The sequence below is a fragment of the Medicago sativa genome, chromosome 7 (assembly GCF_051527215.1).
Source record: "Medicago sativa cultivar Bolivia chromosome 7, Bolivia_mono, whole genome shotgun sequence".
In the NCBI taxonomy this organism is placed as follows: Eukaryota; Viridiplantae; Streptophyta; class Magnoliopsida; order Fabales; family Fabaceae; genus Medicago; species Medicago sativa.
In genome coordinates this window covers 27,616,010-27,688,098 of record NC_140755.1, presented here as the reverse complement: position 1 = coordinate 27,688,098, position 72,089 = coordinate 27,616,010, and the positions used below count along the sequence as shown (strand labels likewise).

The following is a 72,089-nucleotide window of genomic DNA, read 5'->3' as shown; positions in this document are numbered from 1 at the left end:
TTGGCTTAAATGCTCAATTATTTTTAATGTTGTGACTTTGAGAGACGAACTTGATTGAAATTGAGTTTTAAGAGCCAATTGTATATGAATCCTTTATGGATAGTTGTTATACCTTATGTGAAGATGATTGGTGGTGTATATATGTGACAACTATTTGTTGCTTGAATTATGGATGTTGTTGATGATTGTACATATGTTAAGTGGTGGTGAATTGTTGTTGATTGCATATGTACAAGTATTGGTGATGTTGAGGTGACTAGTTTGTGTGAACATATGCATTGTAGTTGAGTCATATGTTCATGCATTCATGACTGATGGTGGTGGATTTTATATCCAATTGAGGTGATTACGATGTTTTTGTTGCATCGAAGGTGACGACCTTGAGGTGATATGGTACCGCATGCATCTAGATGAGTCTAGAGCCATTGCATACATTGTTGGTGAATTGAAATACATTTGAGTTGTGCATGATGATTGGACTTGTTAATTGTTAATTGACATGGATGAAATTGTGATATGTGTATGATACACTTGTTGATACAAACTTGGAATGATGATATTGAATGATGTGAGTGTTGTGAATACTTGTGAACACATGTATGACTTGTTTTTGAATTCATATATATATATATATATATATATATATATATATATATATATATATATATCTTTCATTCCAATGTTTTTGTTAAAACTTATATGGATTATGATGATGTAATGCTAACCCTCAGTGGTTTACCACCTACCTTTCCGTATGGACGAGTAGATGGAGTGCAGGGTGCTTAGATTGTGTGCTTGATGTTGCCGAGGAGCGGAGTTCCTCCTTTTTATATGCAAGTGTCTAGATTAGGGCTCTGATCTAGGGTAGTACTTGCATGTTAGATCTTATTTTGATTATGTAGTTGGAGTTGAGACATTGATTGTATCTGAGAGATGTATTTATTGTCATGAGATATGGAGATGTTACTCATATGGTTTTATATATGTTCCGCTGCTATGTTTATGAAACTTGACAATTTATACATGAATGTTGCTTTTGTTTTGATGACATAGCATCTATTTCTAGAATATATTTGTATATTCGCGCGTTTTACTGCTTAGTAAAAGGAGGTTGTTACAAGTTGGTATCAGAGCCGTGGTCAGTCCTTGTCCGGACTAGTATTCGTTGATTTTTCCTGTTAGTATGCGAATGGTAATGAGTTACCTTCGATACTTGGTTGTTGTGCTGTTGTTCTTATCCGTTGGTTGGTTTTGTGTAGTCTTGAGATGGCTGGTGGTAGAGATGATGTAGCGATTGCGCAGGCTTTGGCTTCGATGGCTCAGGTGTTGGCTCAGGCTAACGAGTAGGCGGCGGTTGGTCATCGTGATCCTGGTGAGGCTGAACAGCGGAGGCTTGATCGTTTCTTGAGAAACAGTCCGCCGAAGTTCAAGGGTAGGTATGACCCGGATGGAGCTCAGACATGGGTGCAAGCCATGGAGAGGATCTTTCGTGCTATGGTGACTAGTGAGGATCAGAAGGTCAGATTGGTTACTCACATGCTTGCTGAGGAGGCTGAGTATTGGTGGACCAATGCTAAGGGAAGGCTTGAGGCTGGTGGAGCTGTGACTTGGGCTAGGTTCAAGACTGAGTTTTTGAGGAAGTACTTTCTTGAGGATTTAAGGACTAAGAAGGAAGTGGAGTTCTTGAACTTGAAGTAAGAGAACCGTTCGGTGGCCGAGTATGCTGCAAAGTTTGAAGAACTTTCGAGGTTTTGTCCGTACATCAATGTGGAGGATGATATGGTTTCTAAGTGTGTGAAGTTTGAAAGCGGTTTGAGGCCCGACATCTATCAGTACATGTGTATTCAAGAGATCCGTGACTTTGACACCTTGGTGCATAAGGGTAGTATGTTTGATTATGCCGGAAGAGCTAAGGTTAATCATTACAAGGCTCAGAATGAGAAGAAAGGAAAGGGTCATGGATTCAGGAAACCGTATAGCAAGGACAAGGGAAAGAAGAAAGAATCTGGTGGAGGCTCTAAGTCGAATGTTGCTGAGATGAAATGCTACAAGTGTGGCACATTGGGTCATTTTGCTAACGATTGCAAGAGTGGTGAGAAATGCTACAAGTGTGGGGAAGCAGGTCACAAGGCTTTTGAGTGTAAGAAGGAGATCACTTGCTACAATTGTGGTGAGAAGGGGCATATCAGTACTAAGTGTACCAAGTCGAAGAAAGCGGCGGGGAAGGTGTTTGCATTGAATGTGGAAGAGGTGGAGCATCCGGATAATCTCATCTGAGGTATGTGTTTTATCAATAATACTCCTTTGATTGCAATTATTGATACTGGTGCTACTCATTCTTTTATTGCGGTTAGTTGTGTTGCGCGTTTGGGTTTGGTTGTGACTCTGTTGTCTCGAGGGATGGTTATCGACACCCCAGCTAGTGGTTCGGTGACTAATTCGTTTGTGTGTGCTAAGTGTCCTGTTAGTTTTGGCAATGTTAATTTTGAGTTGGATCTTGTGTGTCTTCCGTTGAAGCATATGGATGTGATTTTTGGTATGGATTGGATGTTGACTTTTGGTGTTAACATTAATTGTTTGACCAAGAGTATAACGTTTTCTAAGCCGGTAGCTGATGAAGGTAGAAGGTTCTTGACCGCAGAACAAGTGAAGAAGTCTTTGAACGGCGAGGCTAGTGTGTTCATGATGTTTGCTTCTTTGAAGGAAAGTAGTGAGAAAGGAGTTGGTGATTTGCCGGTAGTGCAAGGGTTTCCAGAAGTTTTTTCGGACGACATTACTGAGTTACCGCCGGAGAGGGAAGTTGAGTTTGCAATTGATTTGGTTCCTATTTCAATTGCGCCGTATCGGATGTATGCATCATAGTTGGGTGAATTGAAGAAGTAGTTGGAAGAATTGCTTGAGAAGCAGTTTATCAAGCCGAGTGTTTCTCCGTGGGGTGCTCCTGTGTTGTTGGTTAAGAAAAAGGATGGAAGCATGAGGTTGTGTGTGGATTATCGGCAGTTGAATAAGGTGACGATTAAGAATCGGTATCCACTTTCGAGGATTGATGATTTGATGGATCAGCTGGTTGGTGCGGAGGTGTTCAGCAAGATTGATTTGAGATCAGGATATCATCAGATTAGAGTCAGGGCGGAAGATATATCCAAAACTGCGTTCCGAACGAGGTATGGACACTATGAGTATTCTGTGATGCCATTTGGAGTATCTAATGCGCCAGGTGTTTTCATGGAATATATGAATAGAATATTTCGCCCTTTTCTGGACCATTTTGTGGTGGTGTTTATAGATGATATTTTGGTGTATTCGAAGTCTGAGGAGGAGCATGCCGAGCATTTGAGGATTGTGTTGGGAGTTTTGAAGGAGAAGAAGTTGTTTGCTAAGTTGTAGAAGTGTGAATTTTGGTTGCGGGAAGTGAGTTTCCTTGGTCATGTTTTTTCTAAAGGTGGTATTGCGGTGGATCCGTCGAAGGTTGATGCAGTGTTGCAGTGGGAATCACCTAAGTCTGTTTTTGAAGTGAGAAGCTTTCTTGGATTGGCAGGATATTATCGGAGGTTCATTGAGGGATTCTCTAAGTTGGCGTTGCCATTGACGCAGTTGACTCAGAAAGGACAAGCTTATGTTTGGGATGCTAAGTGTGAGAAGAGTTTCCAAGAGTTGAAGAAAAGGTTGACTTCAGCTCCAGTGTTGATTTTGCCGAATCCGAAGGAATCTTTTGTTGTGTATTGTGATGCTTCTAAAATGGGTCTTGGTGGTGTGCTTATGCAGAATCGTCAGGTTTTGGCTTATGCTTCGAGGCAGTTGAAAGTGCATGAGAAGAATTATCCGACTCATGATTTGGAATTGTGGACGTTGTGTATGTGTTGAAGATTTGGAGGCATTATCTGTATGGTTCTAAGTTTGAGGTGTTCAGTGATCATAAGAGTTTGAAGTACTTGTTTGACCAGAAGGAGTTGAATATGATGCAAAGAAGATGGTTGGAGTATCTTAAGGATTTCGACTTTCAGTTGAGTTATCACCCTGGGAAGGCCAATGTTGTTGCTGATGCTTTGAGTAGAAAGTCGTTGCATATGTCTGCTTTGATGGTGAAGGAGTTGGAATTGATTCAACAGTTTCGAGATTTGAGTTTGGCTAGTGAGTTAACGCCGGATGGTGTGAGGTTGGGAATGTTGAAGTTGACAAGTAATATTTTGGAGGAGATCAAGAATGGTCAGAAGGAAGATTTGGAACTTGTAGATCGAGTGGTTTTGGTTAACCAAGGTAAGGGTGGAGACTTCAGGTTGGGTGAGAACGGTGTTTTGATGTTTCGTGATAGTGTTTGTGTACCAGATATTCTTGAGCTTAAGAGAAGGATTTTGGATGAAGGTCACAGAAGTAGTTTGAGTATTCATCCAGGAGCGACTAAGATGTATCAAGATTTGAAGAGGTTGTTTTGGTGGCCTGGAATGAAGAAGGAGATCGCAGAGTTTGTCTGTGCTTGTTTGGTTTGTCAGAAGTCTAAGATTGAACATCAGAAGCCGTCAGGTTTGATGCAACCGTTGTTTGTGCCCGAGTGGAAGTAGGATAGTATCTCTATGGATTTTGTTGGAGCTTTGCCGAAGACTGTGAAGGGTTTTGATTCGATTTGGGTGATTGTTGATCGGTTGACGAAGTTGGCACATTTTGTTCCTATCAAGACTGGTATGTCTGTGGCGAAGTTGGCCGAGATCTACATTGAGCAGATTGTTAGATTGCATGGTATTCCTTCTAGCATTGTGTCGGATCGAGATCCGAGGTTTACTTCTAAGTTTTGGGAGAGTTTGCAAGCTGCTTTGGGGACTAAGTTGAGGTTGAGTTCTGCTTATCATCCCCAGACTGATGGTCAAACGGAGAGGACTCTTCAGAGTTTGGAAGATTTGTTGAGGGCTTGTGTTTTGGAACAAGGTGTCAGTTGGGTTGAATGTCTACCGTTGATTGAGTTTACTTACAACAACAATTTTCATTCTAGTATCGGGATGGCACCGTTTGAGGCTTTGTATGGTCGGAGGTGTAGAACTCCTTTGTGTTGGTACGAGTCAGGTGAAAGTGCTTTGTTAGGACCGGAGGTTGTGCAAGAGACTACGGAAAAGGTTAAGATGATTCAAGAAAAGATGAGAGCGTCTCAGAGTAGGCAGAAGAGTTATCATGATAAGAGGATGAAGGACATTGAATTTCAGGTTGGTGATCATGTGTTTTTGTGGGTGAATCATGTAACCGGTGTTGGTCGTGCTTTGAAGTGTCGGAAGTTGACTCCTCGTTTTGTTGGACCGTTTGAGATTGTTGAGAAGGTTGGGGTTGTAGCGTATCGGATTGCGTTACCGCCATCTTTGTCGAATCTTCATGATGTGTTTCATGTGTCTTAGTTGCGGAAGTATGTGTATGATGCGTCTCATGTGATTCAAGTGGATGATTTGGAAGTAAGGGATAATTTGACCGTTGAGACTTGGCCAGTTAGGATTGAGGATTGTGAAGTGAAGCGTTTGCGTCGCAAGGAGATTGTTTTGGGTTAAAGTGATTTGGGTTGGACCGACTGGTGAGAGTGCCACTTGGGAATCGGAGAGTAGGATGAGGGTTGCGTATCCAAAGTTGTTTCCTTCAGGTAATTTTCGAGGGCGAAAATTCTTTTAGTGGGGGAGAGTTGTAACAGCTTGATTTTTCGATTAGATTTATTTTTATTATTCTTAATTGTGTTATATGTGCTCTTGTGTGATTATTTGCCTCTGTGTGTATTTTTGGTTGGGAATTGTAAAAATTCGGTGTTAGAAGGGTATTTTAGTCATTTTGGACTTAGGAGCATTTTGGTCATTTTGAGAACAGGAGTAATTTTGTAATTTTTGCTGAAGGTTATTTTTCGTGCTTAGTGAGAGTTATTATTTTACTAAGTGTTGGAGAGTGGGGTAATTATTTAGTTTACCATTAAGTGACCGTTAGTGTTATATTTTACCGTTAAGTGAGTGGTAACATTTTGGGGTTAGAATAGTAATGAGTTAGGCCCATTAAGACATTGTGAGTTGAGCAAAATTGAGTAGAGCTTATATAAACACTAGTTGGTAGTGAAATTGGGGCTTTACCAACATTTCATTTCATTTTCAATTAAGATAGAGAGATATAAGGGTTTGAAGAGGAAGAACAAGAGAAAGGGGTTGGAGGCTAGAGCTAGAAGAGGAATTCATCATCTAGGAGCTAAATTGAGGCTTGGGTTAGAGATTCTTGGTGCTAGAGGTAAGAGGGTTAGGCTTCACTCATAATTTCATAACTTTTCCCTTTTACCCATTTTTATGAAATTGATGAATTGATTTTAATTGTGAAATTCGTGCTTATGTTGTGATGCAATATTTGGGTATGTAAATTGAATGTTATTTGAGTTGTTGATGATGAAATTGCAAGCTTAAATCATGTACATATGTATGCTTTGTGTTTCACCCAAAAATTGTTGATATGAGATGTTGTTGTTGATGAATTGTGATGAATTCATGATTAGTTGTTGTTGATGATGTTGTGAGGTGTTGTTATTGATGTCTTTGAGCTTGTGATGATTTGTGTTGATATTTTTGATGTTTTATGAAATTGGTCAAATGATGAATTTCGTGGGAAGAATGTTTTGGTGCAAATTTTATATGGATTTGAGTGTCTTTTCATGTTTAGAAATGTTTGGACAAACCTTGGAATCAAATTTGGGCATTGGGGAGTCAAAATTGGGGTTTTGGGCTGAAAATGGCTCTTTTTCCCGAAACTACTGTCACAACTCGCCACCGCGCTCGCGAGGCGAGTTGGACGCGAGCAAAGGGAGGCTCCCTGGATCTTACTCGCCTCGCGAGTAAAGTTACTCGCAATGGCGAGTTACACAGGGCAGCACCTCTTGTTATGCGTTCTTGCATCTTTTTCCCTCGTTTCCGTTTTGATTTGGTTTTTGGTGTAAACATGGAAGTTGTAGATAATTTTGTTATCTTTCTAATGGCGTTGGTTTGACTTGAAAATGATTCTTGGATTTTATGTTATGAGGAAGATACTCTAAGGATGTCTTAGAGGAATTTTACGGAAACTCGGCATAACCACTTTTAAGTCAACCCAAACCTTATGGATTGTTTCCTACTTTCAAACTTGGGTTCTATAAGTTCAATTATACTTTTCAAACTGTGATGTGTTGGGTTTAACTTGTTTTGCTTAGAAAATGGAAAATTTCTTGAAAAGTGTTTCGGTGAGAGGAACTTTGTGATTTTTATGAATTCATCGTATTTGGCCGATGAAATGCTTATGTAACCTCTACTGCACGCATATGTGACTTGTGAGAATACATGGCATAGGCAATTGAACTTGTTTAATTGTTTTTGGCTTAAATGCTCAATTATTTTTAATGTTGTGACTTTGAGAGACGAACTTGATTGAAATTGAGTTTTAAGAGCCAATTGTATATGAATCCTTTATGGATAGTTGTTATACCTTATATGAAGATGATTGGTGGTGTATATATGTGACAACTATATGTTGCTTGAATTATGGATGTTGTTGGTGATTGTACATATGTTAAGTGGTGGTGAATTGTTGTTGATTATGTACAAGTATTGGTGATGTTGAGGTGATTAGTTTGTGTGAACATATGCATTGTAGTTGAGTCATATGTTCATGCATTCATGACTGATGGTGGTGGATTTTATATCCAATTGAGGTGATTACGATTTTTTTGTTGCATCGAATGTGACGACCTTGAGGTGATATGGTACCGCATGCATCTATATGAGTCTAGAGCCATTGCATACATTGTTGGTGAATTGAAATACATTTGAGTTGTGCATGATGATTGGACTTGTTAATTGTTAATTGACATGGTTGAAATTGTGATATGTGTATGATACACTTGTTGATACGAACTTGGAATGATGATATTGAATGATGTGAGTGTTGTGAATACTTGTGAACACATGTATGACTTGTTCTTGAATATATATATATATATATATATATATATATATATATATCTTTCATTCCAATGTTCTTGTTAAAACTTATATGGATTATGATGATGTAATGCTAACCCTCATTGGTTTACAACCTACCTTTCCGTATGGACGGGTAGATGGAGTGCAGGGTGCTTAGATTGTGTGCTTGATGTTGCCGAGGAGCGGAGTTCCACCTTTTTATATGCAAGTGTCTAGATTAGGGCTCTGATCTAGGGTAGTACTTGCATGTTGGATCTTATTTTGATTATGTAGTTGGAGTTGAGACATTGATTGTATCTGAGAGATGTATTTATTGTCATGAGATGTGGAGATGTTACTCATATGGTTTTATATATGTTCCGCTGCTATGTTTATGAAACTTGACAATTTATACATGAATGTTGCTTTTGTTTTGATGACGTAGCATCTATTTCTAGAATATATTTGTATATTCGCGTGTTTTATCGCTTATTAGAAGTAGGTTGTTACACAATCGCTCCATCATCTCTACCACCAGCCATCTCACTTCTACACAAAACCAACCAACAGATAAGAACAAAAGCACAACATACAAGTATCGAAGGTAACTCATTACCATTCGTATACTAACAGGAAAATTCAACGGATGCTAGTCCGGACAAGATTGACCACGGCTCTGATACCAACTTGTAACGCCTTATTTCTATTAAAGCGATAAAACACGCGAATAAAGCATATATTCAAGAAATAGACGCTACGTCTCAACAAAAATCCAAAATAACATACATGTATAAAAATATCTCATCAGTCACAGCGGATACAAAGCATACATCTCCAAAATATACATGCCATGATCAATACACATCATCATAAAAATCCTCCAAGTCCCGACAAGTGGGTAAATCTCAATAATAAAATAAAATCCAACAACAGCATAAAGACACCGACAACCTAATCAGAGCCTAAACCTATGACTCCAAACGATAACAGAGATTAGCTCCCGCTATCCAAGCACTCACCAAAAGCGGACTACTCCTGCACAGCGTCTACCCATCCATACAGACAGGTAGGCGGTCAAAACCACTGGAGGTTAGCTTTACATCAATCATAATCAATATATAAACAATTTGACATAAATCAATTCAATCCTTCACTAATCAACATGAGCAATTAACCTCCATATACACATTCACAAAGCAATTTCAATTATCATAAGTATATGTATTCATCACACACTTATCATCATCATTCTTCATACAACGGCAACAATCAAGACTCATGCCAATGTGATATGCACCTATACTCGACGCATACATGCATGTGGTACCAAATCTCCTCAAGGTTGTCACCCATGATGCAACCAAAACATCATTATCAACGGCTATAGTCAACGGCAATATGGATATAACATCCGACACGACATATGATGCATGAACATATGACTCAATCCACCATGCATATATTCACAACAATTCAACGGCTATAATCCACATTCAACCATGGCATATAGTTTAACAACTCCATACAATTCAAGTAAAGGAGAAAATACAACACATAATGACAAACTTCATATTCACCCATCAACAATCATCCACATATCCTCAATTAATCATATAAAACCATTCACGAATGATTTATAAAGTAATCGGCTCAAAAGAACCATTTTCAACCAAGTTCGTATATCATTATCCCATTTTCAAAATAATTGAAGCTATTGAACCAAAACCAAGTAAACAAGATCCAATGCCTCAACTAAGTATACCTCTAGGCCACATATAAGTGCAGTAGAGTATACCTTTATGTTTCACCGGCTAAATACGACGAAATCATGAGAATCACAAAGTTCGTCTCTCTTTATCACTTTTCAAGAAAATTCCATTTTCAAAGCAAAACAAGTTAAGACTTGATGAAACCAATCACAACCATTTTTAGAAATCATATAAACATTATACAACCTTAACTCTACTTCATTTTCAAGAGAAAAACGAGATTCGGGAAAATCGACGTTCTTGGACCATTTTTCAAAAGTTAAGTTCAATTCATAAAATCAAGTCCAATTCGATTCACACGAAGTTCCAGTAGGTTCAAGTGTATAAACAGAGGATAAACAAGTCAAAAGAAACATTTTAGAAAGCCCAGATTGGTCCCCAAGTGCACGAAACGAAAAATTAAAAATTGTTGAACAGGGGGTAGCATGCTTAAGCGATCGCCGCTCGCTTAAGCGTCCAAGTTACAGAAGCAACAGGGACTGCTCGCTTGCAGCACGCTTTTAGCACGCTACTGGCTCGCTTAAGCGTGGTCTACACGCTTAAGCGTCCTGCTTCAGTTCTGTCAAAAATCAGTTACGGGTTCCAACCCTTTTTCACCCAAAATCCCAATTTTGATCATTCCAAACCCCAAAACTCAACCCAAAAGATGTTTACAGGTCGTATACAATTCAAAACACTCAAAATACACAAGTTTTGAGATTACAACTTCAATTCATCAATAATTTACCAATTCACCAAACTCTCACAACTTTCAACAACAACAACAAACTCATCAACAATTCATCATTTCAATGATACTCATTGCATCAATTCAACAACAACATATGTCAAGATAACAACAACAACATTTGAACATGAATTCATTCACAATTCAACAACCACAACTTCATTCATCATCAATTTTACACAAAAACACATCATGTTCATATATACAAATTTTGACATACAAATTCAACAACAACAACACAATTATCATTCAATTCATGTACCTAATCATATCATCACAATTAAGCACAAATTTCTACACTCAAAATCAAATTAACCACTTAACCACAATAAGCAATTATGCAAAGAATTAGGGTAGAAATTAAACTACAAGATTATGATTAAAGTCTAACTCCCTTACCTTAATTCTCCACAATCTCAAACTAGGGCTTCACTTTAGCTCCAAACCTTGAAGCTCTACCTTCCTCTAGCTCTCTCTAGCTTTCCTTCTTCAAACCCTTTCTTCTCTCTTGCTCTTTCTCTCTCTACCTCTTCTCTCAAAATTATGAAATGATTATGTAAACCCTATTTTCTCTAACACTAGAGTTTATATAGGCTCTACATAATTGGGCTCAACTCACAATACCTTAATGGGTCTAACCCATTACTAATCTAATTCAAAATGTTACTACTCACTTAACGGTAAAATGTAACAATAACGGTCACTTACCGGTTATAAAACAATTCACTGCAACTCCCTAGTACTTAGTAAAATAATACTATCTCTCACTAAGCACTAAAAATAATCCTCATCAAAATTATTAAATTACCCCTACTCACAAAATGACCAAAATACCCCTGAGTCCAAAATGACTAAAATACCCTTCTAATACTGAATTCTACAAATCTCCATCAAAAATACACACAGAGGCAATTAATCACATATGAGCACATATAAACACACATAAAAACAATTAAATTAAATCTAGCGAAAAAAATCAGGCTGTTACAGGGTACGTGTTATTGGGGACATATCTCTGATTCCTTTTAGGACTACTCTTCTTCTTATTGGTGTTAGCGTCAGAGAAGTCAGGAACGGGGTTAACATTAATAGTCATAACTGAGAATGGCCTCACTAGGAGGTAAGGCTTATCATCAACAGAATGAAGGGGGATCATTCTCAGTTACCTGAAAGCCATTATTAATAGGATGAATAGACTTAAAAGGAACGGATTGTTCAGTTTGAGAGATTGTTCGATCGCTTTAATTTAGTCTTGACACTTAATGAAGCGTTTTGCTTATGTCTAAGCTTAAAGGACTCTATGATGTGGATGCGGTTTTCATCAATCTTCTTGCTTGAACGTTCCATATCCTCAAAATCCTGTTCACAACTAGTCTTAATGACTTTGCCTAACTCCTCGATACCTTTATTGACAGCAGCATATGCCATAAGCATTGCTTCCTTCATTAAATGGTATCGGGCTTCTTCGTACTCCACTAGGGATCGTTTTCATCCCTCATGGTATAAGTTTTTTTGCAGCTCATAATAAAAGATAGATAAAAATAAGTAATTTAAATTGTTTGTTCGAAAATATCAACAATCTCTGGCAACGGTGCCAAAAACTTGATGCACGGTCTTTTTATATGTCAAGTGTACCAATCGATTACCAAGTAATAAAGTGATAAGTAGAGTATTGTATCCATAGGGATTGTCCTTTCCTCCAAAAAATTTGTGTTACTCATTTTTATTAAGTTTGACGATATAAAAGTTAAGGGTTAAAAAGACTTGCAATTTTTATCTGTTTGCAACAGAACAAGTTTACCTATTTTGGTTGCAGAAAAGTAAGCAGTGGTTAGGATTCTTCGAATCCCCGTCTGTATATTCATTGTTGGGTGATAAGTAAAAGATATGTTGTGTTTATTTATCTTATGTAGACTATACAAGTGATGAGGCCGTTGGGATGTTCCTAATTAAATAAGGCACCACCTGACCCAATGGGATTTAACGCTGAGTATCTAATTAGGCTTTTCCCTCCGATGGCTAACTGCACCTGTTGATCGCACGGTGATCCTTACGTGTGGGGTCTTGCTAATTCAAAGGTAATTGAAACATAAAATTTATATTGGCTTTCCAGTGTTTCCCAAGGCAATGAAGGCCAAGGCTCCCTTAGATCTGCCCATCTATGAATCTTATGACACTCATATCACACTCTTTCTATGCTTTCTAAGTAGTTCTACAAATAGGCAGCCATAATCTACGTCTACCTTACTAAGGGTTTTAAGAGAATGGTTCTATTAGGTTGTAGCTTTAAGTCAGACAACTAGGTGCTTGTTTCCCTAATTACTAACCAGTTAATTCCTAGGTTCGGTAAGGCACCACCCGACTTAATGGGATTTAACATTGAGTACCTACACCTAGGGTCAACAATTCTTATGGCATCTTTGGCTAATTAATAATCGCCTACTTCCTAGACAGATAGTTATCAGTAAAGGGATATAAATATAAAGATATAAGCATCCGGTTAGTAATAGCAATATTAGGCCCTGTCACAACCTAAGTACATAATTTAGGGTTGCACCTCTCACGGAAATAAAACTACATATTAATAAAACTTAATAGCGAACAAAAGAATAAATAAAATAATAAACAAGATATTAAAATAAATGAATATCCAACAAAAATATACAGAGGTTCATCTTAGAACTCTAACCTAAAAAGATTTAGTTACGCATGGTAACTAAAAACAAATTACTAAAGATAAAAACATACCCTAGAAAATCAAGGAGAATATAGAAACTCTCCCTAAGCTCCAAAGTCGCCTTCCTCTTGAACTGCCACAGTTCTGAACGAGAAAGTCTGAATGTGGAAGGCTAGTATTTATAGTGAGAGTTCTACCTGGGTTTGGGCTAAACGTGTGGGCTTTACCCAATATGAAATTCCCTAGGCACATGGATTGTCAATTCATGCCCTAGGTGCATTTTGTCTTCCTTCCGGGCCCAATCTCCGATTTTCCGTCGTTTTTAGGTCTTCGTCTTCAAATAACTTGTCTCGGTACTTTGGGAACAAAATTCCTCCCACTTGTAAGTCTTCTGAGACCTCTTGGATCTTTATTCTTGTTTCTTGAATCTTCACAATTATTCGGATGTTCTTGATTTGCCGATTTGCATGATTTCTTCGTGAATTACTTCAAACACCCCCTAAAATTGTTATGTTTCGGGAAAACTAGAATTGAAGACTCAAATATAGAAAACATTACAAAAGTCCCAAAATCATAGGTAATCATTTTAATACCCCTCCTTTTTGTTGCTAAATCCTACTAAAATAAACTGAAAAACATGCTAAGAATAATGTAAGATGACCTGTCATCAATGGTCTACACAAAAAAAATCAAGAGACTTAAACAAAAGTTTAGTCCCTTCAAAATAAAAAGAATAAGTAGTTATACTAGTGTCCAAATTCTTTGAACTGGCTACATAAATGAAATCTAGTATCTCATAACAATGGTTGTGACCCAGTTTGTGAATGAAGTTACAGGTTTGGATGACAAAGATTGTCAAAGTAATTCAAATAGGGAATCCTTAGGAACTAACTCCAAAGTGCTTGTTATCCTACTTTCCCAAATATATCCTTCCTTAACCTCAACCATGTTATAACCTTGAAAAGTCCTATATATGTGTGTGTGATAATATATATACCTTGAATGTTTGTTTAGAATTGCCTCAATCTCATAGAAAGGTACAATCATATGACGACAGGAGTGTGGAACAAACCATCCCTGTTGGCTTTAAGAGATACATATGTGTATTTTGGAATTATGTGGTTGAAAATAAGAGTATCTTCTCTAAGTTTGATCCTCTTGCATGGAGATGGTGAGTTAGTCAAGTATGATAGTGGGAAGAATGACAATGCAAAACCTCCGGAAAGGTATGTTTCATTCTTTTGAATTCATGTAAATTCTAACATCTTGCTATTGTGTTGCTTGAGAACAAACAATGGTTTAAGCTTGGGGTTGTGATGACAGAGCATCATATGACATTTTGGCTATGCTTTTTAGTACTTTTATTTACATATGAAGACAAATAAGATGAGAGATAAAGGAGTTGTCAATGGTTTGAGGAACATATTGTATTGTTTTCACTCGATTTGTTGTAATTCAGTTTTATCCTAGATCATGCAACTTCATAGGTGTATTGCGTGTTTTGTAGTGAAGAATCATGTAAATCGACAAATCAAGACATCATCTAAAAGATCAAGGATATGGAATTGAAGATCAATGGTTCTTAGAAGGTTGTTGAAGACAATACAAAGTGAAGAAAATTCATCTCAAGTTCCTAAGAGTTCAGACATAAGAACGATTCAAAACGGGATGAAAAAACAAGAAATCACACTTGAGGGGCTGCCTCAGGCGCCCTTGCGTGTGCCCCCAGGCGCCCAGATGTGGGTAAAAACTGTTTTTGCTTGTTTTCCAAGCTAGATTTGTGGATAAAGCCCAATATTCTTCTCTTAAACCCAAAGTAACCTCATGCTATAAATAGAGACCCTTACACACTATTTTATTCATTCAGAAACATTTGACGGTGAATGCAGGGGGTCAAGCATCAGAGTTTCAAGGCATGATTCATCCTTCTTTTGCTCTCTCTAGGGTATGTTTTTCTATTGTTTTCCTATGATGTTTGTTGCCATGAGCAACTAAACCTCTTTGATTAGGCTTCCACGATGCACCCCTTCTTATTTGTTAGAATTTATTAATAAAGCTTTTCATTTAGTTTATGCTTTGATTGTGCTTGATTTAAATTAGATTATGCCCCGTTCATAATGCTTCGTGAGTTGGTTAATTCCGTATGTAACCTTGAGAATTGATCCGAGGATTAAAGTAGGCCCTGACAATCTGAAATTTTACTAGTTCCATTGGCTTTTCTAATTACCACTTCTTATAGAGGTTAAGAAGTTTCAGGTTTGAATTCCTTCCGTCATTACTCTTTTCTTTGAACAACGTAGTACACGACTCTGGTTGGTCATACAATAGTTATTTAAAGAAACTTCGAACGAGTTTTACCGTTGGATTCATTAAATCAAAGGAAGCATCAGATAAGGTATTTGGTTTCCTAAAAGATAATTCCAATAAAGACAGGGAGGATTCAAGGATACCCTAATCGATGTTAATTATCTGAATCAAAAAAACCTAGTCTTGTATTTGGCAGGGCAATTCAACCCTTAAATTCTATTCACTTTTAATTAGTTTCGCCGTTTAAAATAAGTTTTAGTAATTACTAAGTTCAACGACAATCCCTGTGGAGAGCGATAAACTTACTACTTTATTACTTATTAGGATTTGGTGCACTTGGCAATTTCGTCCATCAAAAATCTCAATCTCATAACGCTTTTTAATATATGAACTTTAAATCAAACAACCATTGCATTCAACCAGATTATTCATTTTTAGCTAATCAAAATTAAAAATGAAATTGGTAATCATTTTAACTCCTTGGGGATCAACACTCTTTTTACTACACGGTAGAACCGTGCACTTGTGGGACTATTATCCATCTAAAATATGGTATAGAAACGAACATATACAAATTAAATCAGACTCCATAATCATAAATTGAATAAAAAACTTTATTAATTGAATCTAACAAAGAAGAAGGGGTTCATTGTGGAACCCTAGTCAAAGAGGTTTAGTTGCACATGGCAACAAATATCATTACAAAATAATAGAAAAGCACACCTTAAAGAGAACAAGATGAGGATGGAGATCTTCTGCGTTGAAGCTATGATGCTTGACTCTTGCCTTATATAGCTATCTTTCTGAATGAATAAAAGAGTGTGCAAGTGTATCTATTTATAGTACATCATTACTTAGGAGTTAAGAGGAGAAAACTGGGTTTTTTCCACCGATCCATCTTGATAAACAAGCAAACAATAGATTCTACCCGCAAGCCATGCAAGGGGTGCATGGTAAAATATGTTGTTGTAATTTGACTCAAAAATGAGTTTGTGAAAAAATGTAGAATCGTGACATGATTCTTATGGCGTGATTTCTGAGGCAGAATGGGATGTTGGTCCTGGAGGCAAATCGTGATACGATTTTGAGCAATCGTGACACGATTTTTGGCATGCTTGGAACATTTTCAAGATAAGGTTGTTGTACCTTGGGTCGTACGCATCAATCGTGACACGATTTTGGAAATCATGACACGATTATGACAGCACCAGATCACTATTTAAGTGTTTCAGTTCATTTTTGAGAGAGAGCTTCAAGAGAGAAATACTTGGGAAATTAAAGGAGGTAACTTTAGGGTTGAGGGTCTTTGATTAGTGTTCTCTTGGGATGGGAAACATTGTAAACACCTTGGGTGAGTGAAAATCATTGAGTGTTTTTTTCAATGGTGAGATTGGGAAAATGGGTAGAAATTAGGTTTGTTCTTTGTGAGCTTGTTGAAGCTAATTTCTTGTAACCCATTTGTATCTCTTTGTAAGAACTCTTTGATAGTGGATTGGAGAGAACAATCTCTCCCCCAGAGTAGGTCAAGTTGGACCAAACTAGGTAAACAATCTTTGGTGTGTTTGTTTCTCTTCTCTCTTTATCTTTTGCTTGTGGTTTTATGCTTTTCACTTGATTCCTAGATTAGATCAAGTCTGGTTATTGTTGTTGTTGCTTGTTGTTACTTTGATATTGGTTACACTTTCCTTTACTCCACACATCAAAGAATTATTTTTGTGAGTTTTGAGACCGAATTCACAACATACATAGAGGAGCAAGAGGCAGTAGATAAGGCTGCCTCATGCGCAGGGGCGCATCAGGTAGCAGCTCTTATGCGGATTTTGCAATTTTCATCCTTTTTTCGAGCGTTCTTCCATCTTGTAATGCCTTGGTACTTGAAATAAATTTTCTTCACTTTGTATTGTCTTCATAGGCCATCTAAGAACCATTGATGTTCAATCTTCATATCCTTGATCCTTCTTTTGATATCTTGTTTGGCCGATTTATATGATTTATCACTAAAAAGACTCAAAACACATTTGGCGTTACATGATTTATGATAAATCTAAATTTCGATGACTCGAATGAAAATAATACAAAAAGTTCCTCAAATCATTGACAACTCCTCTAAATGATTTTTAATTTTCCTTCAAATATAAAGAAAATAACTAAAAACATAGGCAAAAATATCATATAATGTTCCATCATTAGAAGCCGTTAGAGAGGGTTTCGACGACTAGAATTTGACCTGGGCAGACTTCTATGCGGCAATCTACACATTAATTTACACATACCTTCACGACCTTCTTCTTTTAGTGATATGTACCTTAGCTTGTTGGGCCGCTCTTAATGGGCTTTATGTTGGTCCAGAACAAAAACTAATAGCTCAACTTATCGAAAATTGTTGTTCACACATGTGTTTAAGCTGAAACACACCAGTAAAATACCGAAATACCCCTTCGGCAGTTAACTGCCGCGGAAATTAACCGGCGGTAGTTAATTGCCGCGGAAACTTCGGCAGTTAACTTCCGCGGAACTTCAAAACTCAAACAAAAAACACAAACAGCTTCAAAGGCATAACAAGCTGCAAAACCATGATCAGTTGAGAATTCTGCAACAGTTGAATTCATAGCCATTGTTGAGATGTTCAATTTTGGAGGAGAATTCAAAGGCGTGTTGTAACATGAAGTATTGTTATTGCTATTGATATATGAATTTGCAGCAACCAATGTTTGTGAGATCTCATCAGAACAATTACCAATGTTTCCTAATTTAACAATCAATTCTCTGATGACAAAATTTTCATTTGACATGTTGGAATTTGAAGCTGCAGTTGTAGATACCATTGAACTAAGTGCTGAATCAAATTGATTAACACATTGATCTGTTGTTGACTTATCCCATATTGGTGTGTAAAAACAATCTTAGTTCTGTTGTTCTCATGAAAGTGATTGCCATGTAGGCATTGAAGATGGTTGTGATTGATCAAAATGAGGTTGTTGTGGAACACTAGTGTTTGAAAAGAATTGATTTTCTCAATTGATCCTGGTTTTGCAGCTTGTTATGCCTTTGAAGTTGTTTGTGTTTTTTGTTTGAGTTTTGAAGTTCCACGGCAGTTAACTGCCAAAGTTTCCGCGGTAGTTAACTACCGCCGGTTAATTTTCGCAGCAGTTAACTGTCAAAGGGGTATTTCGGTATTTTACTGGTGTGTTTCAGCTTAAACACATGTGTGAACAGCAATTTTCCAACTTATCAACCGAGACGAAATAAACGTGCTGATTTTATTGTTCTCTAGGTCATAGCGCTATTGTTTACAACTTTATGTACTTTAGAGCAATCTAGTAGATTCTTTTGTAGACTCTTTACAGGATTTTTTGCTAGAGCAGTGATACATAAACATACTTAGGTGACATACACCCTTGTACCTCCACATATAAATGCAACATGTAGCATTCTCTCTCTCTCTCTCTCTCTCTCTCAATTCAGCCCTCCTCACTCAACATGTGTCATGTTTTGGTTGGTTGTGAAAAGGGTGGTACAATGTGTGTATGGAAAAATGGTGTCTATGTATCTTTATTGTTTTTGCTAATTGTAAAACTTCTTGTAGTCGGTCCTCTTGCCTATCAGTAATTAATTCCATTTCTCTCAGAAAAAATATTAAGGAAAAATAATACAACTCTATAATATTAAGAAATATCAACTACCCCATTCACAACATAGATATCGTCGAGAGAGATAGTAGACGTAGCCATCCTAAACGACGCCATACCCGCAAGGAAACAAGAAAGTTACATGTTATAGCCAACAAATGTCAACCCCAAAACAAGTCCATTACATCATAAGATAGTAAGGACTTAGGGGGCCACTTTTTCGGACTACGCCTCTCACACAAACGACCCAAAAGGTGTAAATCCCAAGAACCCAATAGGTGTATGAAGGTCGAGGTCACGAGAAGCTCTGTGCGACGTACCGCACAGAAGCGCTCCACAAAGCAATCTCCATCGTTGAAGCACTCACTGACAGCTTCTGGAGATGATGTCGTAGATCACAAAAAGAAGGTTAGCCAACCTCTTCGCCTGTATACACATGACCAAGTGTCACATTCAAGGTACGATTCATTCACCACATTTTAGCACAATATTCACCTCTTTCACATACTTGAGCATAGGAGTGCTAACGTGCTTGTAGGCACCGTTGTCCTATGCCGTAGAAAGTTGTTCTCCTACATGCCGAGACTCGCTTTCCACCGCGACAGACCCATTTCTACTAGAGCACTACCAACAACTCCTTGTTCTGCATCAGACAAGACAGAAACAAACTGGTTTTTTCTTAACAGTAATTCATGGGAGAAATTCTAACTGCTGAAATTTGCATTATACTCATTATGTTCATAGTGAGATGGCTAACCCGAGTGCATGCATCTTGTAATGAGGACAAGAAAGTTAAAAACACTCATTGAAAGAAACATCATATAGCACATAAAAAATATTGATGGCTCCATTTTTTTGTTTTTTTGATGTCTCGTTTGTTCATGCTAATGGTAACACTTCCATTAGGGTACTATCATAGATGAAGTTTGTAAAACTCCAAAATTAATTCCAACAACGCATTAACAAATGAAATGAAAACTTTGAACTATGGAATCCGTCTTTATTTTTTATTTTTTTTGAGAGCTATGGAATCCGTCTTGTCCATAATATTTTCCTCAAATATATTATTTTTTAGGCTGATTTTTCGACGATGCATAATTTTGTTCAAACATATTATTTTTTAGGCTACTTCTTATACTCTTAGTTGAAAACTAACTGCTCAGCTTAACGATCGGGACACAAACAGTTGTGCTGATTTTATTGCTTCTCTAGGTCATAGCGCTACGTTTACTATACATACTTAGCATTCTAGTAAGATCCTTTGCTAGACTCTTGGCAAAAAAAAATGCTAATAGTAAAACTTTTGTAGTCCTTTTGTTTGCTAGACTCTTGGCAAAAAAAAAAAATGCTAATAGTAAAACTTTTGCAGTCCTTTTGCCCATCTGTAATTAATTGAATTTCTATAAAAACAGATCATTTAAGGAAAAATAATACTACTCTATTAATATTAAGAAATATCTTTTAGAATTTTTTTCTCTCAAAAAAAATCTTTTAGTATTTTTGACCAATAACAAATAAATATCTTTGACTCTCGTTAAGAACCTCCCATACAAGTTTGGTACAGTCCAAAAAAAAAAAAAATTGGTACAGTAACGTAACCAATAAAATTGATCATATAAAATGTCGTGCCGTTTGCAACTTGGCGTGTTTACAAATTCCATACACACAAAGTTGTTTATCCTTGCTGCCACTTCTTCCCCCATAAATAAAAGATATAAAAAAAACAGAGGCACAATTCCATATAATAAGTCATAATCTCAACATTATCACCAACCCCTTCAAAATCTCTTTTTTGTTATCACCAACCCTCACCAATCAGTTACCTTTCATTGTCACATCTCACAAACTACCATATTTTGTCATTTTGTTGTATATTTTTTGTTATAAAGAGCGATACTTTCTTAATTAGATTCCACTAAATTGTATTCATAAAAAAAAAAATTCCACTAAATTGTTTCATTTTCATATTAATATAGTGAACCCATCTATATTTAAATTATAGTCTTTTTATAAGTAACTTTTTTATGAGAACCAAAACTACAATTAATTCTTTTTTTTTTTATGAAGACAATTAATTTTTTATTTTATTTTATCTAATTCTGAATTTTACCCTCAATCAGATAAAATGCAACCTCTCAAAAAAAAAAAAGATAAAATATAAGAACAATAACGCTTTAAATTAGTATGTGAATATATGTTATAAATTTTATTGATAACACTATTTCAAATGATGAGCGGATATCCAATAAAATCATTATAGTCTATCCTAAAAAAATCATTATATCCAAGAATATATGGATAAGAGGAAGAAATTGCAAGAGTCTGAGAGTTAAATCTCTTAAAAATGATCTTTTTCTTTTGATGTGATTCTATCCAACTAAAAAGATTAATATTTGCAATTGTACGCATAAGATACATAGTTTTTAGAAGAAAAAAAAAGTCATTATAATCTCTATTCATTTATTAAATAGCCTCCAAATATATTAAAATTATATAAAAAATCTCTAATTGATGCGAGTTCAGAAATGAAGTGAGAATATTATCAGAAATAAAGCACATAAATATTGTTAAGCTTTATGGATTAGGCTTGCACAAAAGAATCATGTTTTTGATCTATCAATACGTGGAGACAGGAAGGTTGGTCTAGGATTTGTAAGATGATCGATGTAGAAGTTGTGGAATTCAATTGGAGAAGAAGACTTTATGGATAATGGAGACATTGATAGTAGGGCATGTGATTTCAGGGATGCAGAATAAGAATAATATGGCAGAGAGAGGAAGAAGATGAAAACAACAAGTGTTTTTAATTTTAAATTTTGTAACTTTGTGATTTTTAAATTTGTCCCTATGTAACTTTTCGTTTTTAGTTGTGGTTCCTGTAATACAGTCAGGGACCATTTGGAAGGCCACCTAAATTTCAATTTTGTTATTTAGGTGTTTTTAATTTCGTCCCACAGTACCTTTTGTTTCGGTCCCTGTAATATAGTCAGAGATCATCTGTCAATCCACATAAGCGTGTTTAGCCAAGTCAGCACCCACCATGTCATACACTGTTAGCCAACAAGACGTTTTTGCAACAAAGTTTGACGGGAGGGACAAAAAGCAAAAAGTTATTAACTTACGGAGATTGTTTTAGAAAAATAAAATATACAGGGATGAAAACAAAAATCATGCCAAATTACAAAGACGATTTACATATTTAAATCTAGGGTGAATAGTGCTTTTCCCCTGTAATATATGTTATTTTCGGTTTTTCCCCTATGAAATTTTTGGTTTGATTTGCATCCTTTAAAAAAAAAAATCCGGCTAACCACCCTCCTCCCTCCAACGCTCCAAATGAGCATATGTGGCGCTAACATGGCTTTTATTTTTATTATTTCTTTTTTTTTTCACTTGCCACGTGTAAAAATCTATATTTTTTATTTCAATTTTAATTTCTAAAATTCTATTTTCGTTTTTTAAAATTCAATTTTAATTTCTTAAATTCTAATTTCGAAAAAATTCAAATTCGTTTTTTTCAAAATTCCAAAAAACTCAAAATTAGAAAGGGAATTTCTATCGTTTTTCTTCTTTACACCCTTGTGATTGTGAACATTCAGAAACATTGAAGAGACACAAACCCTAAGTTCCCTAACACAAACCCAGAGAAATCGAAACCCAGAAATTCGAAACCCAGAAAGTCGATGAAAACGATGAACTACAGTGCGAAGAAGAAAACGAAAAACCCAGGAAAGAAGAAGAAGACGGTTGGGAAAAACACGAAGGTGACGAACGAAGGAGAGAAGATGAACACGAAGCATGCGAATAAGATGCAGGAAACGAACGTAGGACAATCGACGGTGAAGAACAACGTTGGAGCTCCAGTTGCTGATGTAAGTTGTTTACTTTGCGAACTTTTTTAAATCCCTTTACTTTCTTGTGTTTTTGTTTGAATATGAATGTTTTCTTTGTTTATTATTGTTGTGGTCCTGTAAACGAGGAAAAGGAGGAAAAAGTTAAAGAACTTGTGAATTTTTTAGGGTTTTTAATTCATGTGAACTTGTTTATTGTTGTTGTTTGTCTTTTGCTGTTGTTGTCTATTATGGTATGTGGGGTTTGTTTGTGGGGTCTTATAAGACATGTGTCTTACTGTTATTGGTCCATTTTTTTTTGTGTACAGAACAACACTAAGTTCAACTGCATTTTTCACCATACGGGAGAGTTTGTCAGGGAAGAAACCATATTCTATAGAGGTGGGCTTCAAAACATTGTGTCTGACTTAGTTCCAGATGCTTGGAAAGTATGTGTAATTAAGCAACTTGTGTGTAGTTGGGGTTATCAAGAACTTGAGTTTAAGCTGTGGTATAAAATGGATAGGATAGTGAATGAGTTTGTTCAAGTTGACCAGGACCATATTGCAGATGAGGTTGCCATTTATGCTGTAAGTGAAGGAATTGATGGACAACTTTATGTAGAGCATAATGTTGTTGATATATCTGTCAAGGTTGATATGCCTCACTTTGTGAATTTGAATGGGTCTAGTGAGGAAGATGAAGACAATTTGTACATGTATTCAAGTGATGATGGTGGTGCCAAAGGTGTAAAGATTGATGACAGTGAGGATGAGAGGGCTACTGCACTTAATGATGAGGTTGCCTATGTTGAAGTGAATGCATATGTGAATGGAACTAATAGAATATATGTTGGTGGGAAGTCTTTGAGGATTAAAACTTGTGCTTCAAAATCACCATTGAAGAGAAATACCCCTAAAAAAAATGAGAGTGAAGATGCTTGCACATAAAGGGAAGAAAGATGATGATGAAGCAGAAGAGTACCATAGTGAGGAACTAGATAGCTCAGACCCTAATAACTCTGACCATGAAAATGGGCCCAAATATCCAAAGTTTAGAAAGGAGCAATTAAATCCAAAATATGAGTTTAAGTTAGGTATGGAGTTTAATTCACTTAGAGAATTCAAGGATGCAATAATTGAGTGGAATGTGCTGAATGAGTATCAAATTAAGATGGTAAAAAATGAACCAAGTAGGGTAAGGGTAATTTGCAAGGATGAATGTGGTTATTTGGTCTTTTGCTCTAAAGTGGGGACCAGCCACACTTATCAGATAAAAACTTTGAATGGAGACCACACTTGTGCAAGGACTATGAAAAACAAATCTGCTTGTTCTAGGTGGGTGGCTCACTTTGTAATGGTTAACAAGCTGCAAACAAATAGGAAGGTAACCATAGAGGACATCATGGATGACATGAGGAAGAATCATGTAGTGGGTATCACAAAAGGTAGGGCATGGAAAGAAAAACAAATAGCTCAGAAAATTGTTGAGGGTGATGCTGATGGTCAATATTCAATGATCTGGAGATATGTTACTGAACTTACAAGGGTGTGTGGTGGAAACACCGTGAAAATCAATGTTGATAGGCCAGATCTAGGATTACAACCCATGTTTAGATCTTTTTACTTTTGTTTTAATGGTTGCAAAAAAGGGTTTACAAATGGATGTAGGCCATTTGGTTGGGTTGATGGTTGTCACCTAAAGACAAAGTATGGGGGTCAACTGCTCATTGTTGTTTGTAGAGACCCAAATGACCAGTACTTTCCTCTTGCATTTGGTATTGTTGAAACTGAGTGTAGGGCAAGCTGGAAGTGGTTCATGGAGTTGTTGTTGGATGACAATGGGAGGGATAAAAGATATGTATTCATAACAGATCAGCAGAAGGTAAGTGTAGTTAGTCATTTCATGCAATTTTTCATTTATATGCTTTAAATATTTGTTTTAGTGTAACATTATTACTGTTGGATATTTCAGGGACTAATGAGTGTGTTTGAAGAGATGTTTGATAGTGTTGAGCAGAGGTTCTGCCTAAGACATATGTATGCTAACTTTAAGAAGAAATATGGTGGAGGTACTCTGATTAGGATGGGATTGTCATGCCTTATGTCAGAAAGATGCCATGTCTTGTTTTACCTCAGGAAAAGAAGTTTATGCACTTTATGTGCAATCTATTTGTTTCTGCACTTTATGGTGCTATATTGTAATGACTTGAAGCACTTTATGTGCATGCTTATGTAATCTATCCACACTATAATGTGCTATCTATTATGTGCTATCTATATAATTCAGTTTAATTGCAGTGTCAATTATGTGCTATTTATTATGAAATTAAACCAAACTTTCATTAAATTGAAACCAAACTTCTACAATTCATGGAACATACAACAACTAGAAAACCTTACATAAACTGAGAAATTAGAGAAGATTACATAAACTGATACACTTGAAAATCTTACATAAACTAGAGTTGATGTTTCACATAAACTTCAGATACAACAACAAAAAAGACCCAGGACAACACAAGTGAAAACAGTAGGCCACAAGTTTTCTTTCTTTCATTCTGCAACTTCTTAGTTTTCAGATGCTTGATAGAGACACTTTCTTTCACATAATGCTTGCCCAATTCCTTTCCAAATTCAATTCCAATTTTCTTCCCAATGTCTTTGCCAAATTGCCTTAAGTAATCAGATATCACTAAACAGTTTTCACATCCAACTACATTATTCTTTGAGGACACATCATTCTTTGAGGACACATTTTGAAAGGTACTGGAACCAATGTTGCTAAAACCACCATCACCTTCACTATTCTTTGCAGCCAGTTTTTGAAGCATGACTCTAACTCTAGGCTCATCAAGCTCATCATCCCATATTAACAATTTACAATGGTAATCGTTCTACACAAAAAACAAATCAAATTGTTTACATTAGAATACATTTTTTCGAATTTTTTTGACCAAATACATACAAATCAGATTTCAAATCACTTACCTCCCAATAGTTTCGACATCTCCAAAATTTCCTCTTTGGATTTTCATCTGTATTTGATACCCACAATTTCATCACCTGATTGCAGCCACACTTCGGTAAATTTTGTCCACTTGGGTACCCAACACCTTAAACTCTTCTTCCTCCCATTTCAGAAAGCCTAATAATACGAAAAAGATGAGGAATACGAAATATCAACTTCAACAAGTAGAATACGGATAAGAGGAAGAAATTTTTCAAATTTTTGAGTTTGGGTTAAAGTAATTGAAGAAATCGAAAAGGGTGAAGAGGAGTACGCAGGAGAAAAAGAGGATGATTTGTGTTTATATTTGTGTTTTTAAAAAAATGAAAATAGAATTTTAGAAATTAAAAGTGAAATAAAAAAAATGTAGATTTTTACACGTGGCAAGTGAAAAAAAAGAGAAATAATAAAAATAAAAGCCATATTAGCGCCACATAAGCTCATTTGGTGAGTTAGAGGGAGGAAGGTGGATTTTTTTTTGTTAAAGAATGTAAATCAAACTAAAAATTTCATAAAGGAAAACAAAAAATGGCGTATATTATAAGAGGAAAAACACTGTTTACCCTTAAATCTAAAATGTAATATTTACTTGATCTATGAAACCGCAAAGTTTAACTTATCTAAACTTTTTCCTTTTTTTAAGAACTTATCTAGACTTTTATTTCACAACAAAAAATAAAAAAAATAAAAATTAATAATTCCATTTCCGCAACTAACTCACGCAAATTAGTAGTAAAAAACAAACCGAACACACCACCATCTTCAGATTCATAACAAATTCAAGCACAAAAATTTCCTCATCCCTCGTCATATCCTTCCCCCCCTTCCCTCCACCCGTAATTCCTCCCATACCCAATAATTTCATTTCATCTCATCTCTTCCCAAAACAAAAATCCAAATCCATCACTTTCTCATCTTGTTATCACCGTTATTATTTATTATTCACAAATCACAACACTATTCACAATCTCAGATTCACCTCAAACATGGGTACAGAAACAACATCAATGGACATAACAGAACCATTGATACAACATCAAGAACAAGAAAACAAGAGTGAATTTCTAACCGAACCTGTTCCTGAATGGAAAGAACAAATAACAATAAGAGGGTTAGTTGTGAGTGGTGTTTTGGGGTGTTTGTTTTGTATCATAACACATAAATTGAATCTCACTGTTGGGATTATTCCTTCTCTTAACGTTGCTGCTGGTTTGCTCGGTTTCTTCTTTGTTAAAACGTGGACTGGTTTGTTGATGAAGTTGGGGATTTTTACTAGGCCTTTTACTAGACAGGAGAATACTGTTATTCAGACTTGTGTTGTTGCTTGCTATGGTCTTGCCTTCAGTGGTAATTTTTTTTTTTTATTTGTTTATTTACAGTTTTGACTTTAAGGGTGTTTCTTGTTTTTGTGATTTGGTTTGATTAGATTGGTTTTAGTTTTTGTGTGGATGTATGTTTGTTTTTTTGGAAATTCGGTATCTGGCTCAATGACCAACTAATCCAGAGGGGGCATTGGTATCTGGCTCAATGACCGACTAATCCTGGGGACCTCGGTGTCTGGCTTAATGACCGACTAATCCTGGCCTATGAAGCCCGGACACTCCTTGGAGTAGGTGTGTTCCTGTGTCGGACACATGTCGCTGTCCGACACCTATGATTACACTAAATTATGTCCTTTTCTCAAATATTATTATCGGTGTTGGGGTGTCCGTGTCCGTTGTGTCCGTATCTGTGTCTGTGCTTCATAGATCTTGTGGGACCAATTGAAGCCTAAGCAAAGCTTTGTATGAACCGACCCGACACATAAATTGTTTGCATGTTGGGGATTCGAACCTGAGACCTAGAAAGGAGTACACTCTTAGGTCCCAAACATACACCACCAAGCCCTCTAGGGGTTTCTTGTAGATGTATGTGATTTGACCACTCTACGGTTTAGTTTACAGTGCACGTTGGGTTATGAGAATGATTTACAACTTGCTGCATTGTAAAACTGACTATAGATGATTCAGGTTAGTGATTTGAGTTTAATTAGTTTAGTTTGGTTTGAGTTTTCTTTTGGATGTATGTGATTTGACCAAAATGGTTCCTCTACATCCGGCTTTGTAGTGTATCTGACATTGGGCTGGTGGATTAAGAGAGACTCAATGGGTGTTAGCTTGTTTTTTGTTTTTTCTGATTTATTTTGATTAGCTTGGTTTTTTTCGTGTGGATGTTAAAGTAGATTGGTCCAATTGGTAAGGAAAGGATTCTACTGCGATCCTACAAGGACTTAATATGTTGGCCCAAATCCCACTGCTGATTTACCTTAGAATACATTGTTGGTGGTTAATATGTAAATTCATGTATTAGCTCTCTCTTACCTTAGAATACACTCAGTGGGTGGATTCAGTCCCACGTCGGATAGATAGGATTCTTGAGAAAAGTTTATAAAGAGGAGGCACTCCTCTCCTTACAAATTGTAAGGATGAGTAAGACCCCAATTTTCGTGACACTAGTAAGATATGCTTTTCGGCTATGTTTATTCTCACTAGAGTCTTTTCAATGTGTGGCTTGGGCTTACAAATTAGGGACTCAGTTACACTCTACACTCATTTGATTTGTATGTAGTTCTGTTGTTGTTGTGCACCCTTTTTACGAATTTGGGTATGCCAAGAAGGACATTTTATCTCACAAAAATGAATCCAGGTGGAGATTCTAAAAGTAAAGGCAGAGTTAACAAAACAAACATAAAAAAGACATTTATTTGTCACCTAGCTATTTATGCAACATAATTCACATCTGTATAATGTAGTCTTACTCTTAACTTTGTTTGATGTGTTATGAATCTAACTGTATTATTTTCCTCATAAAAATAAATAAATGAAGCTGACACCTCCGCATGCGAAATTGAAGATCTATAGTATATCTGAAGTTGGAACTTTGTCCCTCGAGTTTAAAAGGCTCTTGCCTTTGAGCTGACACCTCATTGACAAAATCTGTGTTTGGTTTCCTTAGGAAACTATCTTTTTAAGAGCTTTAAAACACTCAAAATCTTTCTATGCAAAAGGAAAACCGTAGTGAAAGCTAAAATGTGGCTGCTTACTTTATTATAGTGTTACGCATGTATTTTATTCTATTTTTGTCTGAAGTCTAGTTAAGCAATCTAGTTTAACTTCCTCTCAGTGCTTCTGATAGTGGTGAACTTGTTTTTCCCTGTCAATTTGCATAATGTGCTGATCGTGATATTGTTGACAGGGGGGTTTGGTTCATCCTTGATTGCAATGGATCAAAGAACATATGAACTCATTGGCCCGGATTATCCTGGTAATAGAGCCGAAGATGTTAAAAATCCAGGCTTGGGATGGATGATTGGTTTCATGTTTGTTGTCAGTTTCCTTGGCCTTTTTAGTCTTGTGCCACTTCGTAAGGTAATCTTTCTGGTTCATTTTTATTACATAGGATTTGCAAGATTTCTTTCCTTTCTTTAGGTTTATTTTTCAACCATGGATAAAACGAGAGTACTAATCTTCATCAGCTTTCATGTGAGGTTTTATTGCTGAATGTTTGACATTCTATAGGAATGCTTTTAATGTTTTTATTAGATCTTTTCTTCAAAACCATACATAAGCTTGTTGATGAATGTTTGATTGTCTAATGTGCCAAACACAATGCTCCCATCGTCCTGTTTATTTCTTACTTTGGACGAAAGCACCAACTTGTGAGGAGGCATATATGGTCCAAGTCGTACGCATTGCTTCTGTTCTGGGTGAAAATATGAGCATTTCTGTGTTAAATACTAGATGGAAAATTATGATTAAAGGGGAATCATATGATTTAAAAAAAATCTTCTATAAGGTTTTTATTAAAAAAAAAAATGGAATCATTTTAGTAGTGTATCTAATGAGTGATGACACATGTGAATATAATAGTTGAATTGTTGGGAGTGCATATTTTGGTTAATGCTTTGGGACTTTTCTATATAGAGCATGTATGATATACCACTTCCTTTGCCAATGTTATTTAATATCTGTGAATTCAATTTCAGGTTATGGTCTTGGATTATAAGCTTACATATCCCAGTGGAACAGCCACAGCAATGCTAATTAACAGTTTCCATACAAAAACGGGGGCAGAACTTGCAGGGTATACTTATTTGACCACTTAAAAGCTTTTTTTATCGTGCACCTTGGATTCTTTTTACCCTATTGTTTATGAATAGATTGTTTTTGTTACTATTTTGTTTATTTACTATTATTTTTTTTTGTTATGAGAATCTTACAGGAACCAAGTTCGGCAACTTGGAAAGTATTTAAGCATAAGTTTCTTCTGGAGTTGCTTTAAGTGGTTTTTCAGTGGTATTGGAGATTCGTGTGGATTTGACAATTTTCCTAGCTTTGGTTTGACACTATTTAAGAACACGTAAGACTGCTATTTTTGGCTTTCTCTTCCTTGATCTGAATTCAATTTAGACTTTGTTTGGATAAACAGCTGAATGAAGTGCTTATAGTAAAATCACTTATCATACAAGTGCTTATATATAAGCTATATCTATAACAAAAGATATAATAAAGTCAAACTGTTTTCATATAAACTATAAGTTGTTTTCATAAGCTCTTCCTATAAGTCTCAACAAGTCCTTATGCCTGAATATAACCTCAAACTTAATCAATGAATAAATACAATTACTTATGCTCGTGGTGAAATCTCTATGCACTTGAAAATACTGAAACAACTTAATTATGATGATTAAAGATTTTTAAACCTTCTCAAGAAATTGTGGGGAGAGTCATAATTTCTTCTATTGGTGATAGAATTCAACCCTTAGCCACCACCATAATACAAACGCGAGGGTTGAATTTCTATGGTCACATGAATGTCTTAGAATAGTTGCATGTTGTTACAAATTGAGGGAGAGTGGCAGATCCAAATTGGGTTTCATATCATGAGCAAGATAAAATTATATCTATTGTTTGAACGTGGCCTGCGCTTGTCTCAGACTAGTTAATTACCGGGCATTCACATGAACACAATTCCCGGGCATTCACATGAACACTATAGTTAGATAGAATTAGGAGAAAAGAACAGAAAGGGGTTATTAAGTGATGTGAAGCTTCTTTATACATTGCAATTTGGCCTTGACCAACTCAAATATCATTGTAGATTTCCAAATCAATGGGTTTGCTGCTTTTGACTCTTTCTAAAATTGTTTGGAGATGGTTAAAGTTTATTAATCACCCTCTGAGAAAAGGCAACAGATACCACAAGCATTGAATGACTGACATACATAATATAATGCCGATATACATACTACATAGTATTAATGGTGTCATATGTGTTGGGAGTGCCACCTTAAAGGCATAACCTAGGTAGTTTTCATAAGGTTTGAGCAGTCCTGACCTTGTAAACTGATTTTGTAGGGTTGAGTATGACTGGAAACATAAATTCTACGATGATGCTAGATGGTCAGATCCATTATTGGGAAAATATCTCTGTTATTGTAGATGGATTTGTCCATTATTCAAAATTCCAAGCATGAGGGTGTGTGTGGGGATCCCTGTTATTCCACTTGCTTTAGTCCATGCTTAAGATGCTGAGTCCTATGTGTGCGGAATCATGAGGTGAGAAGTTGTGTTGAGAGCCTCACATTGACTTATAAAATTTAGGCAGTTCACATCTTACAAATCGGTTTTTTAGGGTTTAGTAAGCACCAAGCCAAATTTCTAAGAACCTCTATTGTCCATTTGTAGTGACTCTACAACCCTCTAAACTTTTGCTGGTGGGGTGCAATGCATTACAAGTGGCAACAACTTCCCCTAATACTCTATTCATTTTTCTTAATTCTATTCATTTGCTTTAGGTTTTACTTTGTGATGGTTTCTATTTCTTAACTGCCCTTTTAGCTGCATCTTACAACGAACATTTCTTCATTAATACCTTGACAAATTTTTCTGTACTGAATAGATATTTATTCTTTAGTAGCAAGTGGCGTGTCTGATGTGTACTTAATTTCCAGGTACTAACATTGCATTCTTTTTATGCAGATTCTACTTTGACTTCAGTCCAACTTATGTTGGATGTGGTCTTATCTGTCCTCATATAGTCAATTGCTCAGTTCTCCTTGGAGCAATTATATCATGGGGTTTCCTGTGGCCTTTCGTCTCAAAGCATGCCGGGGACTGGTATCCAGCTGACCTTGGTAACAATGATTTCAAAGGTCTTTATGGATACAAGGTATGGCAAAGCAAGTTATTTTGTAGAACATCAATTTTTTTTAATTTTTTTAATTTTTTGGGGGGCCAAAACTGCCAAAGATTCAATACTTAGGGGGCTGTTTTGTATTTAAATTAGTTAGGGGGGTTGTAACCGCAAGTTTTGGAAAGATAGGGGGCCAAAAGTGCAATTAAGCCTTTTTTTATCTTCATGCCAACACTACTTGTGATCCATACCTGTAGCTCTGTGCCAAGAATATAAGGAGTAAAGCCTTGTTATTTTGTATGAAATGCAAGTGTAAATTTGAAAATGATATAATGTTTTAATTCCAATTAGGCTTAATTGCTGTTTGGTCTCCTTACTTTCACTCGCTTTTATAATTGGTCCCCTTTTTAAAATCCAGTTTTTTGGTCCCTCACTCAAATAGTCAGATTTTTTACCCAAAAAGTAATGCGGTAAGTTTTTGTTGACGTGGCATAAAACTTACTGATGTGGAATAATCCGGGTTTATTTATAAACTCAATAAGACTTGCTACATCACCACTTTTAGGTCCAAAAATCTGTGAGAGACAAAAAAAAACTGGATTTTAAAAAGGGGGACCAATTTTGTGAGTGAATCAAATCAAGGGTACCAAAACTGCAATTAAGTCTTCCAATTATCAATTTTTTTTTTTTAAACGAAATTAGAGGGCTGAAGCATCACATGAAAATTTTTGACATCCCAAAAACCACCACCTATCACCTCTAACTATCAATTGAAGTATATGATATTTATCTTCTTCTGTGTTTTAACTTTATAGTCCAACAAAGGAAATAGCTAATAACATATCATAAATTGTAAAAAAAAAATAAAATAATGTTAGACCAGCATCAATACTGAGATATTAAATATTACTGTCATAATGTGATTGATACGCACAATATCCTTGTCATGTTTTGTGCAGGTATTTATATCTATTGCCCTTATTTTAGGGGACGGTATTTACAATCTTGTGAAGATTATAATGATAACCGTTAGGGAGATGTGGAGGACAAGATCCAAACAGAACAGCCTTCCCGTTGTGACAGAGGTTCTTGGTGAGTAAAATCAACTACATTTGAAATATTTCTTTTGATAAGCATGATTTCTTTAACTTTTTTTTATTGTAATCAAATTCTGAACATAAAAGTTAATTTGATTTTATTCTCCATATTCCTGATCTCAGATGGTGATAATTCTGAACTGCATTTAGAAGAAAAGAAGAGGAATGAAATATTTTTGAAGGATGGGATACCAAGCTGGATTGCAGCCTCTGGATATGTGGGTTTGGCGGCGATAGCCATCACAGTAATACCAATTATTTTCCCTCCTCTCAAATGGTACTTGGTTCTGTGCTCTTACGTCCTTGCCCCTGCCTTAGCCTTTTGCAACTCATACGGCACAGGGCTCACAGACTGGAGTTTGGCATCCACGTACGGTAAAATCGGTCTTTTCATCATTGCGGCAGCAGTTGGTACAAACGGTGGTGTAATTGCCGGTGTAGCATCTTGTGCTGTCATGATGTCCATTGTTGCTACCGCAGCCGATCTCATGCAAGATTTCAAGACCGGTTACCTAACCCTCTCATCAGCCAAATCCATGTTCGTGAGTCAGTTGATAGGAACAGCTATGGGCTGTATAATTGCTCCCCTCACATTCTGGATGTTCTGGACTGCCTTTGATATTGGATCGCCCGATGGCCCTTACAAAGCACCATACGCCGTTATATTCAGGGAAATGGCCATTCTTGGCGTTGAGGGGTTCTCAGAGCTTCCAAAGTATTGCATGGAAATGTGTGGCGGTTTCTTCGCGGCGGCATTGGCCATCAATCTTTTAAGGGACGTGACTCCAAAGAAATACTCACAATACATTCCTATTCCAATGGCAATGGCAGTTCCTTTCTACATTGGTGCTTACTTTGCAGTTGATATGTTTATCGGAACTGTGATATTGTTTGTGTGGGAACAATTGAATCGAAAAGATGCAGAAGACTATGCTGGAGCCGTTGCTTCTGGTTTGATATGTGGTGATGGAATATGGACTATTCCTTCAGCAGTTCTCTCTATTTTGAGGATTAATCCACCAATTTGCATGTACTTCGGGCCTTCCGCAAGCAGCTGAGTTAGAGTTAGCACGCAACTTTCCTCGCCCGTTTCTGAAATGTACTTCTGGATGACATAATTTGTTCAGAGTTACGCCAAGAAATTGCGTTTTCTCAGATATGCACATCCAAAGTAAATTTAGGGGTGGAAAAAGTTACTTCAGCTCAGTTAAGCATATTTGATGTTGTCTTTGAAACCTTAATGTTTGTTGGTTTATGTCTGTAAATATGCCATGGATCTGGATGTAAGATCAAAGGGGAATATCTATATTTAGTTTAATTTATTTACCTCTTTGCACGTGTCTTAAGTAAATATTAGGGGAAACTAATTTGACCCTCCAAGGGAGGGGAAGAGTGCCTTCATTATGTTGGTTAGTCTTGTATTGCATTCATATTCGATACAATGCATAAAATGACTGATGATTTAAATAAATGCCCAATTTAATTTGAATATTTTATATCATAGATCTTCAATTTCATACATGTTTTATTAATTTCAAGAATCAAATTGTACAAGACTAAATTGATGAAGCACTCAATTTTTTGTTGGAAAATGAGATTTTATAAGTATCATATTTTTAAGAGACCAAATCATCTGGTTCGATCCATTCAAAAGAAAAAAATGCATGTGATTAGTTGTAATTCAATACAAAGATAATTTTAATAGTGATTAGGTGCATCACTATCTACCTCTAATGGATTTCATATTTACATTATCATGTTGTATCATCTCTGCCTAGTTCTAATTGAACACATATCCCCACTATAACTGAGAATCCAGCCAGCTGATATGTCTCTTGCAAACTCTGGTAGGTTTTAACCAAGAGAATGCATGGAATCAAATTAATCTAATGTTTTAATAACGACTTATAATCATTTTGTTGAAAATTGTTCTTATCCCTTTTAAAGTTGTTCATTCCCTTAACCCAGTGGGAGTTAACCCACATTTGACATTTTTCAGCTGTAGTTAACTCACTGTCACTTTTTAGATCAGTTCATTCACTTTTTAAATCAGTTCAACCAATCTTAAAAGTGATTGTGTGAGTTAACTACTGAGTAAAAAGAATGAGCAATTTTGAAAAGGAGAAGAGCAATTTTCCATTTTGTATGATATCAAAACCCATTGGTTCAAGCCCAAAGCCGTTCCTATCATTTTATGGGCATTAGGCCAGGTCTGAGAGAAAGACCCCTTAAATAATACTTCATATTTTTTCTTGATAAATGATAAATGCAACCCACATTAATTATGGTAGTCGACTTCTCAACTATGTTGGCACCCAAGTTATCATAATAAAATGTTTTGAAATCCCAACTATGCTGACATCCCAAAACTTTGTGTGCCAAATGCACCACATCCTATGTATTATTAATAAAATAGAATAACAAAATGAAAAAAAGTTTGGGGGGCCAAACCAAACCCAACAAAGCTAAGTAAAACGATACGTAGACATATGAAACGTGTCTAAAATAACCCAACCATAATGGACCGTCATCATATTCCTAGATGAATCAAATAATCCCAGAAAGACTCTTCGCACGACATCATCACTTCGCCTTGTCCCAAGACTCGTGCTTGGGGGGCTGTGGACCGTCATCATATTCCTAAAAGCGTAAAGCCCTCCAAAGAAGGCTCTGAGCCCTCCAGAAGGGCCTGGGCGCCCTCCGGAAAGGCCTGGGCGCCCTCCAGAAGGATTCCTGAGTCCTGGCGCGCCCCCTAAAGGGCGCCGCCTCATTAAACTTCTAGAAGTCTCTAGAGGACGCCTAAAAAGCTCAAAATACACAAATACCCCTGTTGCTTGGGGACCAAGCAACCGAAACCCAAGCCCATGGCAGGCTATAAATACTACTCTTGAGAGCATTCTCAAGGCATCTAATCATCAGTCCAAAACCCTAGCGTACGATTCTTAGCCCTAGAATCCTTACCGTACTTTTGCAAGTACACATAATAAAAATAGGATATATAGATCAACATTGAGAACGCGGTTTCTTCAAGCATTTTGAGATGCAAAATCAATTTAAATGTTTTCGATTCCTCAAATTTATTTATCACAAAAGTAATTTCCATATAAACAACAATAAAAAAAAATAGTTGATTCTTATAAATTCTTGATCAAATAATTTGTTGTAATAAATATTATTTTAATTTAAATGTATTGAGAATTTTTGATCAAATAATAAAATGTGTTCAATTCTTGGCGATTTGTATTATGTCTCTTTAAATTCTCATTTTCATTTATGTTTTTTACATTAGTTTTTTTTTGTAGGAACATACTGTGGAAATTGAGTTAAAAGACTAAACACAAATTCTCACGTTGGGTAGAACTAGTGTTGTGTGAATTGAAAAAAGTGGAAGTCCTACATCGGATGGAACACACACATTAGTAGTGTTTATATAGTGGGTGTGTACCTTTAAAAGGGGGTGCATAATTATGTAAACGAAGTAATCAGTAAAGAGAATATATATATTATTTGCTATATATATTATTTGGAAATGTTAAATTAAATAATTAATTTAATCATTATTAGAAAGTGTTTTCTTAGTCCTCGCTAAAATATTTTTGAACGCAATCTAGAATATTTTAGAACACAATCTGAAATATTTTGGTATGCAATCTAATATATTTTAGTGTCTGATCTGAAATATACATAATATAATATATTTTTGAACTCAATATAATATATTTTGGTACTCATTGAGATATTTTTGTATTAGATTTAATATGTTAATTACTTAATCCCAAAGTAATGTATTACTTGTTCCCAAAGTTTCTCACTTAGTTGTGAATTTTCTCTATAAATAGAGAACTCACATAGTACATTTTTCCCACACCAAAGAGTTCTATTGAATTGTCGAGAACTCTTTCTCTCTTCTCCCTTTAACTTGTGTTAACGAACTATTCTTCTCCTCATCTCCTTTGTTAACGAGCTATTGTTCTACTCATCTCCTTTATTTTTTACAAGATTTGGTATATAATTAGGCAACAAGACTAGGTATTGGTATTAATTAAGCAACTAGAGTGAGAAAATTAGTGCGTGAAGGTATATATAGGTGTGAGGGAAAAGTTATATAGTCTGAAAATCTAAAAGACACTGAGGATTATTTAATACAAACATGAGTGTAATTTTATAATTAAATAGAGCACCTAAGAAAAAGGCAGGAAGAAATAGTAAAATAAAATAAAAATCGATAGCTGCTAGACTGTCCATAAGATATTTGAGTTGACCTTTTTAGGCCCATGATATTACACTATAATTAACACATATTGTTTTTCCATTCAAAAACACATATCTTAATCTTAATATATATAAATGTTAAACAGTTCTGAAAGGTTTGCCCTAATTCTGATCCCGCCTTTTTCGGTGGGTCTGAGTAATTTTTATAAAAAAAGAGTTTGCAAGAATCAAACCAGGTACCATATGCTTACACTTTACAACTATAGCCACTATGCCATTCTCTTTTTGTTGAAATATTGTTGCTTCCAAAAATGAAATACATGACTAAAATATTTTTTTTAAAGCCCCAGCTGCCCTATAGCGGTTACCTCTCTCATAGCAGTTATTTTTTAGTAACTTTATTGATAGTAGTTCTTTTTCATATTTTTTTGGTGTACGCTAACTACGTGTTACGATATTAAAGTTGAATCTTTAAAATTGTAGATAATTTGACTGATCCATATGATAAAATTTTTCATTAGAAACTTCACTTTTTCCTGTATTATATTACATGAAGGTATTATATTACATGAAGTTTTTGTTCAGAATTTTTATTTGCAAAAATCACTACAGTAGACTATAACATTACTTTGTTTTGGCAAAGTAATGACTTTGATTTTATATTCATTTTTGTTGATTTCTATATTCATTTTTGTTGATGCAAACTAAATGTTGTTAATTTGCTTCTTTGAGATTGTGCATGTCGATCACTCTCAATTGTCACTTAGTTTGATTGTTTCTGAGTTTAAATGTAACTCTACGATTAATAGTATAGCCAATTTGATATTTTATATATGAAACTCTACAAAAACCCGTGCATCGCATGTTGACCACCAAGCCACTTGCTGTTTTTGTGTTATCATTTGCCTTCCACTACATGATATCCAATATTAAACTCCCTTTTCAAAAATTTTTTTTCCTTTCTTTCCAAACGGTTTTGAACCATTTTTTCTCCTTCGCAATCTAAACCCAAAAGTCTGCGGTTTTCATCCATTTCTTCCCCTTTATACAATAACTTTTTTTCCTTTGATGTGTAATTTGAACTATTTAATTTGCTCATTGTAGTCTTTATTGAAATGTTATACATAATACATTTAAACATGTCGACAACTAATAATATAATCTTTGCTAAAAAAAACTAATAATATAATCAATCTGATGTTTATATATGAAAATCGAAATAAACCCGTGCATCGCACGGGTCAGGGTCTAGTTTTCTAATGAAAGAAAAACAATTATTTTGTTAGGTTTCTTTAGACATCGCCGCTCCTTTCTCTGTCATACATGGCGCGTCAGGGATGAATTAAGCCATGTTGTTCTTCCACCGTCCCAACCGCTGCCGCCGTATTTTCCCTCCTCCGCAATCCGAGTCGCACCGTTGTTTCACAAGAATGTGTAAGTTTCTTGTTTAGCAATTAGGGTTTCCTATCCGTGTTGTGTTTTCTACCGTCATTGTTGTTAATTTGTATGAAACTCAATTTCATTAAAGGTTTCTACGTGTTTGATTTTAAGTAAACTTAGTTTTTTTAATACGTATCTATTTTGATTATACGCAAAAACAAGAGCGACCAACTCAAATCCATTGAATGAAATTGCGCCAACTGTTTTTTTTAGGTACAATTGATGTTGTTACTTGTTTCTCTACTTGCATAGTTTAACTCTTTTTATTAGGATTAAACTAAAAGGTTTTGCATAGCAAAACATATCTGATCTTCTCTCCATAATGGATATGCAGGGAAAAAGACGAGGTTGCTCCTTGACAATCAAAGGAAGCAGTATTACTGTTCTTAATTATAGCAGGATATATGTTCCATTAGGCGTAGGTAGTGATGATACAACATGATAATGAAATCCATTAGAGATAGGTAGTGATGCAACTTTGGTTAATTATGAGTCTATTAATTGCTTTTGTTTATCCAACAATTTGTTGAATTCCTCTTTTGTTGCTTCAATGCCAATCTTGTATAATAAGCTTTGAATAACTCATAGTTTTACTTTTCATGTTTTTGTCAAATTGGTCAATAAATTCAAACTCTATTTTTGCTTTATTTTGTAGTGTGTTCACTACTTCTTTTAGGCTCACATACAATTATATGCATCACTCTGGGATTTTTCACATGCTCAACATCTTGATATGTAACTTATTGTTTCCTTAATTTGTTGTGTAACTTATCAAGATGTTTGAGCAGTTGGAAAATCTTATAGAACAATTCATACAATTGTATATGAGCCTAAAAGAAGTAACGATCACACCACAAAATTAAGCAAAAAATAGAGCATGAGTTCACCGAATCAGTTTGGCAAAAGGTTGAACAACAAGATCGAGAGCTCTTGCAAACTTATTATACAAGATTTGCATTGAAGTTGCAAATAAAGGAATTCAACAATTTGTTGGATAAACAAGCAATTTGTGGACTCGGAACAAGCTAAAGTTGCATCATTATAACTAAGAATCTAGCACGCCGATATATTTCTTGAAAACTACGTAAGGTTTGAATCCATAAAACATGCAAGATGGGTTTTCTATTTTGTATTTATGAGTTTTCTACTACCCTAATTCGTGGAGTCAATAGCTTTTTCAACATGGTATGATGTTTCGTTTCTTTCCCTTTGAATATTTAAAGCATTATCATTTAATGTTTTCTTGTGTTTAGCTTAAGGCTTCATTGCTGCTAATGTGTCACATGATGTGATGCTGCATGCATGCATTTACTTTAACAAGGTATTTCAATTTACTTTGAAAATCTTTCTTGCAAATTTGTTCACTACAATTATTTACTATTGCCATCATAGCTAAGCGCCTAATAAATTTTCTGATTTTAATTACAATGTACATAAAAACATATCACAGTGCTCCTTGATTTTCATGGCATTTATGTAATCACTTAACAGAGAAACTTGCATAGTCATAATGAAATAGAAGTATTTCAAGTTCTGGTATTATTTGTATACCATTCAATTGCTGCAGCTTTTATCGTTCCAAATAATTCAAGTACTAAACAAAAGGTAATTTTGTTGTTGCAATAAACGTAGCTCACATTGAGTCAATCCAACTAATCTTAGAGAGAGAGAGAGAGGAGTCTCCCACACACATACACCAGAGAGAGATTGTTTGATATTTACACGTGATATACAATCAGAGAATAGAATAGTCTTGTTATGTTCTTCAAGTCTTCAACTCCTTATATAGGGAGGATTAAAGAGACGTTGGAGAGTACTAGCGCATTAAGGGTGTGTTTGGTTACGAAGAGAAATTGTGAAGAGAGAAGTTGGTAAGAGAGAGTTTGAGAAGAGAGAAAAAGGTGAGAGATTGAGTAGATTTGATGTAATGTTTGGTAGAAGAGAAAGATAAGAGAGATAGAAGAGAGAGAATAATGTAATTGCTTTTAAAGGACAAAAATGCCCTTAAACACAATAAAAAGAAACTAAATAATTGTTTGGAGTAGAAAAACATAATTTATGCTCCCTTTTATGGAAAAAATAATTTATATTACCTGTAATACATTTTTTTATCAACTTCATTGAATTAATTAAAAAATGAATAATTTTTTTATTAAGTTATAGTACGGAAGTGTGGTTAATTTTTTTATTGTACGTAAGAAAATAAGTTAATTTTTTAATACGGAAGTGTGGTTCACATTATTTTTGTTGCGAAGTAAATTTATTTTGAGGATTTTTTACTATGAAATTAATTAAAAGTGCAATTAACTTCACCTACATGATAGCACAAGTGCATAACCATTCAGTTATAAATTTACGTTTTTGTCTTTTCTTGATGCAATGGAGGGTATAATTGGAAAATTGCAAAAAATGCAACTTTGTCGCCTGTTTCTTCTCATCCATGAGAAGACTCAAAAATCAGTGGGCCCCACAGATTTTAACTCTCTCTTCTCTCTTTCTCACCACAACCAAACAAGAGAAATGTAGGACTTCTCTCCTATTTCTCTCTCTTCAACTTCTCTCTCTCCTTTTTCTTCTCTACCAAACACAGGAGTCTTTGAGAAGCTTTCAAATCAAGACGTTGGAACGTTCCTTGATTTTGTAAATGTCATTGAGATGACATTTGAAATTTCTTTGCAAAAAGAGGAATTATTCATTCATTACAATTGTCCTTAAAGTTCTTTGTTTGCATCTGCACGCGATTAGAAGAAGACAAATTGTACTATATGAGTCTGATAGAGACAAGTTCATAAGAAGACAAAGTTTGACGTGTTCATCAGAGTCTTCTATATATCCGTCAGAGTACAGTGACCTTCAGAGTCAAGTCCTTATATAGGGAGGATTAAAGAGACGTTGGAGAGTGCTAGCGCATTAAGAGTCTTTGAGAAGCTTTCACATCAAGACGTTGGAATGTTCCTTGATTTGGTAAATGTCGTTGAAATGACATTTGAAATTGCAGAAAGAGGAATTATTCATTCATTCCAATTGTCCTTAAAGTTCTTTGTTTGCATCTGCACACGATCAGAAGAAGACAAATTGTACTATCTGAGTCTGATAGAGACAAGTTCAGAAGAAGACAAAGTCTGACGTGTTCACATATATCCTTCAGAGTATAGTGACCTTTAGAGTCAAGTCAAGCTTCTTCAGAATCTTATCCATGACTTTAGCTTCTCTTCTGCTTCAGATACTCTTCATATATGTTCGGACCGTGATAAATTTTAATCTATGGTCATGCACACTTAAACATGTATTAGCATATCCAATTGTTCTTTAATACTTTGTTATCATCAAAACTTCATATGCATTGTACAAATCCAATTTTGTTTCTACAATCTCTCCATTTTTTATGATGACAAACACAGGTACTTAAAACAATTGTTGTTAATCTAATTAACAAGTGACAGGCCGCAAGTGTACGGTTGTGTCGGTTTTAGTATAAAAAATATTGTATCCACAGAGACCAATTTAACAAGTACTGCTTCTTGTTGTTTCTTTGTTTATCTAAGGCAAAAATTCAAAACAGATGGGTTTCACACATAAAAGAAAATATTATAAATATTTGATAAAGAGAGACCAAAACGACAGTTTCCGTCGACCTCCATCACTCGAGTAATTTTTGCGCTAATTAAATAGTAACGAGAGAAATAAAACTTTTGTAGAAAATATTGAACAAGAAACTCCGTTAGTTTTCGCAATACGTTGTTGGAATTTTTAGACGCGTAACTCCCTACTTTTGTAGTGTATAATTACAAGCTTAAAAATTCACTAATTCCCTTTTCTTGATACAGTAAATTCTTAAAAGAAAAGAAGTGCTTTCGCTTTAACTTTTTCAATTAAAAATCTGAATCTTTTTAAGTCGGATGTCATTTTCACTCTTTCGATGCGTAAACGATATCTCGGTGTCTCTACTTTCGTAGTAGACTTTTTTTAAATTGCAAACCAGAATTTTTCCAAACATATATTTAAATTCTCGTTGCAATAAAAAGGCGTGCAATTTACATGAGTTACATCGGTACGATGGTCCCTCGTTTTGGACTCAATTAAAACTACTCGCTCATAATTAAATTATGCACTAAAATTACTAAATTCATATTAAACAGCAAAATAAAATAAAAAAAGAGAAACCAAACCTGCTCACAGTTAGCAACTTTAAGGGTTAATAGTGCTTTACCCCCTGTAATATAGATCATTTCCAGTTTTACACCTTGTAAAATATTTTTTTTGATTTACCCCCTGTAAAATATTTTTGTTTTGATTTAACCCCCTAATAGGTCATTCAAAAACCAATTTTTTATTTTTTTCTTCAGAAATTCTGGTTTTTGAATGACCTATTAGGGGGTAAATCAAAACAAAAATATTTTATAGGGCGATAAATCAAAAAAAATATTTTACAGGGTGTAAAACCGAAAAGGACCTATATTACAGGGGGTAAAACACCATTAACCCCAACTTTAATTAAGAAAAAGCAAGAAAGCCACGACAATCAATCGGAAGTAAGCGGAACAGCGCACAATAACAATGCAATTGGAATGAAAATAAAGGTGCAAACACTCACTGATTGAACTCACAGCGAGTATTGTGGAATAAAATGAATTCAATCCAAAATATGTATATAATAAAGGAATTGCAACAATTATCAATTGAAATTGAAGCAAACAGGTGTAGCACCAAGAAGACAATTGGAATTGAAATAAAGGAATGGCAACCGTAAATGGTAATGGAAATTTAATGGAATATATGGTAATGGTTTCTTCTTTTTATATCACTTATGTACTGAATCGTTGTATCACCCGTTATGGGTTGTGTTTTTGTGGTTTACAGGGTCAGGTACATGTCCCCAGTCTTGTACTTCCTGTGACATTTTTAATTTATTTTCTTTTTGGCTTAAAAAAAATAATATTAATAAAACATGAAAACTCCAAATTCAATTGAAAGTATTACGCAGAATTTCATATTCTAAATTACGGTAGCTTGGTTCTCAAATTATAAAATTCAGCGGTGACTAGGGACTAGGGTTCTTTACCATGAGTGTCTCAATTTTTTTTTTTTTTTAAGGAATCTCAATGTGTTTTTAGGCCAAATACCACTTTTGGTCCTTTTAGTTAAACAGAATTCCCAAGTTAGTCCTTAAAGTTTTGAAAGTTTCAATTAGGCCCTTTTAGTTTGACAGAATTTCCAAGTTAGTCATTTAAGTTTCAAAAGTTTCAAATAGGTCCTTTTAATTGTTAAACTATTTCACTGTTACCCATGCTGTCAATCTACATTTAACTGATATTGATGTAACCGTTAAGTTGTTGACTTGGATCAAAATGTTATCTTTTAAAAGCTCGAGGGTGTCAAAACGCTACTTTTAATGATCACAAATGATCATTTATAGTGCTAGAAAGACAGTTATTTACAGCAACAAATGTTTGTCTAGCACTATTAAACGGCATTTATAGTGCTAGAATGATCATTTGTGCCGATTAAATGTAACGCTTTGACACCCTAGAGCTTTCAAATGGCAGTTTTTTGATCCAAGTCAACAACTTAACGGCTACATCAGTAGTTAATTATTAACTGACAGCAGGAGTAACAGTGAAATAGTTTATCAACTAAAAGGACATGTTTGAAACTTTTGAAACTTAAAGGACTAACTTGAGAATTCTGTCAAACTAAAAGGACCAAACGTGGTATTTGACCATGTTTTTATTATCTAATTCTCCAACAGAAAAATTGCCAAGTCTTGTTGGGCTTGTGACGCCGGTCATGATTTCTTTCTTTCCCTCATTTTTCTTCACCTTTGCTTTTCAAACCCTATGTTTCTGAAACTCATCAAAATACCAGGCAGTAATCGTGCAAAACACAATAGCTAACTCTAAAATAACTGAAAAACAAACTATTTAGATAGTGTATTTTGCATGTTATCAACAAGTTTACTTCATGGTCTGAGGTTTGTAAGCTCTCCTTGAGTCTGATAGTGCAGAGGGTGAGGTTTGTATGCTCCCCCTAAGTATTATCCAGGTTAATTAAATTCATAAAAAAAACAACATATCAAAGCATGGTTATAGCTTGGCTAGGCTCATCAGAGTCTGATTAAACCTTATCCTAAATCATGCAACTTCATAGCTGTTTAAAGAGTTTTGTAGTGAGGAATCATGTAAATCGACAAATCAAGACATCACATGATGGATAAAGGATACGAAGTTTGAAGACCAATGGTTTTTAGAAGGTTTTTAAAGACAATAAAAGATGAAGAAAATTCATTTCAAGTTCATAGGAGCTTCCAGATGGAAGAACGATAAAAAAAATGGGACGAAAACGCAAGAATTTGCACATGAGGGGTTGCCTCATACGCACTTTCCCGTGTTACAGTCTTGGCTACTGTCCCATGTGCACTTGCAACTCTCTCATATGCACCTACGCATCCCTGCGTGCAAAAATTCCCCTTTGCTTGTTTTTCAAGCTGGGTCGCTGGAAAACAACCCAGTTTTCTTCTCTTAAACTCTAAGTAATCATATGTTATAAATAGAGACCCTTGTACACACTTTTATTTATTTAGAAAGCCAATGGTTCAAGGCAAGGGTCAAGAAACAGAGTTCCAAGGCAGGGAATCTCCATCCTTCTCTTGCTCTCTCTAGGGTATGTTTTACTATTATTCTGTAATAATGTTTGTAGCCATGTGCAACTAAACCTCTTTGATTAGGGTTCCAAGATAAACCCCTTCTTATTTGTTGGATTCAATTAATAAAGTTTTCATTCAATTATGCTATTCTTGTGTTCGATTTAATTTGTACTTGCCTGTTCTTAATGCTTTTTCAATTGAGAATTTGTATCTATGATCTTGAAAATTGATCCATAGTAGATTAGTAGGATTAACAACCTGAAATTCTTTCTCTGTTCTTGGTAGTACTAATTGCTTATGTTTTAATTATCATTAATGAAAGTTATGTATGAAACCTCGGGATTTCTAATTCTTCCTTTCGGGAACGCCGCAATTTTAACTAGGTTAACTTGTAGCACATGTTTTCATAAGGGCTAATGGTGTTTAGAAACTAGTTTCATAATCATCAGTAGATACCACATAATTTTTGTTTTACTAAGTTAATTCTGACAAAGATGGAATTGAGGATTCAAGGATTCCCTAATCGTCGTAAACTCTCTAAGTCATAAACCTAAACTCACATTGGGCAGGGCAATTAAACCCTGCAACCCTCTTTTAATTTCTTTTCTATTTACTCTCTAAACAAGTTTTGCTAATTGCTAAGTCGAACGACAATCTCTGTGGAGATGATAAACTTACTACTTTATTAATCGTTACGATTTGGTGCACTTGCTAATTTCATCCATCATTATTTTTATCAGATGGTCTATCAGCATGCAGAGTTTGAAAGATCCAAACAGCCCAATCACTTTTCTTGTTTGTGTTCACCACGAACATTCCATGACTTATGCATCTGACAACTTTTGCAACAACTTCCTCGGTGATGGTGACCGTGATTCCCATCACTGTAGACCTAATCTCAGTACCTTTGAAATCATCCAAACCCATCTCAGTTCTTGTCTTGCCCTTATTAGCTTTATCTTTAGCAATCTTCTGAAGTTCTTCCTTCTTCGCAACTTCTTGATCATACACCTCCGCCCTTACCCATAAAATCCTTTACTAATTTAGCATAAGAAGGACCATGTAACATCTTAAGGTATGGAATCCATTCTAGAGTGTTAATAAATGGTGGAAGATCACACCCATTCCTCTTGAGTGCCTCGAAGTCCAACCCACTTTCTATGATCAACTTCAATTCTTCTTTTGGAGTAGGCATGGTTTTAGGTTTGATGAATAGTGGATTTCCATATTCTACTTCCATAGCAACATTTGACGTTGAACTTGAACCGGCCATGTTGAAGGTTTAAGGTTCTAATGATTTTTACGAAAATGGAGTTTTTAAGAGAGAGAGAGAGAGAGAGAGAGAGAGAGAGAGAGAGAGAGAGAGAGAGAGAATGTTTGAAATCAGAAAGTGTAGGAAGTGAGAAGTGTGTTTGTGTCTAAGTGTTTTTGTTCAAAACATTTGAAATTCAAGCAAATATATCATTGCCCAACACTTAATACCCAACAGTTATAAACCACGTTAGACAAACCATCAGAGTAACTGTTTTATTAGTGGGACTAGTGTACAAAAAGTAACCCCCACCTTTTCCACTTATAAAACCTATCAGAAGCAAGGAAGTCCAGATTCTGGAGTTCAGAGTCTGAAGACTTCAGAAGCTGAAATTCTTCAGAGTCTCAGTAAAGAGAGTATGATAAACTTATGCTTCTGAACCTCATCAGAGTCTGAATTCCCATTCAGAGGCAAGCATCACTCAGATACATAATGCATGTTGAAATTTTTCTTCATAAAATCAAACCTTTCTTCAGTTAAGGATTTTGTAAATATATCAGCCAATTAATGTTCAGTATCAATGAATTGATCCTATAGAATGTATGTGTGCAAGATTTCAATCAGATCCTATAGAATCTCACTTAACAATTGTTAAGTAAATCTTTAGGTATCTGAAAGGAACAACTAATCTAGGAATTATTTACAAGAAATATCAAGATTATAAGTTGGTTGGATTATGTGATGCTGATTATGCTGGGGATAATATTGAGAGAAAATCCACCAGTGGAAATTGTCAGTTCCTTGGTGATAACTTGATATCCCGGGCATGTAAAAGACAAAGCACTATTGCACTGTCAGCAGAAGAAGCAGAATACATCTTAGCTACTATGGATGAAGTATCAATTAGAAGACTATAAGATTAGTGAGAGTAGTATTCCAGTCTACTATGTTATTATTGAAGCTATATGTCTGTCTAAGAATCCAATTATTCACTCAAGATCCAAGTACATGAAGATAAAGCATAATTTCATCAGAGATTATGTTCAAAAGGGTGTTATAGATATGCAATTCATTTATACTGATCATCAATGGGGTGATATATTTACAAAACCCTTTTGTGTAGAAAGGTTTTATTTTATTAAAAAGAACCTGAATATGCACTTTATCTTAGAATAATGTTTGCCTCTGAGTGATAACCCAAAATTTGGAGATGGTTCAGAAATTACTTTCTCGGAACCTCTATGAGTGTCTAAGACAAATTAACATAACCTGAAACAAATTCTAAAGTTATACAGAAGTTGGATAATCTAGACTCTAACAATGCACGAAAGTGGAAAAGGTCATTATTGTACCTATCCACCTACGTATTACTTAATTGAGTTAAGTTTATGACGTGGCTTGTAACGCCCTAACTCTATTAAAGCAATAAAACATGCGAATATAGCAAATATTCAAGAATTAGACGCTACGTCTAAACCAAAATAACAACAGTCATGCATATATAAATAATATCTCATCAGTCACAGCGGATAATATCATACATCTCCCAAATCAAAACAATACATATGCCACGGTCATACATCGACATCAACATAAAATCCTCCAAAGTCTCAACAATGAGTATACCTCAACATAAATAAAATCCAACAAAAGAAAGGGACACCGACTCGACCTAATCAGAGCGCTAAACTAAACTCCAAAATGATAGCGGAGGCTAACTCCAGCTATCCAAGCACTCACCGCAACGGACTACTCCTGCACAGCGTCTACCCATCCATACAGACAGGTAGGCGGTCAAAACCACTGGAGGTTAGTATTACATCAATCATAATTAAGGAATAATAATTGGATACAAAGAAGTCAATTAATCTCAATAATTTCCACATATTCATTCAATCAATCCAAATATTACAAGCAACATATATTTGGCACCGACATACAACATTCAAGTATCACATCAAGATTTCATTTTGATATGCAATGCGCCTATACTCGACACATACATGCATGTGGTACCATACAACAACAATAGATGCCAACCGCACATCTAAGTAAGAGTACACCTCCTCTTACTATGTAAAAGTACACCTCCTTTTACATTTCACAACTAACCCATATGTTATGATGCATGGACATACAACAACGACCCGATAATGCACAACTTTAACATACAACTACCAACGACAATGTAAAAGTACACCTCCAATTACATTGACCAATTCAACAACATTAGCATTATCAAGTATTCATGTCCACACACATTCACATTTCACCATTCACATATGAGGCATCATCACATAAGTCATCATCAACTACACTATATCTCACAACAATTCCACATACTTCTCATAAAACAAGCAAGTAGATAATTACATCTTTTATGACAATTATCATATTCAACCTTCACAACCAGTCATACATTCTCAATTGATCATATAAAATCATTCACAAGAGATTCACAAGGCAATTGGTCCAAAGGAACCGTTTTTAACAACATTCGTCTAGCTTATCTCATTTTCAAAACCATCAAAATTATTGAACCAAACCAAGTAAACAAGATACAATGCCTCAACTAAGTATACCTCTAGGCTACATATAGGTGCATTATAGGATACCTTGGCGTTTCACCAGCTAAACATAATGAAATCATGAAAATCACAAAGTTCGTCTCAATTATCATTTTTCAAAGAATTTCCCATTTTCTAAGTAAAACAAGTTAGATCCATCATGTCATAGAGTAAATGCCATTAAACACCTTAATTGAACTCATAAAACTCAATTTCAAAGTTTGGAAACAATCCATAAGGTTTGGGTCGACTTAGAAATAGTTATGCGGATTTTTCGTAAAACTTCATCAAGACTACCTTGGAGTATTTTCATCACAACTCAAAAACCAAAAATTATTTTCAAGTCAAACCAAAGCCTCTGGAAAGCTAACGAAATTATCTACAACTTTCATGTTTACACCGAAAGCCAATTCAAAACAGAAACATGTGAAAAAGACACAAGAACGCGAAACAGGGGATGCTGCCACTGTGCAGCTCGCCGTGGCGAGTAAATCTACTCGCGAGGCGAGTATGCTTACAGGGAGCACCTCCTGCTCACCTCCAACTCGCCTCCCACTCGCTGTGGCGAGTTGGGACAGTCCTGTTACGAGAAAAACTCACTTTTTCACCCCAAAACCCCAATTTTGACTTCCCAAAGCTCAAATTTGATCCCAAAGTTTGTTTAAACATTTCTATACATGAAAAGAAACTCAAAATCATGTAAAACTTGCATCAAAACATCCTTACAACAAAAATCATCATTTGACCCATTTACATGAACACCTCAAATAAACTACACAAGTCATCACAAGCTCAATATTATGAGTACCCAAGGTTCAATTCATCAACAACAACACCTCACAACATCAACAACAACAATCAATCATGAATTTACCATCAATTCAACAACTACAACATAATTCATCATCTATTTCACTCAAGAACATGTTATATGTATATAAACCCATTTTGTCATGCAAATTCAACAACAACAACACAATTATCAATCAATTCATGCATAGAATCATACCCTCAAAACTAAGCACGAATTTCTACATCTAAAAATCAAATTAACCACTTAACCAAAGAATTAGGGAAGAACAATAACCATTAATTATGCTTGAATTCTAACCCCCCCCCCCCCCCCCCTACCTTAATTATCCTCAACACCAACTAAAGCTTCACTTTAGCTCCCAAAGCTTGGTTCTCTAGCTCCCTCTAACCTCCTTAAGATCTCCTCTTCAAACCCTTATCTTCTCTCTATCTCTATCTCTTTCTTCCTCTTCTCCCAAATGACAATTGTTGGCAAAAACCCTATTTCACTACTAACACTAGTGTTTAAATAGGCTTTACTTAATTGGGCTTAACTCACCACACCTTAATGGGTCTAACCCATTTCTATTCTAACCCAAAATGTTACTACTCACTTAACGGTAAAATATAACACTAACGGTCACTTACCGGTAAATAAAATAATTATTATATTCTCTCTAGTACTTAGTAAAATACCCACTCTCACTAAGCATTAAAAATAATTCTCAACAAAATTACAAAATTACCCCTACTCGTAAAATGACCAAAATACCCATGAGCTCAAAATGACTAAAATACCCCTCTAACACCGAATTCTACAATTCCCAACCAAAAATACACACAGAGGTAATTAATCACAAAGAGCACATATAACGCACATAAATAAATAATAAAATAAATCTAACGAAAATCGGGCTGTTACATGGCTTGTGACTATTGGGTAATAACCTGTAGGCTATGATGATTAAGTTCTATTTATGATATCCTCATGCTCCCAAATGTCATTAATAGTTTTTTCTTTACGTTTCTCGAAAAGCAATTGAAGTTGAAAAGTTTAGTTTTTGTTTAAAAAATAATATTTTCTTCTACAAGCTTTTCACTTCATCTTTCAAATGTTTTCTGATAAACAACCTAGTGTTCATAAAACTATTAGTGAAACTCAAATCCAAAACAATGAACTCATAACTATTTAGTTGATCAAAAGAGTAGCTATGGAAGTTGTCAGCAAAGATCCCAATAAAATATCTACTGTAGATAAGTGTGATATAGAAGAACAATACACAACACAAGATGCTCTCAATGATACTGAAGATCATAAAATAGAGATTGTGTAATCTATTATGGGGATTAAGTTTAAGAAGCCCAACTTTGCTTGTCGTAAATGTGTCAGGGTTTAACTAATCAAAAATGGGAAGAACCTCTTGACACTACAAGATGGTTGCTTAAACTACATTGAAAATTAAGATGAATATATGATAGCTGAATTTGGACAGAAAGGTCATATCTGAAGACATCTCCATATTCTAAGTTGTGGAGGCTTGTGGGTATATCTAAAGAACAAGAAGAAGTAGAATACCTTACAACTTCAAGATAACATAGCTTAGGATAATCAACTATTGAGTTCAGAATTTAGGATTTAGTTTCATTATCTTAAGTTCCTTGTTTGCTTGGTTTGTTTATTGATTGCTAGTTTTGTTTTTGTTTTTAAAATTGTAATTTCCCTAATTAATGAAGATTGGTTATATTTATCAGATTGGATCTTTATCAAATTGTAGTTTCATTATCTTAATTTCCCTAATTAAAGAACCTAGTTTATTTTTATGCAATATTATTTTTAAATTAAAAAAGTATACGCTTAGTTGTTAAAATTATCAGACTCTGATATGATATCAAATTTATCTTAATCATAACTTACAAACCTCTTTGTCACCAAAGATTCTAATATCTTGTCAATGTTCTGATATACATTTGATTACTTATTCTGATGCACTTAGGGGGAGCTTGCAAAACCTCACCTTAATGGACTATCACAGACTCAGTGGGAGCTTGCAAACCTCATAATTGAGACTGTCAGACTCAGGGGGAGCTTACAAACCTCAGACCCATAAGTCTAACTGCTAATTAAATTAACAACAATTATTCAAAATACTTGTGTTTGTCATCATCAAAAAGGGGGAGATTAAAACAAGAAAGGTTCATACAAGTTCATTTTGGTTTTGATGATAACAAAGTACTGAAGAACAACTGGCATACTAACATATGTTCAAATGTGCAGGAACTCCATATCATGAAGAAGGAGCATATGAAGAGCACCAGAAAGAGATTGGGAAGCTTAGAAGACTATGGTGGAAGATCTACTAGAAGGTCAATCAGAAGTCAACGTCCTTAGTAGAAGGAAGTCTCATAGAAGCTGGGGAGTGATCACCAGAGGGATTCAGAATCCACTTAAGCATTTGTCTTATTCTGTGAGATGTCTCTATTACAACATCCGGTAGAGCAACTATTTTGACTTCTTCCGTCTACGTGTACAATCAGGCAAAGGACATCAGGAACGAGAAAAGCAATGGATAATTCTCCTTTCGGCTAAGGAAATTCAAAGTAATTTCCAATAGGATTATCCATATCAGGAAAAGTACCAACGTTCATGATCTAAGCTTCTCAATGACTCTATTTGCGCTGACACTCTTCTCCAACGTCTCTCAAAACCCCGCCTATAAAAGGAGTTGAAGACCTGAAGAAGAAGTAACAAGACTCTGTTATTTTTCTGTGCCAAAACTTTACCAAATCAAATAGCACAAACACTTTGGATTATTTTTCAAGATTATATCTTAGATATCCTAAGGAGTGAGTCTGTTCATTTGTTCAGTATACACTCACAAGTTATAAAGAGTGTAAGAACAAATTAACTTATTTTCAGTTGGGGCAAACTTTTTACAAAGTCTCTCACCTACGTCCTTGAGAATATAAGTCTCTTGGTGAAACCTTAAGCACCTACGAAGTCTCAGTCAATTGTGATTGAGTAGGGTAAAGTCTTAAGCAGTTGTGCTTAAGCAAGGGAAGTCTCTTGCAGGTGTGCTTGAGCAAAGAAGTCTTTAGGTAGAGTCCTATGGCATAGAAGCCTCTTGTTGCGTGCTTGAACATTGAGAAGTCTCTTGGTGTGTCCTTGAGCAAATTGCAATCAAGATTGGTTATAATGAAATCCCTTGGAAGTTCAAGGGGACTAGACTACTTTAGTGTTGTAGGAGGAACCAGTATAAATTGTTTTGTGTCTTTCTTCTCTTTCTGACTCTTTATCTTTTATCAACATGTTCTTTATTTCTACTGCATTCAGGCTCTGAGTCAGAATCTGCAACATTAGATTCTTTCCATATTTTGTATTTAAGACTTAGAAGAAAAAAATGAAGAAAATACTCACACAATTCAACCGCCCTCCTTCTTTTGTGTTTTTCTCACCTTCAAATTAGCCCAGTAACTCTATTCTCGTTGCACCTTGGTAAGGTAGACACTGATAGGGTTTCCTGTTTGTAGAACTACCGAGAGGGAGAGTGTGCTATGTACTCCTAAGATTCATAGATGGGAAAACCTTTAGGAACACTAGCACATACCTTTGGAAATTTAGGAACGCCAAATTAAGTATATGTTTCAATTACCCCTGAGGGAGTAAGATCCCACACGTAAGGATCACCGTGTGACTAGTAGGTGCAACTCAACAGGCGGAGGGATAAAACGAAATTAACCGAGCGAGTAAGACCCTACACGTAAGGATCACCGTGCGACCAGCAGATGCAACATAACAAATCGATTAGGTTATCATGTCCTGATGGACTCATCACTTAGATAGTCTACTTAGAATAACTGAACGCGACTTGACTATTAATGAATTCCAACAAATGAATAAGGAGGATTTCAAGAATCCTAACCACTGGTAACATTTCTACAACCACAATAGGTAAATTGCTCTTTTGCAAACAGATAAAAATTGCAAATCTCTTAACCCTAAACTCTTTTATATTTTATTGTTAAAAACTAAGTAACACGAATTGTTTGGGCGAAACGACAATCCCTGTGGATACGACACTCTACTTATCACGTTATTACTTGGTAAACGATTTGGTACACTTACATAATCCGACCATCATATAACCAATAAAATTTTGTAGAGCTTATACATCTATTTTGTATAGGCATATAACTGTGTATTAAATAGATTTGATCTATTGCCATATATTTTTGTTGCTAATAGGATTTCTTTCTAATTTTGAATAAGATGAAAATGAAAACATTAAGAGATTAACTGGATAATACCCAAAATCTTCTCAAAGACTCAAATTATGCGCTGCACATTCTAACGTCTCTATTTTCATTGCCTATATAAGGAGCTGAAGACTTGAAGAATAAAAACAAGACTATGCAATCTTAAGTATGCCCTTACTCTGTCAAATTCAAAAACACATAGAACACTTAAGAATTTCTTACTAAGTTCATATCTTATAAATTCTAAGTCTTAAGAGTCTTGTTCGGTTTTGTAATTGCTTACACCTCTGATTGTATATCAATTGTAAGAACACTCTTTTAATTGTAAACTCTTATAAGTCTCTTTTAGTTTTGATTGAGAATATGGAAGTCTCTTGCTTGTGTGCTTCAGCATAGGAAGTCTCTACCTATCTCAAAAGTGTGAAATGTGTAAATGACTCTATGTGACCTAATTTCCTGAAAGACCAGAGTTTAAATAGGCTCCTCACAATTGGGCTCAACCCTTAAAATGTCTCAGTGGGCCTAATACTCTTACAACTAATTCACAACGTTTCTACCCACTTATGGATAAAAATAACGAATAGTTACCAGTTCTTAATTAATTACCACAACCCACTAGTAACTTAGTAAAATTAATCGTTCCCACTTGAAACACTAAAAATAATCCTCACAGTAAAATTACTAATTTACCCTTGATCACACAATGACCAAAATATCCTTGAGTCTAAAATGACTAAAATACCCTTACAACACTGAATTCTAATAATCCCAACCAAAATACACACAGAGATAATTAATCACGTACGAGCACATATAAACACATTGAAATTCTAGCGCACTTGTTTTTATATGTTCTGTCAGATGTTTTAACGTTTACAATGTTCTGTTTAATGTTCCAACATCGCGTAATAAACAGAAATAAAAACAAGAAAATAAATGACAGGAAAGTAAAGAACACAATGAGTTTGTTGACCCAGTTCGGTGACAAACACACCTACTCTGGGGGCTACCAAGCCAGGAAGAAAATCCACTAGTGTAGTCCTTATTCAAAAGCTCTCAGCAAACTCCTCGTTTACACTTTATGACCTAGGACCTACCCGTATAGACTTCAACCTAGGAACTCCTAGATCTGAGATCTCATCTCACTATTCTAATGGTCAGTTACAGCCCCTGTGACCTACCAGACCTAAACCAAAACACAAAGATGAAGTTACCTTCAAACACAAACAACTAACACCTTGTTTCACAACTTCGGTGTAGTACACAAGAGTATCAAACTCACACAAACAGTCCTAAACAAGTATCACAGACGATACAAGAAAGGCACACAGTAAAGATTCTAAACTTGCATCAACATGATACAAGAGCAGAATACATGTAGACTCAAAACACTAAAAATCTAAACTTTTCAGTATGATGGCTTGAATGAGCAGTTAGGTCTTGAAGTCTTGTTTATATACTGAAGCAGCTTGGGCTAAATACTTAGTTGGGCTTCAGAACAAAGCATATCGGTTCAGCTAATCTGCATAAAAGAAATCAGAAACAAATATGGAAAGTCCTAAAATGTCGGAACATTTATAGGATCGTTCCAACCAATAACAAATATTTTCTAAAATATAAAATCTACTTTAGAAATATTCTACAGCTGATTCTGTATAGATATGCGTGTTGCTTGGACAATAAGTTAAGGAAATATTGTTTCCTTAAACAATAAAAGGCGCGCGTACAAATAGGCATGAACCCAGGCACACTGAACCGTGCCAGGATGTTGGAACATCGTATCCAACATCTTACATAGATATCTAAACACATGTTGGAACATTGGTTCCAACTTACATAGACAAAGATATTTGTTTTAGCAACAATGCAGCCAACACAAATACCCAACATACATATAAAAATTAATTAAAATAAATCTAACGAAAATCGGGCTGTTACAGGAGAAACTAGTATAATTGTTTTGTGTCTGCTTTCTCTCTCTATCTCTCTCTCTCTCTTTATACACACACACACACACACACACACACACACACACACATATCTTTGTGTTTGATTTTATCCATTGCACCCAGACTCTAAACAAATTCAGACTATGACTTGATAAGTGTTCAAAAGTGGTATATTTCATGTGTTATTTTAGACATTTTAGTGACTTGTTTTGCAAGTTATCTATGGAAAATCTCCAATTTGATGTAAATAAGTTAATTATGATTTATGTGCCTTACTCTACCCATTTGTGCAGGAAAATACAAGCAAGGACCATAGAACCCATAAAAAATGCAAAGCCCAACTCGCCTTAGCGAGCAAAACTCCGCACAACGAAAAAATGGCAGAAAGTCCCAGGATTTCATGCTTTTAACATGCCAACAATGAGTTCACAGCAAGACCAACTCGCCAAAGCAAGTCCACAGCAAACACAAAGCAAGAAAACTCCAGAAGCTCATGAATTTTGAAGGCCAACTCGCCAAAGTGAGTTAAAGCAGCTGTAGAAGGATACATCATAGTCATTCTGTGGTGCAGCGTGGTGTAGCAAGGCAACTCGCCATAGCGAGTTGAACTCGCCAAAGCGAGATTACACTTTTCAGACTCATATAAATAGCCTTTTCTCTCATTTCTTGGGATAAGTTTTATAAGTTTAAGATATTTTCTGATTTCTAGAGAGAGAGATAGGGCATCTTAGAGAAGGAAACACAAAGCAAGGGTGTTAGAAGTGGATTTTCCCAAGATTTGTAGAGAAATCATGGATCTTGTCTAGGAATATTCATCTTTTCTTGCATTTTTGCAAGGCTACTATGAAAATATGCAGCTAAATCTACCCTTGTGGGTTTAGAGGTACTTAATCAAGTTATTATGTAATCTTTTTTATCATTAAATATAAGGTTCTAGTTATTTTACTTGATATTATTATTATTATTATTCTTGTGTTTAACGCTTTATTTATGATTTGAAATGATATTGAAAGGTACTTTTGAATAGAGGGTTAGAATAATAATCTATCAAAGCTTTTATTCTAGACATAGGGTTTAGGTTTTGGTAACCACTTTAAAATCAAGAACTTAATGCTATTGGATCGTTTAATAGGTCGAGAAATCATCGATTAAACGATACAATTGAAATCATGACGTTATTTAGACATAAATAATGTTGTTGAGTGATTGTGATAATATCGATTAAAAGCTAGAATCTGTTTATGTGATCAATAGAATACGTATGTAATTCTTGGTTGATGAACTCTAACCCTAAGCATTATATGCTCTATCTCGTCTCTATTTATTTTAATGTGAATTAGTTAGAATAGTTTTTAAACAAAAAAACTTTTAAACCACAAACTTGAGATGATAATTGACGTTGAACGGCTTGTTATATATGCTAGTCCCTGTGGAGACGATACTAATATACTTACATGTGAATAGAAATACAATGTGCGAAAATTTTACATCAGACTTGTGAAACAATTTGAAAAAGTTCGAAAAAGCCAACACAATTCAACCCCCTTCTTGTGTTTTTCTCACCTTCATAGCTTTCTCTGCAATTCTCCCTTGCAAATTACGAGGGTTCCTAAAGATGAGTTATAACCCTAAATTCATACTAAGATTCAATTATATTAGAAACCAAACAATTCACTACTGCCTTGTTTGATTAGAGGCGAGGGTTGTTAATCCTAACATTGCTCCATCTAGGACGTGGTATAGAAACATGTATATATACAAATTAAATCAGACTTTAGATTATAAATTGAATAAAAACTTTATTAAAAGAATCCAACAAATAAGAAGTGGTTCATCGTGAAGCCCTAATCCAAGAGGTTTAGTTGCTCATAGAAACCGACATCATTACAAAATAATAGATAAACATACCCAAGAGAGATCAAGAGGAGGATGGAAATCATCTTCCTTGAAGCTCTTGATGCTTGACCCTTGCCTTGCCACCGCTAGTTTTCTGAATGAGTTAAAGTGTGTGCAACGGTCTCTATTTATAGTTCAAGGTTTCTTAGGGGTTAAGAGAGTGAAAATAGGGTTTTTCCACCAAAACTGACTTACCAATCAGCATTCCCTAGTCTAGTCCATGTGCGGGGCGCATGGGGAAGTAGCTATAGCTCCTCCATGCACAAGGGCCCATGAGGCAGCCCCTCAGGTGTGATTTCAGATGTTTTCGACCCTTTTTCGCTCATTCTTCCGTCTTGTGATGCTTTGGAATTTCAAATGATTTTTCTTCACTTTGTATTGTATTAAAAAACCTTATAAAAATCATTGTCTTCAATCTTCATATCGTTGATCCTTCACATGATGTCTAGATTTGTCGATTTACATGATTTCTCACTACAAAACGCTAAAAACACCTATGGAAATGCATGATTTAGGATAAAAGTAAATTACAGCGACTCGAGTGAAAAAAATACAAAAAGTTCCTCAAACTAGTGACAAATCATCTAAGTGACTTATAATTTGCCTTCAAATGCAAGGAAATATACTAAAAAAATAGTTAAAAATATCATATGTTATTCCATCATCAGCTCACATGCATCATTCTTATTTAGTGACTATTACGAAAAGGGAAAAAATATACTATAAAAAAGTGAAAGTGCTTATTCAAAAATGTAATTAAAAAAAGTTCTTGAAAATGTTACCGACGAAATTGTTCGTAACAATGAATTGGAACAAACAGAACCTGTGCTGCAGCTTCATAGTACTATAGAAAATAATTCTCATGAAGAGAGAGCTACACATGCTACTCCTGTAGATGTGGAAATGGCGGTAACTTCTTCTGCCAATAAATCTCATGCTTTGGCCACTCTGTTTCCGCATCGCTGGCCTATTATTACTACGGATTCAGAGATCTTTCAAAAGGCTTTGGTTGTTGGAAATGGGGCTGATAAAGATGGTTTTACCAGTGTTGTCTCTAAGAGTAACAAGAAGAAAAATAAGAGCTACCAAACCCGTTCTAGGGGGCCGTTACCAACACCGTCTATATGAATTATTGGAATATTAGAGGTTCAGATTATGGAGTAACTTCGATGAGCTTCAATATACTATACTTTGAGCATACAACATTGTGTGGTAGAAAGGAACGAAATCAATTGTTGGATGCTTGATGCCGATGATGCTTGGAGTTTTATTTGTGTCCTTCAATGGACTGTCTCCGACATAAATGGTTGCTGATTTTTAGAAATCAGATTTGCCATTTGTGGAACATTAGAGATCATTGTGTTGTTGTCTAGATAACAAGGTGTTTGTGGCTGCATTATGCGCACAATCTATGAGCAAAACTAACTTTGTTGAATAATAAGCAAGATGGTCCTGGTGAGGGAATTGATATTGATAGTCAATCTGATCATTTACTTATGATTATAGCTTTCAAATATGGGAGACTATTTTGCTCGAGAATGGACCAAAAGCTGCACAACAATTCTTCATATTTTCTGAGCAGCTATTTAATGTTTTTGATAAGGGAGATATTTTTATTTTTTTTAGTGGGATATTATGTCCGAGTTTGTCCCAAGGGATTTCTTTAGGGACCGGTTATCTAATTTTCGCTTTCCATTTTTTTTCTCTTTTTTTGTTTGTTTCTTTGTTTTTGTTTGTTTCCTTCTCTTTTGAAGGTTAGGTTTGCCCCCCCTCCCCCCCCCCCCCCCCGCTTGTACAAATTTTCCCGTTTTTTTTCCTATATATATTATATGAGTGAGCGGCATAGGATTGGAGTTCCCTGGGGTGTTGACCTAGTCGGGATGTCCAGCGGCTCCTTGATGTCCTCCTCACTCTTGATTCAGTAAAAAAAACCTAAAGTAATTAATATTGGGCTTACATCGTTATAAAAGAAATTGATGAACTTATATTTAATTACGCTTTATTTTTTTGAGCATTAATTTCAATTATTAGATGGACTATAGAGACTTGTCATGTAGGTAGGATGCCAACTTAAGAAGTGGTTTTGAACAAAGGGTGACATTGTTACATGGACGTGCCACATCGGCATAATGCAACATAATCATGTAAAAATCAATTCATTTTATAAAATAAAAATAGAAGCCATAATAAAGATGATCCAAATGTATTAAAATTGATTCTTTGCCTTTTTATTCATCAATTGATGTGTTACTTTTTCGTCTATACTTTTTATTCATTAATTGATTATTTCCTTTTTTGTCACTGCTGAATTTAATAGTTGTCGTACAATCATTATTTTATGTGGTTACTTCTCACCGATTGCAATTGCCACCAAATTAACCATTGTTGACGGATATGTATGATTTTCCATTGTTGTTTATTGATGTCATTTTCCATGTCTTGGTCGATTATAAACTAAAAGTTTCATTTTGAAATTGCAAGATAAAAGGAAAGCTAGTATCAATTTTGATTATCAAAATAGATGAATGGTTCATTTTCCATGTCTTTGTGGATCAATAAACTCAATACTTTGATGCTAGAAATTGAACTTATCACATACCAACATAATATAATGTTGGTTTTCTTCTCTCTATTATGAAAGAGTAGATAATAAATAATAATCTATACCTATTAATAAAGGCAAAACATGAGTTTGGTGTAGCCTTTTTTTCCATTCCAAAATTACCGTTTAACTTCCAAAATTATGTAACTTCCGAGAGCCAAAAAAGTAGTAGTATTACAAAGCACCAGTTTTTTTTAGGACTAAACTTAGGTACTGTTCCACACATACGGTTTTTACTGTTTTCAACTACAAATAAAGCATAACCGCCCACAATAAATGCTGTCCATGTTTTGTGGGATACAGTTTATGACGTCATCTCCAAATTTTTAACTAGGAACCGTAGGAACAGTTTTCCAGTAACAGTACCTAAGTATTTATCATAAATTGAGACACGGTAGTTTTTCCTTAATTCAATATTTTTCCCTTTTGTTTGGATATTGTCATTGTGTTTGATTGCAATTAGCATTCTTTTAATTATTTTGTTTACAACTTCAGTGGACATAGATTTAAAAAAAAAGGATAATGAAGACTTTAGGTGTCACCATTCTTTGGTCAAGACACACTGAAGCATAAATGGGACAAATATAGAGAATGTACAATAATAATTTAAGTTATAGAAATCAAGATATTATTGATGTGTCTATGATAGTTATTAATTAAGGGTATATATATTATTGATGCTTATTATATGTGTTATAGTCTCATTTATATGTGTTATAGTCTCATTTATTTTTCTATTATCATATGTTCAATGTGAAAAGGAAGATAATGTATCATGGACTGCAAAAGAGTGATAGAGAGAGTAATGGAGTAACAAAAAGAGAAGCAAAATAGGAAGACATGGTGGATATGCTTTGGCTGCGACCTAATTATATACCTTCACAAGAGTTGCACAAAATGATGAATGAATGGGGGGCAGGATTCGTCACCAGAGAGAGAGGTTTGATAATTTTATTTAGAGTGTATTCTTATTATGTTTTTACAATTAATTTTATTATCCCATTTCTTTCGTAATTTAATGATTGATTCACTCCGTTCTTATGTTGAATGTGTCTAATATTTAGATTTCAAATGATGCGATTTGAAAAGAACTACAATGGAAATGAGAAGGCATTGATTGAGTACCAATATTGTAGCTTTTTTTTCTAATTGTATTTTATATAATTTTTTTTTCTTTAGTGATAGGGATTTTTTGTGGCGTACTTTGTTGCTTAGAAATTCTTCTACAACCCTCAAATAAGAGGTCATAGTAAATGGTTTCTTAAAATTGTAGACATGGTTTTTTGAGATCGTTAATTTTGACTTTGAGAAAAGCGGATGTTTGATAGATCTGAGATATTGACTAACCTTTAAACATTTGAGGAACGGGTTGATCAAATACATTTTTGATTTCTTATTTTCTTTACTTCATGTTGCGATATGTAGTAGTTGGCGAGAACATCGAAGGGGCTGGCGGAAAGGTTATGCCAGCGACAAAGAGAGATACAACGGTTTCCTTACTGTTTTGAATTCATGTAATTGCGTACAATTGTTTGGAAAGAAGTTGTGAATTTCTAATTCAAGTTTGCAATATTTTCAATGCATGTTAATTTCCTTGGTTTCGGTTTTACCTTTTTACTTTATGTTTACGCTCTAATATGGAGACAAGACAACTCGCGGTTGGCGGTTTTGGTTGTGCACTTTCATATTGTTTGACTGGTTTTGTAGTTTACTAATAAAAGTGTTATATTTTTTTCGTGAATAATCATTGTATCTATAATCTATTTCTATGACATATACAAAGACATTGCCTTCTTTTGTAAAAGTCTTTTTATCCAACCAAACTATTTGTAAATGACAGCAATTATGAGATATGAGGCGCGAGAAAAAGTGAGATTCCTTCAACAAACAAAAAAGGTGAGATATGAGGCTCAAGAAAGGGATGAAAGGGAAAACTAGGGGATTTTGAATAATTTGTAGCACGAACACTTGCTCATTTTCATTTTTTTCTACCGATGCCAACGAGTCAGTATCGAGATCAGTGTCGGTGCACATAGCTTGGATATCCTATTGCCATCTCAAATGTGGATGATTTATAGGTTGGATATTCTATTTCATGCTTATATTTTCTTATCATTTTTTTCTTTGAAACTTTAAATTGTACTTGTGAGCCTTTTTATGTCAAGAGGGTTATTTGTTACTGTTTATGATGCTTTTTTATAAGACTCTTGATTCTTTATGGGTTAATTTTGTAAGACTCTTTTTTTTTTGACAAGTAATTTTGTAAGACTCTTGATTCTTTAGGGGTTTATTTTGGAGCAAATGGACGGTAATACCAATGGGAAATGACCTAAAAGGATTGGAACTCTCCAAACTAGACTGGAAGCATACAAAAGACAAACTCTTATTGGACCAATGGGACATTTCTACAATTCCTTTCAATTTCCTTTGCACATTTTCCTTTCATTTACAAGATTATCGTTTAGTTATCATACATATTTTTATTGATCATAATTAGCCCCTTCGACAATGATCTGCAATAGCAAACATGTATTGGTCGCTTTAAACAAAAAGAACAATATAATGGATATGGTGAAAAAATTACTCCAACTTTTTCTTCATTTTTTTTGGTAGAAAATTTATAAATCTCTTCGTATATGAAATATCTACTGCTCAAAAGTAACATTTTCTTTCTTGAACCTATCATTTTTTGTTTGGATAATGTGTAAACGGAATAAAAACAGTGGACTCACAGACACAAAAGATAGTGGATACATATGTTAGCGCAATATAAAAATGAAAAGGTGCGCAATATAAAATTGAGGGCAACAAAGTATTTTTATTCATAAGTTTTATATATTACTTTTTCATATGGTGTTAAATAAATTATATTTGTGTATGACATACTATATTTATATTTACCTAGAGAAACATAGTCAAGTTTGTACACATGTTATACAAATGTCCGGAAACAAGAGATCTTTAGTCATCATATTTTTATTTCTTATACCATAAAATTTATATATTACATCTCTGCATGGTGTTAAACAAATTAGGTGTTTGACATGTTATACAATAATTTATACAAAAAACCATAGTCAAGTATACACACATGTGCTATATACATACGTTAGCGCAGTAGAAAAAGCGGACAAACGGGCACGGGAGTGCCCGTCTGAATGCTAGTAATAATAATAATAATAATAATAATAATAATAATAATAATAATAATAATAATAATAATAATAATAATAATAATAATAATAATAATAATAATAATAATAATGATGATGATGATGATGAAGAAAGGTTGGTGAATAAAAATAAACTGTAATTATTTAAAAAATTCGGGTATATACTATATGAGTTAAAGGGTCAAATATGATTCAACAATATACTTTAGAGACATTTAATATTATTTTTTTCTAATTTTGAAGACAAGTTTCTTCCAACAACATATTTATTAAAAACTATTCAATTGATGTACATAAATAGAGGGATTTTAGTACATAATGTGATCAAACCATTTTAAATATGTTACATGAAAAGGTGAAAATAAATGGCTGAAACGCTCAAAATTGTTTATATTGTGATTCTTTTGGTTTCCCTATGTCTTGTTGTTGTTGACGGCATATCGATTTATGGTTATGTGATGTCCTCATTCTCATTTTTTTTTTTGATTTTATATATAATCTTTTACCCATTTTTGTAATATTTCTTTATCTTTGTCTAACATTACAGTGCATTGTGCAAGTACTAGAGATTGTTATACAACATTTAAGTTTGCTCCTCAAAGTTATCGAAGAAGTATGAGGTGAGTTAAAGGTTATTGTAGACGCTTCAAAGTTGTTATGGTAATGAAATTTCTCTATTGCGTATAAATCTTTCACTTTATTTGCTCACACTAATAGTGTTACTCTTATAATTTCTCTTACATATTCATATATTTTTCTGAACTTTCAATTTCTTTGATAGCCTTAAATGTATGTTACACACACACACACACACACACACAATGAGTATAAGGGGTGTTCCGGGCAATGAAAAAAATCAAAATACTCTTAAATGAAAAACATTTAAATATATTATGAGGAAAACATATACGGACTATGAATCTAGAAAATTTAGAAATATGGGACGAAAGTAAGTAAAATTTTCAATTAAAACACCGCACATGAGAAACCACACATCCTCGAGTCAATCATTCAACACCTCTGATGTTCCAAAAACTAATTTTTTTATATATCTATGTTCATCCTATAATCGTTAGTTATTATTTCAAGTGATTTTATGGGTATATGTGTACTAGTTATTTCATGGTATTATTTATTATTTCTTACTTTGTATTTGTACTGATCATGTTGTGTTTCCACATGCTTTCGATTTGATTTAGTGTTTAATTTAATGTATCAATATTATATTTGTCTACTTTTTTTAAAGACAAATGGGTGCAGATGGATCTGCAACATCTTACGTAGATTAAAGTAAAACAAATAATAATGACCCAAATAGGTGATACAAAACATCCCCAAAGGTCAAATAATTACTAATCTAAGTCTGAAGCAAGCAAACTATTGCGCACCAATGCACAATTTAGCTAACATGTTGCGTACCGGCATGAAAACAAATCGAAACAAAAAGAGGTTTACGACTGTTTACCTTCACTAAACCAAGATCTTGAGAGGGACGAGTGAACCTGAACACCAATACGGAAAACATGTTTACTCACCGACAACCCATTGCAACAAAAAAAATAACAAGTATTCGTGAATATTTCTAGCCTAATAGTCCTTTTGTCAAACTTTCGTAAAACAATGACTTGAACAACAACGACAATGGCGTGAATCACTGTCGTTGTGAATCTAGAACCAAATCTGAATAGACAATTAGAACCCAATAAATAACAAACACTCCCGCCAAAGATCTGACTGCTCGAACCCCAAAAATCACCAAACATTCGCTAACCAAGAAAACCTCCGCAAAGTCAAGGAGGTTTACAGATGTTATTAATCGGTGATAAAATGATCCGCAAAACATCACGACAAGTTAGAAACAAACTAAAAACAACATCAAATCAGATCGCCACTGTTAATTAACAAGTTCATTGTCGTCTTTAAGAAACCAAATCTGATAAAAACCCATATGAATTCCTTGACAGACTTTGATTTAAATTGAACAACCAACATTTTATCCATCAGATGATGCACACAATAAGAGTCTAAAACTAAAACGAGTAAGAATAAAATAAAAAACCTATTTCATTCGGTGCTCGTTTTAACCGAGCCCAAATGGGGTTTGATGGAGGTGTTGTTGCAAGGGCTGAGTAGACCATTGCCATCATCAGAGGCTACATTGTGAAAGAGATATTTTGATTTGTGCTGGAAGATGGTGGTTGAGAATCTAGTGAGAAGTCATAGCTATTATATTAATTATTATCTAAAATGCTAGTATTTTAGTATGAATATTTTGAGAATAATGTTTTAATTTGAGTGGGGGAATAAAATAAGTAATTATGTGTGTTTATGTTATTGGTCCATGTTTCTAGAAAACATGGGACGAAAGAAAAATATTATAGGTGTAGATGTGTGGGTGTGTTTGTGTGTGTTTTTGGCCCATGTGTCGAGTGAGAGAAAAAAAAACTAATCTACTAGAGAGAGAACAACAATAAGGGAATATAAAGAAAATGAAGATGCCACAAGAGACATATTTTAGATGGTAGCCATGCAGGAAAATGTATAGAAATTCTGTTTGGTGTCAATCGATTGTGTAAAAAAAAAAATGTTGCCATTTTCTCGTCCTCTACTGGGAAAATAGATTTTTGCTGCGGGACAAGGATTAACGTGTGAAAACACATCAAAATCAGGTATGGAGTGAAAATGATTTCAAATTCATAGTATAAAATAAGTCTGATGAATGGGAAAACCGGTATTTTCAACAATTTCATCGTGGATCCCAACAAATGGTCATAGTCCTTTGAGTAAAAATCGTCTAATGTGAAAATTTGGAAATGTAGGATTAATGTCAAACAATATTTTCAACAATTTCATCTTGATTGATATAAATTATTTTAATTTTTTTTCATTAATACAATTGTGAAAATTCGTGTTTTACTCTTGAATTTATCGTAATAGTTTGATTTGATTATTTGAATTGTTTGATAATTTATACATGTGACATGCTTGTAAGTGATGAGGGATATGATATTCTGAAGTAATATTACATTAGTAATGAATTTGTTGTTATCAACTTGAGATGTATATATATTTTTATGATTACCTCGTAGATATTGAAATAGTGATAGTTCCAAATCATGCTGCAAATGGTGCTCTTAATTTAATGAGGGGAGGAATTAGATGTTTGGCATCTTGAAGAGGAGATTATTTTCACAAAATATAGGTATGTTCTGACAAGCCTAAGTAATGTTTGAGGAGTATCTAATTCATAGGGTTGGTATGATACAATATAGCTAGAAAGAAGTATCATATCGAATGTGGCGCAATATCGCAAGAGAAAAGCGACCATATGGTGCAATATGATTGGAAATAAGCACACTTTCAATTTATAAGTATCTAATTCATATGGTTGGTACGATGCAATATCACTAGAGATGTATTATACTAGATGTGGCGCAATATCACTAGAGAGAATAGACCACATGCAGTATAACTAGAGATGAAAATACTCATTGAATAGACGCAGGTGATTCCTTGGGTTTGTATGATGTGGTATCACTAGAGAGAAATATCACCATGATGTGGTGTAATATCACTAGAGTTTAAGTATATAGGTACTTAATGTTGATTTGCGATTGTCTCATTTAGACACCGTGAATTTTAATATCATTACACATCGATGATTTTTTGATTATTTGTGTGGTGAATGATATGATATTTACTTGTTATTTTGTGTGTTCTCAAATTTTATTTCTACTATTAAATGTTTTCAAAACATACCCCTTTGTTTTTTGTATTTTCCTTCGTTGACTCTATGTTTTAAATTTCAGCTTCTATAGGTTGTATTTATTGTCTTGGAGTGAAGCAGAGGCCTTCTCTGAAGACTCTATTTTATGTCGTTTATTATTTTTAGATGTGGTCAGCTAGGATATGTGACATCAAGTTCGGATAAAAGGATCATATTTTAACTTTGTACTTATAATCAAATTTGTACTCTTTTTGGTTTTTAAATGTTATGCTTTGAACCAAAGTTCATTTATAATTGATATCTCTAAGTCTTGATTGAGAATTATGTATATTTGAGTTATGATATCATTTACCTCATGAAAATAATTCTTAAACACAATTTTAGCCACCTAGAAGTATTTTAATCGACTATAAACTTTAAATATCTAGTTTTTAGTATCACAAATCGTATCATACATCCTCAATAACTTATCTCTCGGATTATTCTCATATTTGTGATGCATCCTGAGCAACATGCTAACAATGACACTAGCCAATGCGTACAATCGTCATCTTACTAGTCGTAGAGACTTGATGTTATAAGTAGATCAAAGTACAATTTTTCGGGAGCAATAACCTACCTTATAACATCATATAAACATGTGCACAATAATGATAATAATATGATTCTTTCTAATGGATTGGACTAGCAATAAACTTTTTGTGGCCATTAACAACATCATATAATATTATATGAATCTCTCCGCCAGTAACCTCTTTGAGTCATGAGAATTCAATACACTCTAAGTACCAGGTATATAAGGTATTTTAAACTTACAAAATACATATATATATATTATAACATATCATTTATATTTGCTACAATTGCAAACATATAAAAAAATCAAGCTTAAACTCACTTTTGATCCCCCTATTTTAATTTAATCATAATTTTGATCCCCTTATTTCTAAAACCAATATTTTAGCCTCCCTATTTTACATTTAGTGGTTTTTTTTAGTCCCTCGTCAATTTTGATGATTTGTCACTGAAATTAATGATGCCGCGATGACGTGGTAGTGTGTTGGCTAATTCAGTTTCCATGTCATTACTAGGCATTTCCATGTCATTTACTATTGATTGAATTACATAATAAAAATCTAATTAAGGTAAAAAAATAAAATTAAAAGAATAAAGATTCAGATCCTCGCTCCAATATGGTACGTGAACCCTAAATCTAAAATCCCTAATTTCTTCAATCTCCTTCTCTTCCTTTCTCATTTTCGATTTAGGTTATCTCTTCCTCGTTTGACAATTTGAAAATCAAACTAGAATTCGTTCATACTTCAAATTCAAAATTCGGTAAGAACCTCACTTCTTTGTTTTCGATTTCAAAAAGTGTGCATAACCTCTGGTTTTCAAATTCCATGTTCAATGAACAAATGCAATGAAATATATTCTCAATTTCATTGGGTTGAAGGGTATGAGGAAAAAAAACATATTGGTTTCTTTCAAATGAGACAAATTAGATATGAAATAAAGCTTTCATTGTGGTTGTGTCTGTCATGATTGATTATCAGAGCATAATTACGTGTGATCTTATTCAATCTTTGACAAATAATTAAGTTAGGAAAAAATACATAAAACATATGTGCTTATTGTATTACAGTCGATTTGTTTTAATCTATGCTACCTCCAAAATTGTGCTTATTCCAAAAAAAAGTTTTGTTTTTTGTAATAATAAAAAAAGCATATGCATTTTTTTTTGAATGGAAAAAAAAAAGCTTATACATTTATAATTCCAATATATCAAGTATCTAATCTTATTGCAAATGTGTGGACATCCTACTCGAGTCATGATAAATTTCTAAATTTGATTTTCTGCAAAATTGGATTTAGGATATTTACTTAAATTGGGGCAAAATCTCATCTGAATCTTAGTGAGGATTTTGTTTCGGATTTTTAATGGAACGACGTCGAACAAACTATCTCCTTTGAATCTTTATTCTTTTAATTTTTTTAACTTAATTAGATTTTTATTATGTAATTCAATTAATAATAAATGACATGGAAATGCTTAGTTATGATATTGAAACTTAATTAGCCAACACAAACTACCACGTCACCGCCACATCATTAATGACAGTGACAAACTATCAAAATTGAGGGACTAAAATAGTGGTTGTAGAAATAGGGGATCAAAATTCTAGGTTAATTAAAATAAGGGGATCGAAAGTGCATTTAAGCCAAAAAATTATAAAAACACAATCATCTCCCAAGTAAATAATATTATTAATCATGTTAGCAAATAGATAATTATGACATATGTCTCAATTAGTCATACTATCAAGTCATAAAATGATCCTTAATTATATTCCTTACTAAAGCTTATCCCCCAAAGCTATCCTTTACCCTAATTTTTCCCCCTACTTTTTCCCTCCACTTTGCAAGCATTTAATTCCCTCTATATTCTAATCCTAATCAACATTCCACTATGTACTCCTATTTTCCCTCCCACAATTAACTCCTCTGCCGATGCATATTCCAAAACAACAGGAATTTAATGCCTCCATCATCAGCTCTGTATTCCCAACGTGACATTTGTGTTCTCCATGCATATTCAAATTTTCTCTCTTTCCCATAACCCCCACCCACTCCAACTAATTATACATGTTCAAGACTCTGCACAACCCTAACAATGTAAATTGTCTGCCACGTCCAATTAATCTTCATTCATTTTCAAGAGAAAAAACCAGTCTTGGCTTCTGTCTCTCATTTTCCCAAAAATTTTCATTCATTTCCAAAGAAAATCAATCTAACAGAGCCTTCTTCTTCTTCTTCTTCTTCTTCTTCTTCTTCTTCTTCTTTCTCATTTACCCACTGTTCTTATTTCTTCATCTGTACCACTACCCAGCCACAAATTTTTCGGAGGCAAGGGAAAATCATAGGAAGGAGATAATTGGAGGTTTTGTTCTTCTCCGCGTGCGAGATCAATGAGCACGACATGGAGAAATATTGTTAGAAATATTGTTTATGTTATTCAAAATAAGCACCAATCTAGACTGTAACTTACAATTTTTGTTTCCTTAATAACCGTCTCTTTAAAAGTCAGAACAGGAGATTTAGCTACTGATTTGTTGACATTGATTATGTGTTAGTTTGAGATATTGTTATTTTTACTATGTTAAAATAAAGGGTACTGATTTGTTGTTATTTAAATTTCAGTTTTCATTGAGCATGCCAAATGGAATCCATGATTTTGGTTTGTATGCTTCAAAAAACATTTGTCTGCGACAAATCCATGGAGGTAGTAGTTTGACCTGAAATTTAGTTATTTATCTTATTATCTTATGGACATTTGATCAATAAGTGAATTGATATGTGGATAGGTTACCCAAGATCTCGAAAAAAGTTATGCTCCATTATATCGATTGGATGGTCATTGATTTTGTCGTAGAATGGCTGCTAAGAAAGAAGTATAGAAGGTATGTTGATTTTGCAAACGCACTGCATGCTTTGATCAAAGGTATGATGATTAGCAGCTAGGCTTTTACATGCAATTGTGTATGCTAACTTTTACCTAATTCAAGCAAAATGTATGATTCTCCCAACTATGTTTATAATGCAAAAGGTCCAACTTATGTTGGATATAAAATTACAGTTGTGCCTTTTCTTTAATGAGTTTTTTCTCTAATGATTTTTCCTTCTGATTCTAATAATATAATTTTAAGCCAATTTATGCCATTGAGTGATTTGATTTTCTATTTCTTTTTTATCTCATTGGTTCTAACTTGATGAAAAATTAGTGGCCAAAGAAAGAAGAATCAAAGGTTAAAGTTTTGCCGCCAAAATTTGTGATAAAAGTCTCAAAATCGATAAAGTTCTAGCACCAAATGCATAATCACATATATAAGAGATATGTGGTAAACAGTCAGTATAGAACAGAATCGAAAAATAAACAATTGGTTTCTAATAATAGTGAAAGTTGTTAGAGGTGTGTTTTTGGTTTATGCATTCCTCAACTTTGTCGTCTGAGATTTGTTTTTATCTTATGCTAGTTTGTTATGGAAACTTTGACAGAACCTTTGGAACGATAGTTAACATAACCTAGGGAGGTTTCTGAAATAAAGAGATAAAATGTGAAGGCAATTTGTACGAAAATATGAAGTAATTAACAGTTTGATGTTCCCTAAAAAAAACATATTGATGTTTCTCATGCCTATTATTATTTATCTCTGCTATTTAGAATATATGCTTTTGTTATTCAGTTTGAGAGTTTATTTTGTTGCTTTATATATGTATATAATGTTGATGTTAATGTTGATTTTTTTAATCTGTAATCATTAATGAATTTCTCTACGTCCCCGCAGAGTTAAAATGAAACATACAACAGCTAGCATAACTGTCCCCGCATAGTTAAAATGAAACATACAATGGGTTGCATAACTTCTTCACT

The 72,089-nt window shown here is 34.6% G+C and overlaps 2 protein-coding genes and 4 long non-coding RNA genes across 6 annotated transcripts; 4 read left to right on the top strand and 2 right to left on the bottom strand.

The window, feature by feature from the left end:
- Positions 1-6,110: 6,110 nt before the first annotated feature.
- On the top strand, positions 6,111-8,368 carry LOC146905311 (uncharacterized). The gene is made up of 2 exons (XR_015020523.1): positions 6,111-6,237; positions 8,090-8,368. It is a non-coding gene; the product is annotated as an uncharacterized LOC146905311 (long non-coding RNA).
- Positions 8,369-26,643: 18,275 nt separating this feature from the next.
- Positions 26,644-34,476, top strand: LOC146905310 (putative metal-nicotianamine transporter YSL6). The gene is made up of 7 exons (XM_085730833.1): positions 26,644-27,226; positions 29,114-29,286; positions 29,904-30,001; positions 30,140-30,277; positions 31,900-32,089; positions 33,013-33,145; positions 33,274-34,476. Exons 1-7 carry the CDS (start codon positions 26,866-26,868, stop codon positions 34,206-34,208), a joined length of 2,028 nt encoding a protein of 675 aa, XP_085586959.1. The 5' UTR covers positions 26,644-26,865; the 3' UTR covers positions 34,209-34,476.
- Positions 34,477-46,162: 11,686 nt separating this feature from the next.
- LOC146905309 (uncharacterized) lies at positions 46,163-46,718 on the bottom strand. Its single transcript, XM_085728508.1, has 2 exons — positions 46,567-46,718; positions 46,163-46,463 (listed from the first exon to the last, which is right to left on the bottom strand). The coding sequence occupies exons 1-2, from the start codon at positions 46,716-46,718 to the stop codon at positions 46,163-46,165; spliced, it is 453 nt and encodes a 150-aa protein (XP_085584634.1).
- A 1,418-nt stretch (positions 46,719-48,136) lies between these two features.
- Positions 48,137-50,534, bottom strand: LOC146905308 (uncharacterized). Its single transcript, XR_015017853.1, has 2 exons — positions 50,396-50,534; positions 48,137-48,463 (listed from the first exon to the last, which is right to left on the bottom strand). It is a non-coding gene; the product is annotated as an uncharacterized LOC146905308 (long non-coding RNA).
- A 10,934-nt stretch (positions 50,535-61,468) lies between these two features.
- On the top strand, positions 61,469-63,168 carry LOC146905307 (uncharacterized). Its single transcript, XR_015019422.1, has 3 exons — positions 61,469-61,697; positions 62,598-62,835; positions 63,041-63,168. It is a non-coding gene; the product is annotated as an uncharacterized LOC146905307 (long non-coding RNA).
- Positions 63,169-64,233: 1,065 nt separating this feature from the next.
- Positions 64,234-67,985, top strand: LOC146905306 (uncharacterized). Its single transcript, XR_015019404.1, has 3 exons — positions 64,234-64,380; positions 64,478-64,590; positions 67,740-67,985. It is a non-coding gene; the product is annotated as an uncharacterized LOC146905306 (long non-coding RNA).
- Positions 67,986-72,089: the final 4,104 nt, after the last annotated feature.

Excerpts from the sequence above, each read along its gene's own strand:
- LOC146905310 (XM_085730833.1), top strand. The coding sequence starts at position 26,866 with ATGGGTACAGAAACAACATCAATGGACATAACAGAACCATTGATACAA. Across the intron at positions 30,002-30,139 it reads ACGGGGGCAGAACTTGCAGG|GAACCAAGTTCGGCAACTTG; the intron begins GTATACTTATTT and ends AGAATCTTACAG. Across the intron at positions 32,090-33,012 it reads AAGGTCTTTATGGATACAAG|GTATTTATATCTATTGCCCT; the intron begins GTATGGCAAAGC and ends TGTTTTGTGCAG.
- LOC146905309 (XM_085728508.1), bottom strand. The coding sequence starts at position 46,718 with ATGGCCGGTTCAAGTTCAACGTCAAATGTTGCTATGGAAGTAGAATAT. Across the intron at positions 46,464-46,566 it reads GAGGCACTCAAGAGGAATGG|GGCGGAGGTGTATGATCAAG; the intron begins GTGTGATCTTCC and ends TTTATGGGTAAG.